The 65121-nt window shown below is 60.3% G+C and overlaps 8 protein-coding genes across 12 annotated transcripts in view; 6 read left to right on the forward strand and 2 right to left on the reverse strand.

Moving 5' to 3' along the window:
• The first annotated feature begins 2440 nt into the window (after window positions 1-2440).
• Window positions 2441-6248, forward strand: Fxyd3 (FXYD domain containing ion transport regulator 3). Its single transcript, XM_048329796.1, has 7 exons — window positions 2441-2488; window positions 3867-3899; window positions 3991-4014; window positions 4735-4809; window positions 5029-5065; window positions 5587-5624; window positions 6087-6248. Exons 1-7 carry the CDS (start codon window positions 2449-2451, stop codon window positions 6104-6106), a joined length of 267 nt encoding a protein of 88 aa, XP_048185753.1. The 5' UTR covers window positions 2441-2448; the 3' UTR covers window positions 6107-6248.
• A 960-nt stretch (window positions 6249-7208) lies between these two features.
• Window positions 7209-13230, reverse strand: Lgi4 (leucine rich repeat LGI family member 4). Its single transcript, XM_048329771.1, is given in 10 exon segments — window positions 7209-7396; window positions 7398-7601; window positions 8264-8769; window positions 8869-9033; window positions 10981-11150; window positions 11276-11347; window positions 11456-11527; window positions 12000-12071; window positions 12610-12681; window positions 13061-13230. Coding segments are annotated over 10 exon segments (1614 nt in total). The 3' UTR covers window positions 7209-7285.
• An 82-nt stretch (window positions 13231-13312) lies between these two features.
• On the forward strand, window positions 13313-20637 carry Fxyd1 (FXYD domain containing ion transport regulator 1). Its single transcript, XM_048329955.1, has 8 exons — window positions 13313-13408; window positions 16507-16612; window positions 17889-17953; window positions 18324-18356; window positions 18647-18722; window positions 19451-19487; window positions 20261-20310; window positions 20518-20637. The coding sequence occupies exons 1-8, from the start codon at window positions 13313-13315 to the stop codon at window positions 20538-20540; spliced, it is 486 nt and encodes a 161-aa protein (XP_048185912.1). The 3' UTR covers window positions 20541-20637.
• Window positions 20638-20857: 220 nt separating this feature from the next.
• Window positions 20858-28136, forward strand: Fxyd7 (FXYD domain containing ion transport regulator 7). 5 transcript variants are annotated; one of them, XM_048329794.1, is made up of 7 exons: window positions 20858-21049; window positions 21279-21457; window positions 23418-23447; window positions 25843-25916; window positions 26057-26099; window positions 26227-26267; window positions 27625-28136. In XM_048329794.1, the coding sequence occupies exons 1-5, from the start codon at window positions 21022-21024 to the stop codon at window positions 26094-26096; spliced, it is 351 nt and encodes a 116-aa protein (XP_048185751.1). In that variant the 5' UTR covers window positions 20858-21021; the 3' UTR covers window positions 26097-26099; window positions 26227-26267; window positions 27625-28136. The 5 variants fall into 5 exon arrangements, 4 of the variants coding, with proteins under 4 accessions (XP_048185751.1, XP_048185749.1, XP_048185748.1 ...); XM_048329792.1 differs by having other exon boundaries at window positions 26057-26090; XR_007208359.1 differs by lacking the exon at window positions 21279-21457.
• Window positions 28137-29757: 1621 nt separating this feature from the next.
• On the forward strand, window positions 29758-35417 carry Fxyd5 (FXYD domain containing ion transport regulator 5). Its single transcript, XM_048329956.1, has 11 exons — window positions 29758-29792; window positions 30206-30266; window positions 30389-30471; window positions 31300-31360; window positions 32062-32118; window positions 33141-33290; window positions 33918-33992; window positions 34275-34304; window positions 34403-34477; window positions 35084-35123; window positions 35215-35417. Exons 2-11 carry the CDS (start codon window positions 30206-30208, stop codon window positions 35285-35287), a joined length of 705 nt encoding a protein of 234 aa, XP_048185913.1. The 5' UTR covers window positions 29758-29792; the 3' UTR covers window positions 35288-35417.
• A 9087-nt stretch (window positions 35418-44504) lies between these two features.
• Window positions 44505-46397, reverse strand: Fam187b (family with sequence similarity 187 member B). The gene is made up of 2 exons (XM_048329957.1): window positions 45685-46397; window positions 44505-44895 (listed from the first exon to the last, which is right to left on the reverse strand). The coding sequence occupies exons 1-2, from the start codon at window positions 46395-46397 to the stop codon at window positions 44505-44507; spliced, it is 1104 nt and encodes a 367-aa protein (XP_048185914.1).
• Window positions 46398-48855: 2458 nt separating this feature from the next.
• Window positions 48856-62042, forward strand: Lsr (lipolysis stimulated lipoprotein receptor). The gene is given in 11 exon segments (XM_048329770.1): window positions 48856-49055; window positions 50774-51118; window positions 53866-53985; window positions 57089-57111; window positions 57114-57147; window positions 57621-57767; window positions 60411-60575; window positions 60711-60767; window positions 60858-60989; window positions 61176-61798; window positions 61891-62042. Coding segments are annotated over 11 exon segments (1752 nt in total). The 5' UTR covers window positions 48856-48985; the 3' UTR covers window positions 61927-62042.
• A 942-nt stretch (window positions 62043-62984) lies between these two features.
• The window catches only part of Usf2 (upstream transcription factor 2, c-fos interacting), a 10464-nt gene continuing 8327 nt past the window's right edge, over window positions 62985-65121 (forward strand). The window contains exons 1-4 of the mRNA XM_048329795.1: window positions 62985-63502; window positions 63809-63855; window positions 64104-64222; window positions 64355-64700. Of these exons, the coding sequence (XP_048185752.1) occupies window positions 63438-63502; window positions 63809-63855; window positions 64104-64222; window positions 64355-64700 (577 nt within the window). The 5' untranslated portion in view covers window positions 62985-63437. The remainder of the gene's footprint in view (window positions 63503-63808; window positions 63856-64103; window positions 64223-64354; window positions 64701-65121) is intronic.

Here is a 65121-nt window from a genome sequence, read left to right on the forward strand (position 1 = left end):
TTTTCGGTGGTTCATTGAGGATCAGCGTCTCATGGACTTGTCCTGTCTGTCCGGGGCTGGCGTTGAGCTGTGGTCCTCCGGGCCTCAGCCTCCCGAGTCGCTGGGGTGACAGGCGCGGATCCGGGGTGTGAGTTCTGGTCCCACAGGTCTGCCATCTCAAGGAACCAGCACAAAGCCGGAAGTGGCACTGTGGCTCAAGCGGTAGCGCACCACTGGAGTGAGAAAGCTCAGGGACAGCGCCCAGGCCCTGAGTTCAAATCCGGGGACTGGCACACACGCAAATACCACAGAGGCAGTCAAGAAGCTGGATCTTCACACAGTGGAGCTGCGCCCCACTGTCAGGCACAAGTCTGGTCCCCACAATCTGCCCTTTCCAGGGGTCCTCTGGGGCCCAGGACCTCGGAGGAAGCCGGACTCTGTCCCACTGGCTGCCGGCTGAGCCTGTGGGGGGTGGGGGGAGCTGTCCTGGGGCTTGAACTCAGGGCCTGGGCGCTGTCCTGGAGCTTTTGTGTTCAAGGCTGGCGCTCTACCACTTGAGCCACAGCGCCACTCGGGCTTTGTGCCGGTTCGTTGGCGATCAGTCTCTTGGACTTTCCTGTCTGGGATGGCTTCGAACCACGATCCTCTGGATCTCAGCCCTGAGTGGCAGGGCTGGCACGCGGAGCCTCGGCCCCGGGCCGGAGCTGTCTCTTTAAGGCAGGAATGGGGTGGGGGAGGCCGCCATGTCCTCTACCTGCCAGGTTTGCTCAGGGCGAGGCAGCTAGCCTGGCATCCGGCTGGGGGTGACTCAGTCTCTCCAGAAACAGCCCGGGGAGCCCTGCAGGTGAGCCCTCCCCCGGCCCCCTCCCCCGCCCTGCACTGCGCCCACCCACCTGGCCACACAGAAGGCCTTTGGTTCAAGACTCTAGAATGTTCCAGCCTTCCAGGTTCTGTGCTTCTTGAGGCTGGAGACAAGAGGAAAGGTCCCACCGTGCAGGGGGCCCAGGCCAGACATTGGGGGTGAGCCTCGGCGGGAGGGGGGTGCTGTGGGAGAGGCACCAGAGGCATCTGGATTTGGGGGGCTGTCTGGATGGTGGGGGTATCTGAGAAGGCTTGCGGTGTTTCAGGGCGTTTTGGGGGTGTCTGACTGGGTGAGACGTGGACTTGGGGGGCCAGGAGTGGGGCTCTAGGCGCTGGAGCCGTCTAGGAAGGGGAGCCGCCTGGGGGGCTCTACGATGGGGTTTGGGGGTACCTTGGCGGCCCCTTCTCTGAGCCCCGAGCCCTGGGGGCTGCTGGGAACGGGGTGGTGCCCGAGGTGGAGGACGGCGGTTCGAAGCCGGCCCGGCAGGAGGAGTCCACGAGACTCGGAGCTAAGCGGCGTGAAGCTGGAAGGGAGCGCGGGTCGTGTGGTCGAGCGCCAGCCTTGAGCAGGAGGAAGCTCGGGGACAGCGCCCGGCCCTGGGTTCAAACCCCAGCACGGGTGTGCACACACTCACGCGTGCCCGGGGATGGGCCGGCGGAGGGAGGTCGGGGCGTTCGTGGGGAGCACGCAGGGCACACGAGTGTGTGCCGCCGTTGCGGGGGGACTGGGGGCTGGGGGGGCAGGGCGGGGAGGCGGGGAGCGTCGGCGGGGCCTGGACTGGGCTTATCGCGCAGCCCTGGTGGTGCCAGGCCGGGCCGGCGGCGGGGAGGGGAGCCGCCAGGTGGAGCTGGGGGGAGGAAGGGGTTCAGGCAGGCACGGGAGGGGGCGGAGATGAGGGGGAGGACGCATGGGGGGGGATTGTCCCCAGCCTCCCTCTCCCCACCCCCACCCCTGCCCCAGGGCCTGGGGCGCCACACAGGCCCCAGCCCCGCACTGTGCTCCAAACCGTCTGCGGGACACACACACACACACACACACACACACACACACACACACACACACACACACACACACACACACACACACACACACACACACACACACACACACACACACACACACACACACACACACACACACACACACACACACACACACACACACACACACACACACACACACACACACACACACACCCTGGAATCTGGCTTCTTGCCATCTTGCTCCTTCACCCTCCCCCCAAAAAACACCCCAAGGCCCTGCCAGTCCTGAGTTAGAAGCAGCCATTGGGGAACCGGGCATAGTTTGCCCCCCTCCCCCACCCTCACCCCGTCCTCAGTTTCCCTTCTGGAAGCCAGTCCAGTGTCCTCCAGATTCCATTACCAGAACCTTCTGCCTGCCTGCAGCCCTGGGAGCTGTGCCGGCGTTTCCTCATCGCTTGATCGCCTGCCTACCAACACCCCCCCCAACACACACACACTAAAAGTTGGGGTTCCTCCTTATCTCTCAGCCCAGCGAGGCTGGCCGGGGAAGGACGCCCCGGCGTGCTGTGGGCTCTGCCCAGGCGTAACCCCGTTTTCCGGGCTCCTTCAGGTCCACATCGCGCCATGTGGGAGGTGGCCCTGCTTGCGCTCACCATCCTGGCAGGTGAGTGGCGCACCCCCCAAAGCCGCCTTACGCCCCACACCCCCAGAGGTGAAAGGGCGGGCTCTTCATTTCCTGAGGCTCACCCTGGTTCCGGTCTACCTCGTCCTCCAGCTCAGCGTGTGCTCCCCCAGGGCTGGCGCTCTACCACCTGAACCACAGCTCCACGTGTGCTTTGGGCCGGTTCATTGGAGAGAAGAATCTCCCAGAACATTCCGGCCTCCCCAGGGTCTGGCTTGGAACCTTAATGTTCAGATCTTAGCTTGGATCTTTGCTGAATGGCTGGGACTACAGGCGTGACCCCAGCACCGCTGGGCAGGGTTCCTACATGTAACGTCTGTCTGCACACACGTGTATTTTTTTAAAGCACCTTTTAAGCAGTGGCCCGTATTGACTCGGCGCTGTTGGTTTGTGTTGTTTAATTTTAATTCTATGTATTTATTCTTGTCAGTTTGTGGGGGCCTGGGCGCTGCTGTCCTCGAGCTCTCTTTTTTTTTTTTTTTTTTTTTGCCAGTCCTGGGCCTTGGACTCAGGGCCTGAGCACTGTCCCTGGCTTCTTCCCGCTCAAGGCTAGCACTCTGCCACTTGAGCCACAGCGCCGCTTCTGGCCGTTTTCTGTATATGTGGTGCTTGGGGAATCGAACCTAGGGCCTCGTGTATCTGAGGCAGGCACTCTTGCCACTAGGTTATATCCCCAGCCCTCGAGCTCTCTTTTTGCTCAAAGCTAGCGCTCTACTTCTTTGAACCACAGCCCCACTTCTGATTTTCTGGTGGTTCATTAGAGACAAGAGTCTCACTGACTTTCCTTCCCCGGGTTGGCTTCGAACCGCAATCCTCAGATCTCAGCCTCCTGAGTAGCTAGGCTCCCAAGTGTGAGCCACCAGTGCCCGGCTTGTGTGTGTGTGTGTGTTTTTAATATCCACCGAGTAGGCTGGGGTAAACAAAGTCACATCTTGCATGCATGGGGGATTGAAGGTCAGGAGTGTGACTCATTTTGGAGAGGCCCAGCCAGCAAAGACAAGAGCAGATGGGGTGTAGGGGTGGGGTGAGGGGGTGAGGGAGAAAGTTTCCCTAAGCATGGGAACCGTCTGTCCCCTGCCCTCTGTGGCAGGCCTGGACTAGCTGCATGTCTAGAAACAAATGGGGCAAACGTACTACCTATTTCAGGTAAGGAAAAGCGTCAGTGACTCACAGGTGTGAGGCTGAGGGGTGCGTTGGTTGGCGCTGTGGCAGCTGGTCTGTGCCCTTGAAGTAGATCTGTCCTCTCCTCTCCCTCCTTCCAGGAGGCCCTCTGTGGAGGCTCTGGGCCTATGGGCTCTGCTGAGGCTACCATTGTCATTTCCCTTCCTTCCTGCTTCTTCCCCCCCCCCCCCCACCCCAGGTTTGCCTGCCCTGGATGCCAATGGTCTTGAAGGTAAGTTGGAATAGTTTTATCTACGCCCCACTCCGCCATCCCCCATCCCCCACCACTGGAGTCATGGTTCTTGTTTTCTTTTTCCTTGCAGATAAAAGCAGCCCCTTCTACTATGGTGAGAATTTGTGGCCCTCCCTAGCCCGCCCCCCCCCTTGCCTCCTACCAACCCCATATGGTGGTGTTTTTGTTTCAGGGACCAATGGCAGGCAGGGTGGGCTGGGCTGGGGCCGGTGGCAGGGTTGCCAGGGGATGGGGGACTGGGATTACCCACCAGAGGCAGGCAGTCGTGGGCTTGGATGTGGGAGGGGGGGCTAGATCAGTAGACACGGGCAGGATGGGAGGCCACACGCAGCTGTCAGGTTCGAGGCCACAGCTAGGAGAACGGTAGAGACTGGAGAAAGCTTCCTGGTGGCGGTGAAGAGCAGCCCACACCCCATTTCTGCCCCCCACCCACCCCTGGCTCCACTGAGCAGCTCCTCTGGTCCCTCTGTCCGGACCCCTCCCATGACCTCTCACCCCTGCTCCAGCTCCTGCGGAGCCAGCCCACCGAGGCGGCCACTGACCTCAGGGCCTTGGTCCATGCTGGGTTTTCTGCTTGGCCTGGGGCAGATGGTTCCCCAAGGCCTCCAAGCGTCCTTTCCAGAAGCCTCTTTCTCCGCCTTTCTTTCCCCTCAGGCGGGGGGCTTGTCTCTACCTGACTGGACATGAAATCCTTTGGTCTGTTTGGGGTGTGGAGTGAAAACGCCGTGTGTGTTCTGTCTCCCCGCAGGCCAAGGGGGGTGGGGGGGGAGACTGGATTGACCTTGAAGTATCCTCCTGCCTTTTCTTTTTCTAGACTGGCACAGTCTGCGTGTGGGGGGGCTCATCTGCGCGGGGGTCCTGTGCGCCCTGGGTATCATCGTCCTCCTGAGTGAGTGCAGGCCGGCTCCAGCCGGGGAGGGGGGCTCAGATCTGAGGATGGCGGTTCAAAGCCAGGGCAACAAGCCCCGTGACCGGCCCTGCACGTGCGCGCGCGAGCACACACACACACACCCCAACAACAACCACCAAAACCACGGATCTGGGAGTGGCAGGCGTGCCCGGTGGATGGGGGTATCCCCTCTCCTCATCACCCCTCCTTCCCCCACAGGTGGAAAATGCAAATGCAAATTCAGACAGAAGCCCAGGTAAGGTGGATTCTGGGTATGAAAGCGTGGTGTTAACACTTCCCCCAGATCCGGGACGCGCCCAGGGCTCCTTGTTCTGAGAGGCTCAGGGGAAGCCAAGCAGGCCGCAGTCGCTCCCGCCTCCCATCCGCACTGTTCAGGAGGCTGGGACCCGCGGATCTTAGTTCAAAGCCAGCCTGGGCAGGCAAGTCCCTGAGACTGATCTCCAGCTGGACGTGGCACTGGGGCTCAAGCGGTAGGGCACCAGCCTTGAATGGAAAATAAATTAGGGACAGCCCTGAGTTCAAGTCGCAGTTAAAGTTTAAAAAAAAAATGCGCAGAGACCCCAGGCCCAGAAATGCTTCCATCCCAGCTCCGGGCCAAGCAACAAGGGAAGCACAGCCGGGGTGAGGACGGACAGACTGAGAGCTGCCCAGCCTTGCACCAGCTAGGCCCCGGGGGTGGGGTGGTGAGGAGGGGGAGGGGGCGGGGGGACAGATGGGAGGAGCTAGATCTGGACCTCTGTGATTTGATTTCCCCAGTCATAGCACCGGAAACGCCCCGCCCCTCATCACTCCAGGTAAGAGAGGCAGCTTGGAAGTGAGGACATGTGTGCATGGCACTCGTTTGCATGTGTGGGTGCGTGAGTGTGCACTCATTTGCACACGTGCCCGAGCATTTTGCCTGCATCTTCTTGCATTTGCCTGTGAGGGAGCGTATTTGCGCGTGTGCTTGCGTTCATGTATGTGCCCATCAATTTGCATGTGTGCGCTCATTTGCAAATGTATGGCAGCATTTGCATGCGTGTGCTTGGCATTTGCTTGTGTGGCAGTGCGCGGACGCAGTGTGCGTTCATTTGCATACGAGTGCATCATTTGCACACATACGTATGCGTGCAGGCGCTCGTTTGCATGCGTGTTTGCGTGCAGTGAGTTCGTTTGCATACGCGCGCGCTCATTTGCATACGTCATGCGCGTCCCTACCACGCCCCTTCCGGCGCCCGGGGAGGTAGAGCGCCCTACATCCTCCATCACCTCCGCAGGCTCTGCCCACAGCTGCTGAACACAGCTCCCCGAATCGGCACGGAGGGCCCTTGCCCCGGGTCCTGGCCCTGCACGGAAGTCCCCCCATCCGGGCTGGCACGTCCCCCCACCCCTCAGCTCTCCTGGGAGGGAGCTGTGTTTAATTTTTAATAAAATGTGATCTTGCTTCCTACCCAGGCTGCCTGGAGACTCTGTGTGCACCGGGGTGAAGCTGGGAGCCAGGGGCTCAGGCCCCCCCTCCCTGCACCCCTTGATGGCGGCCATAGCGGATATGAGAGCCCCCATGGGGCTTCCAAGTGCTTGAGGCTCCCCAATACTCAATGAAGATATCCTAAATGTTCCCATGAACCACCTGCCCCCCACATCTCCTGCCCCCCACATCTCCTCCCCCCAATCTTACAAAACACTGAATCCCCAATATATCCCCTCCTAGAACCTGGACACAGACGGATATGGATGTAGAGGGTCCCGGTTCAAAGCCAGCTCAGGCAGGAACCATTCACAAGAAAACCAGGAAGCCATTGGCAAGACCCTCTCCTCCCCACCCCCACCCCCGGCCCCTTCCTGGTCCCCCAGCCACGGGCAAGGTGGGTGCCAGGCACGTTTGTTCAATTCAGAGGCAAGGAGTGAATTCCTTTTGTTGCGGTGGTTTTTTATTTTGCTGGCGCCAGTCCTGGGGCTTGAACTCAAGGCTTGGGCGTTGTCCGGGTGCTTTCTCGGCTCTGCTGCTCAAGTCACAGCTCCAGCCCTTCTGGCATTTTTGGTTCCCTGGAGAGGAGAGTCTCATGGAGTTCTCTTGCCCGGGCTGGCTTTGAACCGTGGTCCTCCAGATCTCAGCCTCCTGAGTAGCTAGGATGACAGGCGCGAGCCTGCTCTGATACTTCCACGGGGTGAAGTTGAGTTGCGTGCTTCTAGCCCTCTGCGTGAGCACCCCTCAGATCCCCCCACCCCCCCAGCCTGAGGCCGCCCCCCCCCGTCACCTTTGGGGGATCGGCCCCTTCCTCCAGTCAATATGGGGTGTCTGCCCAGCCCCAAAGCTCTGCAAGGCGCCAATTCTCCGTTTTCCCCAGCCCAGCAAATCCTTCCCCCTGGCTGGCTAGGGCTGGACTGACAGTTGGTGATTGGTTCTGGCCGGCCAGGCGGCACCCCAGATGCTGCCCCCGCCCCCAGCACTGTCGGGATCAGAGGCCCTGCCCTCTCAGGCGCTGAGGTCCAGCTCGCGGTGCTGGTAGATCTGCGTGGGGCCCTTGAAGCAGGCGGCGAAGAGGAAGCGCCGGCCGGCCACGGCGACGTGGGCAAAGGCGCGGGGGGGAGAGCAGAGCCGGGGGCCCCAGCTCCTGCAGCGGCTCCAGGAGCCCCCGCTCGGGCTCAAGGCGGAGGACTTGGCTGAAGGCAAAATCACTGCCCAGGATGGCCAGCTGGTCCCTGGCGATGAGCAGGGGCTGGAAGACGTGGGCGCCGCGGGAAGGAAGGCGCTGCAGAGGGCGGAACATGGCGCCGTCCCAACGCATGACCTGCGGGCGGCAGTGCGGCGGGCTCAGCCCGGGGCAGCTGGGGAGCCAGGCAGGACCCCCCAAGTCCCACTAGCATCCTTAGCTTTATAAGTCACCATCCAACCCGGGCGCCGGTGGCTCACGCCTGTCGTCCTAGCTACTCAGGAGGCTGAGATCTGAGGATCATGGTTCAAAGCCAGCGCAGGCAGGACAGCCCGTGAGACTCTGATCTCCAGTGAACCACCAGAAAACCAGCTGTAGACGTTCCATGTGGCAGAGCACCACCAGCCTTGAGGGAAAGAGCTCAGGGCCAGCTCCCAGGCCCTGGCACCAGAAGAATAAAGATAAAGTAGGCCCCTCAAGCCAGGTCACAGTTTTGGTTTTGGTTTTGGGGGGCTTAGTCGTGGGGCTTGGACTCTGGGCGCTGGCCCTGAGCTCTTCAGCTCAAGGCTGGTGCTCTCTACCACTTGAGCCACAGCGCCGCTTGGGTTTTCGGGTGGCTCCCTGGAGATCAGAGTCTCCTGGGCTTTCTCCCTGGGGCTGGCTTGGAACTGCGATCCTCCGATCTCAGCCTCCTGAGTGGCTGAGACCTCAGGGGTGTGCTGGGGTGCTGGTGGGGGGGCCCCGGGCCGCAGGGTGGCCACGCCAGCCGGCGTGCCCCCGAGCCCAGGCCCCAGGCTCACCATGGAGTCCCCGATGAAGCGGGTGAGGCAGAGGAAGAGCTGGCCGGCGTGGTGGAAGTGGCTGGCGGAGTAGGCGCCCTCGGCTTCGGGGATGTCGGTGCGGCGCTGGAAGCGGCCTCCGAGCCACTGGAAGAGCTCGGGCCGCAGCGAGGCGGAGGCCAGCAGCAGGTGCGGCCGGCCGTCCAGCCGCAGCACCTCGGCGTCCGTGTCGCGGCGCCAGGCGTGCAGGCTCTGGCGCGGGTAGAAGCCGGCGCCCTGGCGGCACAGCAGCGTGGTGGTGCCCGCCTTGGACGCGTCGGCCACCACGAAGCACGGCTGACCGTCCAGCCACAGCAGCTCGGCGTCGTTGGGCCGCAGCAGCCGCCCGGGGCCCAGCGCCTGCAGCGGGGCCAGGCGCAGCTCGGGGCCCGCGCGCGCCCACAGCTGCGAGCCGCCCCACAGCCGCGCGCTCAGCACCAGCAGCCGCGCGCCCAGCACCAGCGGCTTGCAGGCCACCACCGACGGCGCTGCGGATAGACGGACGGAGGGACGGGGCGCACGGTCACCGCCGTGCCGGGGACACGGGCAGGGGCGCAGGCGGGAGGAGGGTGATGGAGGGGGCTCACCTGACAGCTCCTCCTCGGGCCTGAAGCGCTGGAGGCCATAATCCCACACCAGGATGAGGCAGCGGCCGGCGAAGGGCTGGGCCAGCACCAGGTGCGCAGCGCCCTGGTAGGAGAAGGGCTCCACGCCCAGAGCCGGCTCCTCGATCTTCTGGAACCAGGATAGCTCTAGGAGGGGGCAGGAGAGAGGTAGGCAGATCTGGGAGCCCCCCTCCCCCACTTCCACAAGGCCCAGCCAGCACCAGGGCACCTGGGCCCCACACCTGTCCTCCTAGCTACTCAGGAGGCTGAGATCTGAGGACCATGGGCTGGAGGCCTCTCCAGCAGGGAAGTCCGTCTGGGAGACTCTTATATCCAAGGAAGCAACAAAGAGCCAGGAGTGGGACTGTGGCTCAAAGTGGTAGAGCACTAGCCTTGCGTGAAAAAGAGTGCAGGGACAGCGCCCAGGTCCTGAGTTCAAGCCCCACCTCGCACAGCAACAACAAAAAGAACTTCTTTACGTATTCCCCCTCCCTGCCCCCCAGCCTCCCGGAAACCAGATGTGGTCAGGCGAGGTATAATATTGGACTGGTCAGCTCGTGTGAAAACAATTTATCTGGCTTTAATATCTTTCCTTGCCAATTCCAGATGGCCCCAGGGCTTCTGTTCATGCCAGTCCCTCTCTTTGGAGTGCCCTTCCCTCTTTTTCACAGAGCTGAATTCCCATCCACTATGGTGTCTCCAGAGAAGTCTCCTGTGACACTCCTAACAGGGACAGGACAACCACTCCATGAACTGATCACGAGGTGTAGAATATTCTGTTTTGTGCAGGTCCTGGGCTTGGACTCAGGGCCTGGGCACTGTCCTTGAGCTTCTAAGATTTGCTCAAGGCTGGCTCTCTGCCACTTGAGCCACAGCCGTTTCTGGCTTTGTGTTGGTTCACTGGAAACAAGAGTCTCATGGACTTCCCTGCCCTGGCTGGCTTTGAATGGTGATCCTCAGATCTCAGCCTCCTGAGTAGCTGGGGTGACAGGTGTGAGCCCGGGCGCTCTCTTCTCCAGGCACGGAGCAATCTTAATTGGTATCACCTCAGCCCCAGAACTGCTTGTCCCATGAGGACAGGACCAGTGTCCTCATCCCTTCTTGGCCGGGGGTTGGGGTGTGTATGTGTTGGGGTGGTGGTCACTGAAAGCCTATGGAGTTACTGAATAGCGGTTCCCAGGCCTGGGGAGTGGCTGGTCGGGGTGGGCGTGGCAACCCGGAGCATGGTGGGGCGGGGCTGTGAAGGGTGGGCGGGGCCGCATGAGGGTGGGGTGGGCGGGGTTTGGGCAGGGCTGCCAGGAATAGGCATGGTGGGCCTCCTGGGGTGGGCGTGGCCGCCCGGGCGTGGTGAGGCGGGGCTACCAGGGGTGGGCGTGGCATGGTGGGCTGCCTGGGGTGGGCGGGGCCGCATGGGGGTGGGCGTGAACGGCCTCCTGTAGTGGGCGGGGCTTCCTGGGCGGGGCTGCCTGGGGTGGGTGGGGCTCTGACCTTAAGCCTCTGCCCCAGAAGCAAAACAAAACAAGGGTGACCCCCCCCCTTAAGCCTCCCTGTGTTTTGTGTCCTGTTCCTAGAACTATCTGTACACAGCTAAGGTGTGCGTGCAAGTGTGTATGTGTGTGCACGCACGCGCACACATGTTAGCACTGGGACCTCAACTCATGGCCCCAGCGTTGTCCCTTAGCTTTTTATTTTTTTAGTTTCAATTTATTTTTTGTTTGGCCAGTCCTGGGCCTTGAACTCAGGGCCTGAGCACCGTCCTCGGCTTCTTTCTGCTCAAGGCTAGCACTCTACCACCTGAGCCACAGCGCCACTTCTGTCTTTTTCTGTTTCTGTGGTGCTGGGGAATCGAACCCAGGGCTTCATGTGTGCTAGGTGAGCACTCTACCACTAAGCCGCATTCCCGGCCCAGCCTTTTATTTTATTTTTTCCACTCTAGGCTGGTGCTCTACCACCTTGGTCCACACCTCCACTTCTGGCTTTTTGCCGGCTCATTGGAGATGGGAGTCTCCAGGACTTTCCTGCTCTGGCCGGCCTGCTGGGTGGCTAGGACGGCAGGCGTGAGCCGCGGCTCGGGCTTGGGCTGCCTGCTCTTACCTAGGGATCTGCACTTGAAGCTGGTGGGCTCCAGATGCTGAAGCTGCGTGCGGGCCAGGGCGGCGGGCCCCGCGCAGGCCCCGCTCCCTACGCTGGCGTTGGCCGTGGCCATCCACTGCAGGATCCAGAGCACGCGGCAGTCACACTGGAAAGGGTTTCCCCGCAGATCCCTGGGGCCAAAAGCCGGGGAGGCGAGGGGGCTAGGACCCAGCTTCCCCCCCCCCCAGGGGTGGGGTGGGGGTGGAGAAGGTCCTGCTGGGCTCCCCAAGACCCCTCCCCCCCCCCCCATTCTCACACGTGGGTCAGCGTGTCCAGGCCTCGGAACAGCAATCTGGGCAGAGCCTCCAGGCGGTTGTTGGCCAGGCTCCTGGGGGAGGAGGAAGGGGAGATGGGGGGCCCATCCGGTCTTGGCGACCGGGTGGGGGGGGTGTCTCGGTCATGGAGGGCCATGAAGGGCGAGGCGGGGGGCACGCACAGGTGAGTGAGGGAGCGTAGGCCTCTGAGGGCGTTCTTGGAAATGGAGCCAATCTCGTTGTCCTCAATGAAGCTGTAGGAGGGGGGAGAAGGTGGGGGGAACCACAGGGTTGAGGGACCACAGGAAGTGTTACCTCTGGGCTCCTCACCTCAGTGACCCCCAGGGAAACCTCTCTTTGTGTATGTGTGCGTGTGCATGTGTGTGTGGGGGGGATACTGGGACTTGAACTCAGGGCCTGGGCACTGTCTTTGGCTTTGTGGCTCAAGGCTGGTGCTCTACCATGTGAGCCACACCTCCACTTCTGGCCTTTTTGCTGATTTATTGGAGATCAGAGTCTCACAGCTTTTCCTGCCCAGGCTGGCTTTGAACCCTGATCCTTCGATCTCAACCTCCTGAGTAGCTAGGATGACAGGGGTGAGCCACCGGGACCTGGCTCCACCATTTTTATCACCCTCATCAGCTCCTCTTCCTCCTCTGGTTGCCGTGTGTGCACCAGGCTTCTCCTCCCAGGCCCCACCTGTCCCCAGCCCCGGCCTGAGCTCACAGGTACTGCAAATAGGACAGGCCGGCAAACGCGTCGTCTTCAATCACAGAGAAGGAGTTGGAGGTGAAGAGCCTGAGAAAGGAGCAAAACAGAGATTTCCTTCCTTCCTTCCTTCCTTCCTCCCTCTCTCCCTCCCTCCTTTCCCTCCCTCCCTTCGTCTCCCTCCCTCCTTCCCTCCTTCCCTTCCTTCTTTGCCAATGCTGGACTTGAACTCAGGCCCTGAGCACTGTTTGTTAGCTTTTTTTTCCTCTCAAGGCTAGCACTCTGCCACTTGAGCCACAGATCCACTTTTTGGTGGCTCACTGGAGAGAAGAGTCTCCCAGCCTTTTCTGCCCCGGCTGGCTTTGAACTGCGATCCTCAGATCTCAGCCTCTTGAGTAGCTGGGATGACAGGCTTGAGCTGCTGGCACCCAGCTCAGACCCCATTCTGACACTGGTACTTTGGCCCCACAGGCCTTTTGGTAGGTGTGCAAAGACACAGGTGGGGTCACACGTTCCTGTGTGCACACTCCATGGACCTACACCCCACATGTATGCACACCCAGATGCACCCCCCCCCCCCACAGGTGCGTGCAGGACTTCCCACACCCAGGGCCCAGGCCCCACTCACAGCAGGTGCAGCGTTGGCATCCTGAGGAAGCTGCCCGCCTTCAGCTGGGGGATCCCCAATCTCACCAGCGAGCTGGAAGGGGGAAGTGAGGCAGGAGAAAGCCATTGTGGTGCTGTCATCTCAAACCTGAGCCCCCCACACTGCCGCCGCCACACCTGGGAGCTCCCCGCTTGGCCTCTCACCCCCACTTGCCCTTGTAGTTTGCAAAGACCCCAACAGGACTCACCCCGCACCCCTCAACTGTCTCGCTCCCTGAGTCCCCCAGGTCCCCCCCCCCCCCATACTGCCTTCTGAACCCTCTTTGGTCTCGTCCCAACATCCCAAGATCCTTTGCTGCCCAAGCTCCTGCTGGGGAGGGGGACTCCTGCCTCCCCAGCATTCTGCCTCCCCCCTCGGGGTCCCCTGCTTCCCTGCACCCCTCCCCCCAGCCCCACGAGGCCCAGGCACTCACAGTGACAGAAGTGTTGGGGCGAAGCTCTCGGGCAGCTCGGGGGAGCCCTCACACAGGGCGCTGTCTTTGGAGCAGGAGCAGCGGGAAGGACATTTCCCTTTTGGGGGTCTCCAGGCCCCCCCGACCCCTGCCCCAGCGAGCAGCAGCAGCAGTAGCCTCGTCCCTCCCATCCCCCTTTTCTGCTCCCCCCCCCCAGTCCCCCACTAGAGCCCCCACTACCTCCACCCGGCTGAGCCCAACACACACTGCATGATGCCCGCTGGGCCGGGCTCCCCCAGCCGCGGCTCTGGGCCTCTGTCAGCCTGCCCTGGGCCCGGCGACGGGGTCGGCCGTCGGGCCGGCGACAGGGTCTCCTTTCTCCTCCCGACTTGAATCTCCAGGGTGGCTCTCGATGCCTTTGTGTGTCTGTCCGTCTGGTCTGTGTGTCTGTGTGGCCCTCTGCATGGCCGGCCCCCCTGCTGTTGGCCTGAGATGGGCTCAGCTGGGGAGAGTTAGAGGATCAGCAAGGGGGAGGGGGGAGGGATGGGGGAGGGGGAGGGGGTCAGCAGCCTGGGGACCTGGGGAACGGACCCGTGTCCTCTTGGGGGGGCGGTGTCACCAGGACGCTCCCAGCCAACCCCCACCCCAGGTTCTCTGGTCAGTGCATCCAGGCGGTGGCCCCCGGGTGGGGAGCAGGTGTCTGTGCAAATGGGGAGGGGGGGGTCACTGGCCACGCCCAGCTGGGGCCCCTTCTCCCGGAGGGTGTGGTGGGCGCGGTCACCGGGGATTGGAGGAGCCAGCGCAGGCCCAGCTGTGCCCTCTGGTGGCCACATGGGGCAGGGCCACAGCCCTGTGGGTACCCGGCCCCTCCTTCCCGTCCCCCTCCCCTCCTTCCCCTCCTCCGCCCTGCCCTCCCCCCGCCTCTACGCCCTCCCCTCCTTCACCATTAACCCTGAGGACCCTGTGGGTCAGTCAGTGACGGCTCAGCCCAGGATCTGTGGACAGGGATGCCGGCTCCCTTGCTGCCCTTTCCTCTGCCCCAAGCTCTGCGCTACAACTTCCTCTAACAACCAGGCCTCCGTGTCCACGCCAGTCACCCCAGCTACTCAAGAGGCTGAGATCTGAGGACCACAGTTCAAAGCCAGCCTGGCCAGGAAAGGCTCTGAGATCCTTACCGCCAATGACACACACACACACACAGAATAAAATAAAATATTTAAATGCTGAAAGTGGTGCTGTAGCTCAAGTGGTAGAGTGCTAGCCTTGAGCAAAACAAACAAAAAAAACCTCAGGGACAGTGCTCTGGCCCTGAGTTCAAGCCCTAGGATCGGCAAACAGAGAGAGAGAGAGAGAGAGAAGAGAGAGAGAGAGAGAGAGAGAGAGAGAGAGAGAGAGAGAGAGAGGGAGAGGAGAGAGAGAGAGAGAGAGAGAGAGAGAGAGAGAGAGAGAGATTTGTACCTGTTTCCAGGTAGAGAAACTGAGGGCAGAGATTAGGATGACAGGCCAGGATCCAAACACAGGCATCTGGTTTCAAGGTGTGTGTGTGTGTGTGTGTGTGTGTGTGTGTGTGTGTGTGTGTGTCTGTCTGTCTGTGTGCCAGTACTGAAACTTGAAATTAGGGCCTGGGTGCTGTCCCGTAGCTGGTGCTCTACCACTTGAGCCATACCTCCTCTTCCAGCTCCCTTTTGGCTTACTGGAGATAAGAGTCTCGTGGCCTTCCTGTCCCGGTTGACCTTGAACCCGGATCCTCAGCTCTGGGCCTCCTGAGTAGCTAGGAGGAGCAGCTGAGGCTTAGAAACGTTGTTTCCCCAGCATCACCCAGCGAGGGGATTCCAGGCTGTGCCACCAGGGGGCAGTGGAGGATCCGGAGTGAGCCCGGGCGAGGAGGAAGCTGCACTTGCCAAGCGCTGGCCAGGTGCCCCCTCCTGTGGGCGCCCTGGCTGCTGGGTGCTCACCTTTGCGCTGCATAAACATTAGGGTTATTATTAACCAGGCATGGCTAGTGACCCTGGGGTGCAGGGCCACCAGGCCAGGGGCTGAGACGACTCAGAAAGACAGGCACGGAGGGGCCTCAGAGCCACTGGTGCCTTCTTGGGCCAGGGGCATTGTGGGCCACGTTCGTCCTGAGAGCGGTGGGTGTCTGACGCTTGAGGCTGGGGTTATGTCGGTGCTTGATCACCAAGGGGGAGCCTCGGGAAAAATCAGCTGCCCTAGGCTGAACTTCAGTTTTCTCCTTTTGAAAACAGTCTTGAGGCCCAGTGCCAGTCATCCTAGCTACTCAAGAGGCTGAGGTCTGAGGATCGTGCTTTCCCCCGAGCCACACCTCCTCCACTTTTAGCTTATCATCATCATCATTTGGTGGTTCATTGGGGATAAGAGTCTCATGGACTTTCCTGCCTATGCTGGCTTTGAACCACCATCCTCAGATCCCAGCTTGATTTCTCCACTTTATAGTGCAGGAAGTCCAGGGACAGGGAGGTGACAATGGCTGCCCAAAGTCACACAGCCGGGAGGCAGAGTTTTTAGGTCCTTGTCACCAAGGCCTGTGAACTTAGACTATTGTCCATGGGACCCTGCTGGCTTCCCCTCCCCCCTCCCCATCATCAGGGACACATGAGCTCCGGGAAGGGAAAGTTCAAGGTTAAACGTGTTGGTTGGTGGCTTTGCACTGCATGAACACACGGTGTCTGTCTGTCTGTGGCAGTGTGGCCAGTTGTGTCACTGCTGGTGTGTGTGTATATGTGTGTGTGCACATGTGTGTACTAGTCCCTGGCAAATCTTAGAGCCAGCAGGAGACAGCAAGGACACACACACACACACACACACACACACACACACACACACTCTGAAAGACTCCTCCTCCAAAAGAAACCAACAACCCTGGGATTCTGACAAGGGCTGCACAAAGTACTATGGTCAGCCAGGCCCTGGTAGCTCACTCCTGTAACCCCACCTTCTGGGGCGGCTGAGATCTGAGGATCAAAGTTCAAAGCCAGTCTGTGCAGGAAAGTCCCTGAGACTATTATTTCCAATGAAATAGTGAAGTGGTAGTGTGCTAGCCTTGGGCAGGAAAAACAAAGCAGGGACTGGGCCTAGGCTCTGAGTTCAAGTCCCCAAAACCAGCACCAAAAAAACTCAACCCCAAACCCCAAAAGAACATTGTGATCTGAAGCCTCTGGCCTTTTCACCCTGAGCCTGCCTGGCCTTCAGCCCCGGGGGTGGGGGTGGGGTAGGGGAATCACCCTCCCACGCTGGGCAGAAGCTACATGCTAGGCCAGACCCCATGTGTACAGCTGAGTCGGGCTCTGTGGAGCATGCCCTGGGGCACGGCCTGTTGATCCAGTCTGAGCTGAGAGAGTTAACCCAGTGGACAGGGCGGTCTGGGCTGGGGGCCGCCCCCTGGCCCCCCTCCAGCCCGAGCTCCAATTACAGCTGCTGGTTGGGAGGGGAAGGGTGGGGCCTGCTAGGGGTGCTTGTCTCCAGCCCAGGACCAGGGGGTCTGGAGTGTCAGCCCCGGGGTCACAGCCCGGACATTTGGGGGACCTTCTTTCAGCAGGGGACAGCGTGATCAGGGTAAGCGTCGTCCGCCCCCCCCACGCCCTCTCCCCTGCTCTAGCCTGGGTGGCCTATTTTTGGGAACAGGAGTGGCCAATCCCGGCGCCCCGCAGGCCTGACCCATGGTGAGAGGGGGGGGTGGTGGTGGAGGAGAAAACAGACACAGAGGGGTGCTGTTGCAGGGTAAGAACAGGGGTGACTCCCTGCTGTTGGGGTGTAGGTGGACACAGATCTTCTTGTCCTATGAAGGCACCCCCAGTCCCTCCAGCCAGCTGTGGGAGGGAGGGTGCTGGGGCCTCCCTCTGGCCCCGCCCCCGTGCGCGTGCGCGGCTCCGCCCTGCACATCTGTCTTCTGTCTCTAGGATTCTTGGCTGGTGTTGACTGCTCAGGGGCGCTGCTTAGGCACCCAGAGGTGGCCCCCGGGGCTGGTCCCTGCCCCCCCCCCTCTTTTCTCAGCAGCTTGCAACCCACCAGGCTTTACCCTCGCAGGCCTATGTGTGATCCCCCAAATAATACAAGGGAGGAAGGGGGCAAGGCTGTGACCCAGTGGCTTGTGCGAATTCCTCTGGGGTGAAGCGGGAGATATTTATACACGGGGTCAGGCAGAGAGCGGGCGGGCGGCCCAGACCTAGAGCGCTGGGACTGCAGGAGACAGAGCGGAGCCCTGGTGTGCTGGGACACGGGACGGGTGGGCCCAGGGCCCAGTGTCGCCTGCTCTGGTTGTGCCTCACACGTGGGGATCCTGACCCCCTGCTTGGGTAGGTGGGGGGGGGGGTGTGGATCTGGAGGTGGAGGCCCCGTGTGGGGCTGGGGAGGCCCCTGTGTGTCCATCTCTGGTACTTGCCGTCCCACAGTTGGTGAGTTGTTTTGGTGACACAGCCCCAAGAGGCCAGTGGTGCCCCTGTTTCTTGGGCAACTGGGCTGAATGACTGACAATTGTGATTAAGCCCCTGGCTTGTGTAGGATTTAACCCCTTTGGGTTTGGGGCTTGTTATGGGGGAGGGCCAATGTTTCTCTCTCTCTCTCTCGCTCTCTCTCTCTTTCTCTCTCGCTGGTCACGGGGCTTGAACTCAAGGCCCGTCCTTGAGGTCTTTTTCTCAAGGCCAGTGCTCTACCACTTTGAGCCACAGCACCACTTCTGGTTTTCTGGTGGCTCACTGGAGAGAAGAGTCTCCTGGACTTTCCTGCCCAGGCTGGCTTTGAATTTCAATCCTCAGATCTCAGCCTCTTGAATAGCTAGGGTTCCACGTGTGAGCCTCCAGTGCCGGCCTTTCCCTTACTCTTCTCCCCTCAGGACAATGGCATCTGTCATCCATACTTTGGTTCTCTGTGTGGGCCTCCTCGCCTTGGCCAAGGCAGGTGAGTTGGAGAGGAAGGGAGGTGGGGTGACAGGAAATTGGGGGTCTCCATGACAGTTCCTGTCACTCACAGGCTGGCATGTGGGGGGAAGGTCCTCTGGGCCAGCTGCAGGTGGGAGTGGGTGGTAGCTGTCTTTGGGTATGGATGACACACTGTATGCTATCAGGCCGGGGTGGGCCAGCGAGGTCAGGGCAGAGGGGCAGCCAGGACCCGGAGCAGGTGGGGCAGCCTGCCGAGAGCCCCACAGTGCCCCAAATGCCAGCCCAGGAAGATCAGGCCCCAAAGGGTCTTTCCCTGCCTCCTGTTCCTAGCCCAGGAGCCAGGCAGCAGCCCAAAGCTGCTCTCTCTCTCTCTCTCTTTCTCTTTCCAGAAGCTTCACCGGAACACGACCCATTCACTTATGGTGAGGGGAGCTCCTATTTTGGGGAGGCCTTGTTTTTTTTCCTCTTTCTCTCTCTCTGTCATTCCAGCTGTCTCTGTTTCTCTGTCTGTCTGTCTCTCTCCCTCTCCCCCCATCTCTCTCTCTTTCACTCAAGCATTCACAGTACCCCGCGGCCCATCTTCTGCTGTCCCTTGCTGCCCTGGCCCTACTCCTCCCCTCCCTCCTCCTTCCCACCCGCTCCCTCTCCGCCTCCCTCTCTCCTCTCTCTAATTGACCTCCTTCCTTCTCTCCCACGCCCTGCCAATCCGTAGACTACAAGTCCCCTGAGGATCGGAGGCCTCACTATCGCCGGGATCCTCTTCATCCTGGGCATCCTCATCATCCTCAGTGAGTGTCTGCACCCGCTCCGGCCCCGCCCCCACCCCGCCCGCCCCGCCCCGGCCACACCCACATCGCGACAAGAGGCCACGCCCACCACATGCCTAGCCCTGCCTTCCCCTTAGGACACAGTAATGACTCCGCCCCCAAACCCGCCCCTCCGCCTCCAGTCCCGCCCCAGACCACGCCCCTCAAACAGCCACGCCCCCCAAACAGCTTGCACTTCCACCACAGCCCGCCTTCCTTATACCTCCAACCCTGGCCTGGCCTCGCCTTACTTCCAAACCACCGCCCTCTCCCGCCTCCAACCGACTACTGACTATGCCCACATCCCGCCCCGCCCGGACCACTTTAACCCCCGCCTCCAGCCCTGCCCTCCTCTGGCCCCGCCCCAGTTCCAGCCTCGTCCTGGCCCCGCCCCGATCTGGCATCGACCACGCCCACTTGAACCCCGCCCACTCCAGCTTTGCCCCTCCTCCGGCCCCGCCCCAGTTCCAGCTTCTCCTGGCCCCGCCCCTTACCACGTGCCCGCCTCCCTCCCTCCCCCTTTCTCCCCTCCCTCCCCCGGACGCCTGGGCCCCGCCCTGCCTCCCGCTCCTCCCCAGCCCGGGCCCTGCCTCCCGCTCCTCCGCAGCCGGCGCGGCGGCGGTGCTGCTCCCAGCGCGGTGGGTGGGTGGGGCGCGGCGGGCTCCTGGGGGGGCGGGTCACAGCCTCTGCTCCCCTCCTCTCCCTCACAGGCAAGAAATGCCGGTGCAAGTTCAACCAGCAGCAGAAGTAAGACGCCCGCCGCCTCGCTGTCTCCCACCCACCCCCCCCCCCGTGCCCAGCGGCCAGGGGGAGGCCCCCCGTGGGCGGCCCGCAGCCCAGTGCCTGGGCCCCAGCCAGGGGCGGCGACGGTGGGGGGGGGGGGGGAATGAGATCACCACACCCCGGCCCAGTTAGACGCGTTCTCCCGCGTGGTTACAGTGCACGGGCACCTGCAGACACTGTGGATTCTGCAGTATGTTACGTGTAAATGCATGCACGCCTGCACGGGGCTGGAATGCAGGGCCCGGAGCTTTTTCACTCGAGGCTGGCGCTCTACCACTTGAGCCACAGCTCCACGTCCCGTTTTCTAGTGGTTCACTGGAGATCAGAGTCTCACAGACTTTCTTAACTGGGCTGGCTTTGAACCGTGATCTTCAGAGCTCAGCCTCCTGAGTAGCTAGGATGACAGGGGTGAACCACCAGCGCCCAGCTACTAATAGCTTTTTGCTGGTCCATTGGAGATAAGAGTCTTGAGGACTTCCCTTCCCTGGCTGGCCTTGAACCACAGTCCTCAGACCTCAGCCTCTGGAGTAGCTAGGATAACAGGCAGGATCTGGGCCTCCTGAAACACATCTAACCTGCTTGGGGGGGGGAGGGTGTTCATTTCCGTTCCCCTCTCCCCCAAGCCTGGCTGTCATCCAGAGCTGGGCTTCGTACCCCCAAATGGGAATGGAGGGCTGCCTTGAGGGGGGCACCGGGAGTGGCTGCTCTCCATCTGTGTCCGCCTCTTCCCTTTCCAGAACTGGGGAGCCTGATGAAGAGGAGGGAACTTTCCGGAGCTCCATCCGTCGTGAGTTTGGGGAGACTGTGGGTGTTTGGGGGCGAAGGATGCTCCTGAGAACCTTTTCCGGGCTCTCCTTGGAGGAAGGGGGCGAGGAGCGAGGCCCCCAGCCCTCTCTCTCTCTCTCTCTCCCTGAAAGCAGGGGGTGGGGAGAGGCACCCCCCGAGCGGGCGCTGGCCTCCCTCCGACACCCAGGCTGTGTGTTCCCTCCCTCAGGTCTGTCCACCCGCGTGCGGTAGAGCATCCCGAAGCCACGGAGCCCAGAGCAGCCCCGCAGCGCAGCCGGGCTGGGGGGAGGGAGGGGGAAGGAGGGGAGGGGGGGAGAGAGAGGGGGACCCCCCCGGAGGGCCGGAGGCCTCCTGCCCCTCCCCTCCCACAGGACCCGCGCACCCCGCGGCCCCCAGCCCCGCGCAGCCCCCGAATTCCAATAAAGCCTGCTCTTGTCTCCAGCGCGTGTGGCTGTCTGTCCCCGTGCGCCTGGGCCCCGCAGCCCCTGCGGCCCCGCCCTGGGGGAAGGGGCGGGACGCCGGCGGGGGCCGGGGGCGGGCGGGGAGGCCCGGCGGGGGCGGGATCCCCGCTTCCATTGGCTGCAGCCCCTCCCCCCCCCGCACACCGGGCCCCCCCCCCACGTCCCCCCACGTCGGTCTGTCCTGTCTCCAGCTGCGGCAGCCCGGTCCTCGCTCCTCGGCATCTCCGGCAGGGCGCCCCCTCTTCGGCTCCATGACCCCGACGCAGATCCCCACGGCCGGTGAGTGCTGCCCTGGTCCTGGGGAGTGGGCGCGGGAGGGTGCGCGGGGGAGAGGGCGAGCAAGCCGCGGGGGGGGGGGGAAGGGGCAGTGGGCAGGGGATGGGGCTGATCTTGCCCTGGGTGGAGGCCTCTCCGCCGCACCCCCTCGCCCCTTTTTGAGGGGGGGCTCTCTTGGACACCCTCCCCCCTCGTCGCACACCCTCCCCCCCCCCCCCGCACTTCCATCCAGGTGCGGGACCCGTGGTGAGCGAGGGCTGTCCCCCGGAGGAGGGATGCGCGGACAGGTTGCTATGGCAACGAGGGGTGGCGGGTCCCGCGCCCGCCGCGGAGCCAGCAGATAGGAAGCCGGAGAGATGGGCGCCGCCGGGGGTTCTGCCTCGCCGAGGGTCTAGATTCCAGGACCCGAAGGTGGGCCGGGGGGGGGGAGCAGGGGCCAGGGGAAGGGACCCCCCCACATTTTCTTTTTGGTTCCCAGCATCCTGAGCACCCCTGTGTTTGGCAACCCCTGCCAGGCAGGTTGGGGGAGAAGGGAGGCAGAGACGCATGTGGGGTGTGGTGGCAGCCTGGGGTGGGGTGTGAACCGCCGCAGTAAAGCCTCCTAGGTGGTAGTGGGGGTTCTGGGACACCCCCTTTCCCGCCCCTACCAGGTCCAGTTCCAGAGTCCAGTTCTGGCAGGACCAGAGTCCCCTCCACCCCCCCTTCACCACCACCCCCCCATCCAGCCACACCGCCATTTCCACTTCACACCCATTAACCCACTTCTCACTCCTCTCTCCGCTGGCCAGTCCCCCCTGCCCCCCGCTTCTGCAGGACGGCGGCTTGCACGGGAGGGAACGAGGCCGGGGCCCCCACCCCGCTGCCTCCCCGCCCCCAGCCCCGCGGCCGCCTCTGCGGTCGAGGCCGGGGCTGCGCACCCAAGGCAGGATCCCGGCAGGCAGCGAAGGGGGAACCCCACTTTGCACCCGGCTGTCTCCTTCCCCCCTTCCCCAGCAGGCAGGGGCTGCGGCAGGAGCTGAGCCCTGTAAGGCGGGCAGCAGGGGTGGGGCTGGGGGGCTGCAGAGGTTGGAAGCCACCCCAGGGAGAGGGGAGGCGGGGAGGGCTGAGCCCGCAGGGTCTGGCCAGGGCCCAGGGCTTTGGCTTTTTCGCAGGGGTGGTGGTGGAGCCGGGTGGCTGAGGACAGACGTGTGGAGGTGGGGGTGCACACGGCTCCATACCCTCCCCAGTTTCCCCAGTCACACAAGGCCAGGAAGAGGGGGGGGAGCTCAGGTCCCAGGAAATCCCTGGGTGGGGTGGGGGCCGGGATGGCTGGACAGGGAGGGGAAAAGCCTGTCGAATACCGAAGGAATGGGATTAATGAATTATTGAGGTGTTTTTTTCTCCCCTGCAAAGAAAACCAAGAGGGGGAATTTAGGGGTGTACAGAACCGCGGTGCTTGAACACGCTTGAAACTAGGTCTCTAAGAAGGACCCTGGGTTTGGCCACAGGCCAGTTCTGCAGGGGTGCGGGGGGGCGGGGGGAGTCAGAGAGTCTGGATCCAAGTCACAAATCTTATAGAGAGGACCTGGGTCAGTGTACTGGGGGGGGGGGGAGCATCACCTTTCAAGATGCTCCGGTTGCCATAGCAACCCCCTCCTTGCTGATCGATTCCTGGCAAGTGGCCAGGAGTGGGGAACATTCCTTCCCTTGCCTACTCGGTCCTCCTTAGCCCAGCCACACCCTAAAGGATCCAGATTTGTGCCAGCTAGAGAGTCTGTGCACGGAACCCCAGCTCTCAGCCAGGAACAGGAGCTCACTTCAGGGGGCCTGAGAAAAGTGGAGGAGGGTTTGCAGAAAACCAGGAGATGAAGGAGAGAGAGCGGAGAGCGAGAGAGAGAGCGCTCAGTGCCTGTGGCTCACACCTGTCATCCTAGATACTCAGGAGGCTGAGATCTGAGGACCAAAGTTCAAATCCAGCCTGCAAGTTCATAGGCTCTTACCTCCAGTTAATCCGCAAAAAAGCTGAAGTGGCGCTGTGGCTCAAGTGGTAAGATGAAAGCCTTGAGCAAAAAAAAGTGAAGGCCCAGGCCCAGGCCCTGAGTTCAAGCCCCATGACTGGCTAACAGCTTTTATCCCACCAGCCCCTCTAGTCCAGTGCTCTACCGCTTGAGCCACAGCTCCACTTCAGCTTTTTGTTGATTCATTGCAGATAGGAATCTCCCAGACTTTCCTCTCTGGACCTGGCTTCAAGCTTTGATCCTCCGATCTCAGCCTCCCTGAGTAGCTAGGATGACAGGCGTGAGCCACGGCACACAGCCATGCTCAAACATGTGTGCTAACGGGTGCTGCAATAGTGGTTTCCTTCTCTCCGTGTCTCTCTCCCTTCTCACAGGTCCTGAGGAGCCCGACCCATTTTACTATGGTGAGTGTTGGTGTTTGGGATAGAGGAAGACATGGCTGGGTGAGGGGTCACTGCTAAAGTGGGCCCTAGGGTGGCGTCGCTTGGATCAGATGGGGTCATGGAGAGCAAAGTGTGTGTGTGGGGGGGGGGGGGGCAGATGCTCCTCTGATGCCCCCTCTGAGCCTCAATATAACTGGGACACCAGGCTGCTGGATTTGAGTCTTGCTTACTCACTGTGTGGCTGTGTGGCCTCAGACAGGTGACTTTGGCTCTCTGGCCCCTTCTGTATTGAAGAGCAATAATCCCCATTTTGGGCAGTTTTCCTCCATGACACCTTATTATCAACCCCATGACACCAAAGCTCAATAAGTTTACCCTAGGGCTGAGACCTGACCCCAGTTCCCTGCGAAAAACACCTTTCCACCCCGCCATCTTTGCTCAGTCTTGCCGTTTCTCCTCCCTGCCCAAGGGCCTTTGCACTCGCTGTCCTCCCCTTACCATCCATAGTAGGCTGAGACGCCTTTCTCCCTCTCTGGCTTCAGATCAAATATCGGACTGCTCAGTGTCTAGGAGAGGCTCTGCCTGGCTCTTCCGTCCACGCTACCCCCAGCCAGCCATGACTCAGATTTATTTAACACGAGCACTTTGTCACACTATGAAGTCAGCTAGGAGCAGACAGAGGTTCTGGGCCCACGGCTGGTGATTACTGAGCCCCTGATCTGTGCCAAGACACACGGCAGGCACTGTAGCGCCCAGCCCTGAATCCTGCTTTCCTTAAGACCCAGTGGAAAAGACTCAGAGACTCCAGCAAGTAAGAGAAGTTATTTCTTTTTATCTTTCTCTTCTTTTTTTTTTTTTTTGCCAGTCCTGGGGCTTGAACTCACAGCCTGGGCACTGTCTCTGGCTTCTTTTTGCTCAAGGCTAGCACTCTGCCACTTGAGCCACAGCACCACTTCTGACTTTTTCTGTGTATGTGGTGCTGAGGAATCGAACCCAGGGCTTCATGTATGCTAGGCAGCACTCTACCACTAGGCCACATTCCCAGCCCCTAGGAGAAGTATTTCTTATACTGCTAAGCCGAGCATCCTAACTACTCAGGAGGCTGAGATCTGAGAATCTCGGTGCAAAGCCAGACTGAGCAGAAAAGTCGGTGAGACTCTTATCTCCAATGAACCACCCAAAAAAGCCCAAAGTGGCAGCTGTGGCTCAAGTGGTAGAGCACCAGCCTTGAGTGAAAAAAAAAAAAACCTAAGAGACAATGCCAGATCCTAGAGTTGAAGCCTCAGTTTTGGCACAAAATAAACACCACCACCACCACACATACATGTAGAATGAAAAACAGGGTCTTTTTTTTTTTTTCTTGCCAGTCCTGGGTCTTGAACTCAGGGGCTGGCACTGTCCCTGGCTTCTTTTTGCTCAAGGCTAGCACTCTGCCACTTCTGGCTTTTTTTTTTTTTTTGCCAGTCCTGGGCTTGAACTCAGGGCCTGAGCACTGTCCCTGGCTTCTTTTTGCTCAAGGCTAGCACTCTGCCACTTGAGCCACAGCGCCACTTCTGGCCGTTTTCTATATAAGTGGTGCTGGGGAATCGAACCCAGGGCTTCATGTATACAAGGCAAGCACTCTTGCCACTAGGCCATATTCCCAGCCCACTTCTGGCTTTTTTTGTATATGTGGTGTTGAGGAATCGAACCCAGGGCTTCATGTATACTAGGCAAGCACTCTACACTAAGCCACAGTCCCCAGGCCCAATAACAGTCTTTTTTTTGCGACCATTTCTAAACAGAACGGACAGAGAAGACTGTGAGTAAGGAGCCCGGTGGGTATTTAGAGGAAAAACTTTCAGGGTAGCAGCAGGAGCAGCAAGTGCAAAGGCCCTGAGACAGGTTGACATCTGGAAAGAATCCAGGAACCGCAAGGGGTGCTTGTGGGGCAGTGGACTGCTGGGGAAGGTGGATGGGGTGAGGTGTGGGAAGGAAGAGAGAGGGAGGGAGGGAGGGAGGGAGGGAGGCAGGAAGGAAGGAAAGGAGGAAGGAAGGAAGGGAGGAAGGAAGGAAGGGAGGAAGGAAGGAAGGGAGGGAGAGGGAGGGACAGAGAGAGGGAGGAAGGAAGGAAGGGAGGGAGGGAGGGGTCTTCTCTGGCCCTGGCAAGCACCTGAGAAGGGTCCGCGGTGAGGCCCCCACGTGGCTCAGGTCATCGTGGAGATGGCTGTGCAAGTCCAGATGGGCGTCAATGGTGGACAATGACCAAGGAAGAGGCGTGGAGGGCACTGATTCTAGAGTCCAGAAAACTGAGGCAGGGAGGGGAGCAGAGAGCCCCCCCCAGGGGCCCCCTGTCCCCCAGGACCTCACTGGAGGAGAGCCCAGCAGGCCAGCTCCACAGCTGCACCCGCATTCAACATCTCGTCTCGTTTCCTAGACTATGCACCGTGCAGACCGTGGGCATGACCCTGGCCACCGTGATGTTCCTGCTGGGCATCATCATCATCATCAGTGAGTGCCCGCCCCGCCCGGCCCCACCCCGCCCACCGCACTCAAGCAGCCATCCATCCCTCCATTTGTTCATTCATTCCTTCATTCTCTCTCTCTCTCTCTCTCTCTCTCTCTCTCTCTCTCTCTCTCTCTCTCAACAGGCAAGAAAGTAAAGTGCAGAAAGGCGGACTCCAGGTCTGAGAGGTCTGGAGGAAGTGGGAAAGGAAAAGAGGGGGGGGGTGTCCTGGAGTGCTCCCTTAAACCAGAGCCCAGAAAGAAAGCAGGCCCTCTCTTACATAGTCGCTCTCTGTCTCCTCCTTTGCCTTCACAGCCCCACGTGTAAGTCCTGCAAGTCGGAGCTCCCTTCCTCAGGTGAGGGCTGGGGCCCACGTGTGGGGTCTGGGAGGCCCCAGAAGTGGGGGGGTGTCTTCGAAGGGGAGAGGACTGCCCCGGCACAGAGCAGAGTGCGGGGGGAGGGGGTGTTGACAGATGGAGGCTGACCCCCCCTCCCCGAGGGGGACCACCAACCCACAGCGAGCTGTGGACATGTCCTAAGAGCCACAAAGATCCCCCCCCCCCCCAAACCCAGGGCACCACCTGGGAGCTCACGCCTGTAGTCCTAGCTAGGTTGAGATCTCCTAGGTTGGGATCTGAGAACTGAGGTTCAAAGCCAGCCTGGGTAGGAAAATGTGACTCTTATTTATATCCAGTGAACTGCGGGGGGTGGAGGGGGGGAAGCTGGAAGTGGAGCTGTGGCTCGGGGTAGAGCACTAGCTTTGAGTGAAAAAACTAAGGGAGATTGCTCAGGTCCTGAGTTCGAGCCCCAGGACTGGCATCAAAGAGGGGGGAAAGGAGGGACGGAGGAAGGGGTTTTGCACAACTATTCAAACATACATAGAATATGGATTTAAAAATCTATGCGTAAAAGGAATCCGTGGGGGTTGGAAGGGTGGCTCAGGTGGTAGAGTGCCAGCCAATGAGTGAAAGTCTCAGATAGCAAGTTCTAGTCTCAGTCCTGGATAAAAGAAAAAAAAAGGAAAGGAATCTGTGGATGTCGAAGGGTGGAGATGGTGGTTCGAAGCCAGTCTGAGCAAAGAGGTCCCCAACCCCTGCATCCAAACAGACCAGCGTAGGGCAGTACTGCATTCCTGTCATCTCAGCTATGGGAAGCGCACATAGGGAACTCACGGCCCAGAGCCCAGAGGGTGTGGCTCGAGGGGGACGAGCCCCCAGTTCAAACCCTGCCACCCGTAGGAAAGCGCTGGGGAGGCCCGAAGGTGTGAGGGTACAGGAGGTGGTGGGGGAGATCTCTTGTAGGAAGAGATGAGCCCCAGCAGCGATGTGGGGGAGGCAGGAGGGGTGCAGGGCAGGGTGGGGAGAGAGGCGCCTTGGGGTGTTTCATGCCAATGATGTAAAAATATCCTGACCTGATTTCGGTGGTTCTGCACCCTTCCCCGGGACTTGGGGGGAGGGGGTCAGAGCATCTTACACAGTTATTTTATGCCGGTCCTGGGGTTTGAACTCAGGCCTGGGCGCTGTCCCTCAGCTTGGAGCCGCAACTCCACTTCAGGCTTTTTTGGTGATTCACTGCGGAGAAGTCTCACGGACCTTTCTGCTAGGGGGTGGATTCGAACCGGGATCCCTGGGTCCCAGGGTTGGGGTAGCGGGGACACAGGCCTGGGTCACCAGAGCCAGCCACGCTGACTGTCCCCCTCTCCCCACTCCGCAGCCCCCGGCGGCGGTGTGTAAGGCCGGCCGGTCAGCCTCCGCCGCCCCGCCCGGACCCGGGGTCTGGTCGACCCGTGAAGGCGGTGGGGACCCCGGCCCGGTGCCGGGGGCGCTCCCCGGAATGAGCCGCCCCACCCGCCCCGAGGCTGGAGCCCCGGCACCCCGCTGACCCCCCCAGGCCTTGGCAGCACCCCAAGGCGCCCGTCCGCACCCCAGGCCCTGGGAGCCCCGGCACCCCGCTGACCACCCCAGGCCTTGGCAGCACCCCAAGGCGCCCGTCCGCACCCGCTGACCCCCCAGGCCTTGGCAGCACCCGAAGCGCCCGACCGCACCCCAGGCTCAGGGCCTCGGGCTCCAGTTCCGGGGACCCCTGGCACTTCGTTGTCCCCTCCCAGGCCTTGGCAGCACCCCGAAAAGCCTGTGGGGGTCCCGGCCGGGCCGCACACCGCCCCGCCCCGCCCTCCCCGCGAGGCCCGCAGTCCCCTGGGCGCCCCCTGCTTAATAAACATGAACGTGCACTCGGTTCTGGCGGTGTGTGCTGTCTGTGGGGACGCGGGGCGCGACAGGGATGGGGCGGGGCTCGGGCGGGCGGGGCCGGGCGCTACAGGGATGGGGCGGGGCTCGGGGGGTGGGGCCGGGCGCGACAGGGATGGGGCGGGGCTCGGGCGGGCGGGGCCGGGCGCGACAGGGATGGGGCGGGGCTCGGGGCGGGCGGGGGCCGGGCGCGACAGGGATGGGGCGGGGCTCGGCTGGGGCGCGGGAGGTGGGCTGCGGGGGACAGGGATGGTGCCGGGCTCGGGGAGGGCGGGGTGTGGATGGGGGAGACAGGGATGGGGCCGGGCTCGGGGGCGCGGGGCGGGGTGGGGATGGGGGACAGGGATGTGGTGGGGCCGGGGGGCGGGGCTCGGGGAGCAAGGGCGTGGCCGGGGCTGCGGGAGGACAGAGATGGGGCGGGGCTCGGGGCGGGACTGGGATGGGGCGGGGCTCGGGGCGGGACTGGGATGGGGCGGGGCTCGTGGGCGGGGCCGGGCGCGACCGGGATGGGGCGGGGCTTGGCTGGGGACGCGGAGGGATGGGCGGGGCTCGGGGAGCGCGGGGCAGAGGGGGGGCGGAGGCACGACAGGGATGGGGCGGGGCTCGGCTGGGGGCGCGGGAGGTGGGGCTGCGGGGGACAGGAATGGGGCCGGGCTCGGGGAGCACGGGGCGGGGATTGGGGGGGGGGACAGGGATGGGGCGGGCTCGGGGAGCTCGGGGCGGGGCCAGGGATGTGGGGGCCGGGGGCGGGGCTCGGGGAGCGAGGGGCGGGGCCGGGGCTGCGGGGAGGACAGGGATAGGGCGGAGCTAGGGGAGCGAGGGGCGTGGCCATGGGCGTGGCTCGGGTAACGCGGGGCGGAGGCGGGGCTCGGTGAGGGGCGCGGGAGGTGGGGCTGCGAGGGACGGGTGGGGCGGGGGCTTGGGGAGCGTGGGACGGGGGTCGGGGCGGGCGGGACCAGTGAATTTGCGTAGGTGGGGGCGGGACTTTCGGTGTTGCGGGGGCGGGCTGAGGTGCTGAGCCTGCTGCCCGCGGGGGGGGCGGGGGGTGGGGTGGGTGGAGGCTTCTCCCGCCCCAGGGTCCCAATGTGGCCCCCGCCGGCCATCATCCCCACTTCCCAGCCTGCTCCCGGACTCCCCACACTCAGTTTCGCCATCTCCATCCCGGTGCCACCCTTTCCCCTCCCCCTTCCCACCCTCCCCTCTCTCCCTCCCGCCCCTTCCCCGCTGCCCAACCCCAGGACGCCCCCTCCAACCCCCAGGCTTCCCCTCTCCCTCCCGCCCCCTACAGAGTCCCCTCCATCCCCCCTCCAGCCCCCGCCTCCCCTCTCCCTCCCGCCCCTTCCATCCCCCCACTCCAGCCCCCGCCCTCCCCTCTCCCTCCCGTCCCCTCCAGAGCCCCCGCCTCTCCCGCTCCCACCTCCAGGCCAGGAAGCCTGGGAGGAAATGATTGACGACCGCGCGCCGGCCCCGCCCGCCGGGAGACCACGCCCACCACGCCGAAGCCCGCCTCTCCGGGACCCGGCCCCGCCCGGCCCCCCCGCCCCCGCCCACCTCGACCACGCCCCCGCGGGCGTGCCCCCGAGGCTCACATCCTCCGACCTCAGGGCTGCGGCGGGACCCAGGTTCTGCTCCGAGGTAAGCCGGGCCTCAGTCTCCCCTGCTGCCCGCCCTCCCCGCCTTTCCTTCCTGGTCCTGGGGTCTCACCTGGAGGTGCTGGGGGGGGGGACAACCAGGGCCTTCTGCTTGGGGGGGGGGTCCCTGTGTGCGGGATGCTTTGGGGGGAACAGGTGGGCTGGCTGCTGCTGCTGCTTGACTGCTTTTGGGTTTTTTTGGGGAACCAACAGGGAAGGGGAAGTGGGGTGTTGGCTTGTAATTTCCACTGTCTGCATCCTCTGGCCCTGGCCACAAAGGCAGCCGTCAGCCCTGTCCAGGGCAGGAGGGCTTTGAAGTTAGGGGTGTCTGCTTCAAGGAGGGGTGAGCTGCAAGACCTCCCCCATCCCAGAGCTGCCCCGGCCACCACCCGCTGACCTGATCCCCTCACTCCGCAGATGGGGCCCTCCGGTGGCCTGTATGTCTTCATCCTGGTGGGCCTGGCTGTGCCCAGCAGAGGTAAGAGCCTGAACGGATGCTCTGCCGGCCTTCCCCCCTCCCCTGCCCTCCCCTCCGTAGGCCTCACAGGAAGTGGGGACTGTTAGGCAGTTTCAGGGTGACACCCAGTTTGAACACCACAGAACCACGGGTGGCGCTTCCAAAGAGTCTAGCCAGGATTTGCCCCACCGAGAACGCCTTCCCCTGCACCTCCAGCCGCGATCCAGTTTGATTTGGCTCTGAGGTGGGGTGTCTGTTTTCTACTTGGCAGTCAGGAGACTCAAAACTCCCAGCAAAAATAGTATGTGGTTCATTAACAAAAGGGGCTCAGCTGGGAGCAGGCCAAAGCGTTAATTAAACCTGTCAACTTTACCTGGGGAGCACTTTCCCAAAGTGGCAAGCGGTGGGGAGGGACCAAGTTTAGTTATGAGTTCTTCAGTTAGGCCTTAACTCTATTGTGTCACACATCGTAGTACCCATTTTATAGATAAGGAAACTGAGGCTCTGCCAAGGGGCAGAACCCTGGCCCAGTGGGGAACTGGGATTGCCCTAGAGCCTGACTGCAGATCCCCATCCGTTCTGGTATTTCACAAGCGTGAACATGGAAACAAGCAGGCCTTGGCAAAGACAGACAGACAGACATCAAGTCCGTTCTTCATAGACTTCGTGAGATACTGATCTGTGGTTCGGCGCCAGTGGCTCCTGCCTGCAATCTCTGCTACTCAGAGGCTGAGCTCTGAGAATTGCATCTTGAAGCCCAGCCAGGGCAGGAAAACCCATGAGACTCTTATGTCCAATCAACCACACACACATACACACACACACACACACGCCAAAGCCAGAATGGGAGTCGTGGCTCAAGTGATAGATCACCAGCCTTGAGCAAACACAAGAAAAACAAACAAGCAACCCACCACGTGAGATCGCAAGAGCCTGAGTTCAAGTCCAGGTACCCGGGGACTGAAGAAGGAAGCCAAAGGCCCCCACTCTTAACTTCTCATCCTTGTTTCTCCAGGACAGACATTGGACGATGCTGAATCCATTTCTGCAGTAGACCCCGACTACTGAAAACACTTACATCCCGAGCCACGTCACAAGTGAGGAGAGAGAGGCAGGTCTGTTCAGGTGCTACCTGGCTACTTGGCTAATAACGGTCAACAAGGGGAATTAAGGGTTTGTGTAGTTACAAAGTCCAGGGGTAGAGCTTCAAGAATGGATTGATCCAGGTGCTCCAATGGAGCTTTGAGGGACCTGTCTCCCCCTCTAGGCTCTGCCTGCTGGGTATTGGCTTCCTGAGGAGCCAGGGAGGGCTGTTCTGAGGAGGCGATTCTAGGAGAGGGGTCTGCCCAAACAAGTGGGGTGCTGGCATGTCCAACTTGGAGGCTTTTGGAATGTGTAGCCAGGTGCATTTCTTTTGGCAAGATTTCTCAGGGGGTTGGTGAAATCAGGTGATAGCCAGCACCCCAGGAAGGGACACCTGTCCTGTGGGAGTCCCCTCGTGTGTGAGCGCTTCAGCAGGACAGGCTGGTGACCCAACATCTCACACATCAGTGTGTGTGCCGGTCCTGGGGCTTGAACTCAGGGCTGGGCACTACCCCTGAGCTCTTTGTTCAAGGCTGGCACTCCACGACTTGAGACACAGCACCACTTGTGGTTTCCTGGTGGTTCATTGGAGATAAGAGTCTCAGGGACTTTCCTGCCCTGCCTGGCTTGGAACTGAGATCCTCAGATCTCAGCCTCCTGAGTAGGTGGGGGTGACAGGCATGAACCTTGGGCCCCCAGCTTTTGACATCCCAATTTTTCCCCCCAACTCCAGATACAGCCTCCCCAGATTTCCCAAGCAGGCCTCACACGTGGACTCAGCTGGCTGATGGTGAGGGCCAGGCTGGGGAGGGAAGGCTGAGGAGGGAATGCTGGGGAGGGGCAGGGCTGTGACCCTTCAGTGAGTTGTCCCCACCCACTCGGACCCCTGAGGGTGATGAGGCAGCCAAGATCATCCTCCTCCTCTTCCCTCCTCCTCCCTCCTCCTCCCTCCTCCTCCTCCTCCCTCCTCCCTCCTCCTCCCTCCTCCTCCTCTTCCTCCCTCCTCCTCCTCCTCCTCCCTCCTCCTCCTCCTCCCCTCCTCCTCCTCCTCTCTCCTCCTCCTCCTCTCTCCTCCTCCTCCTCCCTCCTCCTCCTCCCTCCTCCTCCTCCTCCCTCCTCCCTCCTCCTCCCTCCTCCCGCCTTCTCTTCCTCCTCCTCCTCCTCTTCCTCCTCTTCCTCTTCCTCCCTCCTCCTCCTCCCTCCTCCCTTCTCCTCCTCCTCCCCTCCCCCCTCCCTCCCCTCCCTCCTCCTCCCTCCTCCTCCCTCCTCCCTCCTCCCCCTTCCTCTTCCTCCTCCTCCTCCTCCTCCCTCCTCCCTCCTCCTCCTCCTCCTCCTCCCCCTCCTCCTCCTCCTCCCCCCTTTTGGTACTAGAACTTGAACTCTGGGCCTCACCATCTCCCTTAGTTTTATTGCTCAAGGTCGGTGCTCTAACCACTTTGACTCTTAGCACCACTTCCAGCCTTTTGCTGGTGCTGGAGATAAGAGTCTCACAGGGCTGGGTTTGTGGCTTAGCGGTAGAGCGCTCGCCTCGTATCATTAAGCCCTGGGTTCAATTCCTCAGCACCACATATATAGAAAAACCCGGAAGTGGCGCTGTGGCTCAAGAGGTAGAGTGCTAGCCTTGAGCAAAAGGAAGCCAGGGACAGTGCTCAGGCCCCGAGTTCAAGCCGCAGGACTGAGAACAAAAGAGTCTCACAGACTTTCCTTCCCTGGGCTGGCTTTGATCCGTGGTCCTCAGATCTCAGGCATGAGCACCAGTGCCCAGTCTCTCTCACTTCTGTCCCCCTTCCTGTTGCTCTCCTGCCCAAGTAGAAATAACTAGAAGCCAGACTGAACTCCAGACGGGGGACGCGGAGCCGGAGGCGGAGACGGGAGCGGTCACGGAGACGCCAGCACCCACGGGGACCGGGACGGGTTCTCCCCCAGCCACAGAGCCCGCGCGGCCGGGGAGCACGGAGAGAGGTGGGAGCCTGGGGCTGAGGACGTGGCAGCGCTTCCGCCCGGCCGCCCTCGGGGCACGCTCCCCACAGCGATCCTGACACACTTTCCCCGGAGGCACGTGGCTTCCGGCAGCGCGGCGCTGGGGCCCTCGTCCCGGAGGCTGAGACCTGAGGATCGCATTCAGAGCCAGCCCGGGCTCGGACGCCCCGGAGTCTCGCTTACCTCCAAGCAATCACGGCAAAACACAGAAGCGGAGCTGCGGCTCAGGTGGTAGAGCACCTGCCCTGAGCAGAGATCCCAGGGACGGCGCCCAGGCCTGAGTTCAAGCCCTGTGACTGACAAAACCCTGTGTGTGTATGCCTGTATTGGGTCTTGAACTCAGGGCCTGGGTGCTGTCCTTTCGCTTTTTCTGTTCAAGGTTAACGCTCTACCACTTGAGCCATGCCTCTAGTCCAACTTTTTGCTGGTTCATTGGAGATAGGAGCCACAGACGTTCCTGTCCGGGCTGCCTTTGAACCGCGATCCCCAGGCCTCGGCCCCCCGGCCCCCTGGATTCTGAGTGGGGTGGTGGGAGAGGGGCTCGGCGCAGGCGCCTTCTCCTAGCTCCGCTCCCCTGACCGCCCCTCCCCTCTGCCCATTCCCCCGCAGGCACCCCGACGTTGCCAGAGGAGCAGTCAGCAGGCAAGCACTTCTGGGTGCTCCCCCAGACTCCAAAGCCACCGGGTCAGTAAGGCCACAGACCGCACCGCGTTCCCCAGTCCTGCTCTGCAATGTGCGTAGCATGGATGGCTATGCTACACACACACACACACACACACACACGCACACATGCGCACGCACACACACACGCGCACGCACACACACACACGCGCACGCGCGCGCACACATGCTCTTCAGCTGGGCAGAGGAGATGGGGTGGAAAGGCGGGGACCTGTCTGTCGCTCACTGATTCACTCAGCAAACCTCTCCTGACCTCTGACCCGTGTCCCCGGCTGCGCCCCACAGGTGTAGACGAGGCGGACCCCTTCACTTACGGTGAGTTGCCCCCCGGAGGAGCGGTGGGGCGGACGGTGGTGGTGTCGGGACCTGACACCCGTGTGTGCGTGTGTGTGTGTGTGTCTGTCTGTCTGCAGACGAGGGCACGCTGCGGAGACGGGGGCTGTTGGTGGCGGCGGTGCTGTTTGTCACGGGCATCATCATCCTCACCAGTGAGAACGGGCGGCTGGGTGGGTCCCGTACAGCAAGGGGGAGGCCTGGGCTGTGCGTGGGGCTCGAACTCGGGACCCCAGCACTGCCCCTTGCCCTTGAGCCACAGTGCCCCGCCTGGCGTTTCGCTGGTTCCCTGGAGAGAGGAGCCTCAGGCCTCCGCCGCACCCCTCCCTTCCCCCTCCCCCCCCCCATCACAGTGCCCAGGGGCGGGGAGGACCTTCCTCCTCTCGGTGCCTGCTTCTACCTCAGGGCCTTTGCACGGCCGCAGTGCACACGCGTGGCTCTCAGTCACATGCTCAGCCCCCCCCCCCCCCCCCCCGCGTGGAGCACCTCTCTCAGGAAGCAGGCGCCACGCCTGGCGTCCCGGCTGCGGAGGAGACAGCGTGGAGGACGGGAGCTTGAGGCCAGCCCGGGAAGGGAGCAGCCAAAAGCTGGAAGCGGAGCCTGTGGCTCAAGGGGTGGAGCGCCGGCGTGGAATGAGAAGGCGCAGGGGCGGCGCCCGAGCCTCCAGCTCAAGCCCCAGGACTGGCGCACGAGCACACACACACACACACACACAGGCACACACACGTGTACACACGCGCACCCCCTTTCCTTCCCTGCAGGTGGCAAGTGCAGACAGCTGTCCCGGCTCTGCCGGCGGAGGTGAGGCCCCTGCAAGTGGGGGGTGACAGCTGGGCGGGCACCCCAACATGCCGCCCCTCCAGCTTCCCGCCACCCCTCCTCTCCCCACCAGAGCCTACAGCGTGGTCCACACCGGGCGCCCCGAGCAGGAAGACGCGGGTGCTGGGAGCCAGACCTGCAGCTGACAGCTGCCTCAGGCCTCCCCCTCCTCCCTCCTCCCCCCTCCTCCCCCTCCTCCCTCCTCCCTCCTCCCCAGCCCCAGCCCTCACCCTGTCCCCCTGTTCAGACAAAAGATAATAAAGTTTGGCCAGGCACCCGTGGGTCACGCCTGTCACCCCAGCTCCTCAGGGGCTGAGACAAGCACAGAGAGAGGCAAGGGCCCACCCGTGCACCTTGAGCAACCCTTACCTGAAGCACCATCCACCCACCTCCCCATCCCATAAGCCAGGCCCAGCCCTGTGACCCATGGCTCTGGGCAAGTGTGTCTGGAGGTGGCTCCGGTGGGCACTTCTGGGGTCACTCGGCAGCCCGGGGGGAGCCCGGGAGGGGCTGGGCTGGCAGCAGCGGTCAGTCTGGTTCCTGCTAAAGTCAAGAGACAGGATCCTGGTCTTAGCTGGTTGCATAAAATACATGTTGCACAAGTGTCGCCCCGGGCTTGGGGAGGCTGAAAATCGCCGTAGTGGGTCAGGAGTCACAGGAGGAAACTAAACTCAAAACTAAAAAGAAAAAAAAAAAATAGGAGGAAAGGTCCGTGGGTCGCAATAACACATCAGGAGCCCAGCGCTGGCGGCTCACACCTGTCATCCTAGCTACCCAGGAGGCTGAGACCTGGAGGATCACGGTTCAAAGCCAGCCTGGGCAGGAAAGTCTGTGAGACTCTTATCTCCAAGGAACCAGCACAAAGCCAGAAGTGGAGCTGTGACTCAAGTGGTAGAACACCAGCCTGGGGTGAAAAAGCTCCAGGACAGTGCCCAGGCCCTGAGTTCAAGCCCCAAGGCCCTGTGCGCATCCATTTCTCATTCACCCTCAGAAGCACGGCCTTTCTTCCCTCCCAGGCGAAGTGATGTGGCCGGAATTTCAAGTCTGCACACCTCACTTCCCGGAACTAGACCTCAGCTGGCAGGCTGGAGGGGCAAGAGATGTTTGCCCCCAGGAGATGAAAATCTGTTGTGTTTGTGGGAGGATATCAGTAAATTCTTTCAGCACCTGGATCTAGCCTTTCCTGAAATCCACACTTTCCCTGGACTGATAAGAACCAGGGAATCCCCTCTGTGCTCCTATCACCATTTTTGTCACTTGGGACAGAAGGCTTGGTTGGTAACCAAGATAGGCAGGCCGCAGAGTTTAGATCTCTTTCCCCGGGAGGGAGGGAGGAAGAGAGGGAAGGAGTGGGCGGGCAGAGACCCTGCCCCCTCCAGAGGCCGCACCTCCTGAGAATCCCCGAGTTTCACTCTGCCCGAGGCCCCGAAGCAGAATCAGGTCAGAGACAAGCAGCTGCCAAGGCAGCGTAAGACTCAGCAGCACCGGAGCCGAGACTTTGAATTATTGATAAGCAAATCCATTTTCTTTTACTCCGCAGTGTGGGCAGAGCCCTCATTTTATTAGTCTATCAGCTGTGCGTGGGAAGCGGCCGCTGCTTCTGCATGGTCTACAACCTGCCATCCAGCTCCTGGCCAGGGAGAGGTTGGGGGGTGGGGTGGGGGAGGGCAGGTGCTGGGAGCTGGCTACCAAATGAAAATGATGTTATGAATCCAAAGCACCGCAGCCCGTGCGGGTGCGCACGCCTGTAATTCCAGCTGCTCCGGCGGCTGAGCGCTGAGGATTGTGGGTTGAAGTCAGCCCGGGCAGATAAACCCAGACGACTCTCATCTCTGGTTAACCAGAAAGCACCCCGAGTGCCTGGCGCTGGCGGCTCCTGTGGGCCCTCCTAGCTCCTGGGAGGGTCGCAGCTCCGCCCCAGCCCTGGTGGGAAAGGCTGTGAGACTCCTCTCTCCAAGGAACCAGCAGAAAGAAGCAGAGGCGTGGTTCAAGTGGTGGAGCACCAGCCTTGCGTAACAAAATGCTTATGGACAGCACCCAGGTCCAGAGTTCAATCCCCAGGACGGACACACACACACACACACACACACACACAAGTGGAGGGGCAGCTCATGAAATTATAACACCAACCTTGAGGGGGAAGAGCTAAGCAAAAGCACAAGGCCTAGGCTGAGACTGTGGCTTAGTGGCAAGAGTGCTTGCCTCGTATACATGAAGCCCTGAGTTCGATTCCTCAGCACCACATATAGAGAAAATGGCCAGAAGTGGTGCTGTGGCTCAAGTGGCAGAGTGCTAGCCTTGAGCAAAAAGAAGCCAGGGACAGTGCTCAGGCCCTGAGTTCAAGCCCCAGGACTGGCCAAAAAAAAAAAAAAACAAACCCACCAAGTAATACAGGATGGACAGGCATGGTAGGCCACACCTGTAAATCCAGCCCCGGGGAGGCGAGAGAGTCCAGTTCCAGGCCAGGCTGTACTACCAGCCCGTATCTAAAAAAAAAAAAAAAAACCACTAGAAAAAAGCAGAAGAAAGGAGCTTCCTCCGCCCTTCAGCAAGCCGCAGGAGGAGACATCTCGTTATTGGCATGAAATTCGAGTCTCAGCCCTCGGCTGGGTGTAAATTTATAGCAGCCCTGTTTCTCTCCACCGGCAGGCCAGGTGGGCTGGCGCGAGGGTTCTTCTGTAAATATCCTTTGCAGTCCGCACCCCGATTTCAGTGTTTTGCTCCCTGCTCCCTTCATACCAAGCGGAGCCTTGGGAAAGCTCAGTGCTCCTTCCAGGCCATGGCCTGCCAGAGGCTCAGGTTCCTGTGGCTCGCTAAGAAAGGCCCAAGGATTTCCCCTGCTCCGGGCTGGCTTTGAACGGTGATCCTCAGGTCTCAGCCCCCTGAGTAGCTGGGATGACTGGTGTGAGCCACTGGCTATGGGCCTTTTTTTCTACTTCAAAAGCAAACCGGGGGGCTGGGGATATGGCCTAGTGGCAAGAGTGCTTGTCTCATATACATGAGGCCCTGGGTTCAATTCCCCAGCACCACATATACAGAAAATGGCCAGAAGTGGCGCTGTGGCCCAAGTGGCAGAGTGCTAGCCTTGAGCAAAAAGAAGCCAGGGACAGTGCTCAGGCCTTGAGTTCAAGCCCCAGAACTGGCAAAACAAAACAAAACAAAAGCAAACCGGAAGCTGGGCATGGTGGCTCACACTTTCACCGCAGCTGCGCAAGAGGCGGACACCAGGATGGTGGGTCCAGACCCACACTGGCAAAAGAAAAAAGAGAAAAAAGAAGTCTTTGAGACCTCATCTCAACAGAAAAGGCTGGGCCTGGTGACACACACCTGTCACCTTGGCCATGACCGAGAGTGAATAAGAGGATTGCAGTCCACACATGCCTGGGCAGAAAGCAAGACCCATCTCAGAATTAGCCGGGGCGGCCGGGGGCTGTGGATCCCGCCTGTCATCCGAGTGACCCAGGAGGCTGAGATCTGAGGACCACAGTTCAAACCCAAGCCAGGGCAGGACAGTCTGTAAGAGAGACTCTCTTATCTCCAAAAAACCACCACAAGAAAGAAAAAAGAGCCAGAGTGAAGCTGTGGCTCAAGGGGTAGAGCGCCAGGCTTGAGTGACAGAGTGCGGGGACAGTGCCCAGGCCCTGAGTTCAAGCCCCAGCCGTGGCACAAACCAGCAAACAAGCCCAGAGGCAGCAGCCTGGGGCCACTGTTGGAAGTAGGCTACCCTGTGGGGCAGGGGCCCCCACATTCACAGTGACCCCATGGTGGTGTCCCCAGCAGCTCAGAACACCAGGGGCCCAGCAGGTGGGCACTGCCCTCCCCAGGGGTGCTGACGTGGAGGAGGGGGGTGGGGGAGGAAGGAAGGGGCCTGCATAGGAATGCAGAACCCCACTTCCTGGGGAGGAAGCGAGGAGAAAGGCCTTGTGGGTGACACCCAGGAACCGTACGCCGGTGGCAGAAACTCGAAAGGCCAAAGAAAACCACACCATCCAAACCAAACCCACCAAACCAAAGCACGCCAGGCCCCAAGTCATCGCCCAGCCAGGGGCAGGCCGCTGCTGGCCTTGGGAGGAAGAAGGGGTGTCCCGAGAGGCGATGGGGTGACAGGCACAAGGGGGAAAGCCAACCCCCGGCCCCTGAGGATGGGAGGCTGGAAGGGAGACCTCCTCTCCCGCCCCTCGGCAGCTGCTGGTCCCCCTCTCTGCGAGCAGAAGCATGGGGGAGGTGCAGTTGGGAAGTTCTGGAATATTCCACAGGACGCTGTGTAGCCAGCCCGGCCTACCCACCCTGGAGAGTCAGGCTTGAATCATCGCAGTCGGCAACAACAGGAAACGCTGTTGGTGGAGATCTGCTGTGCCAAGGTCCCGGTCCCCCTCCCCATGGGAGCAATGAGGGGTGTCAGCCGCTCACCCCACTTTGCCCGGGGAATTGGGAGGCTCAAAAAGGTGCAAGCTGGGCACCAGTGGCTCACGCCAGGAACCCCAGCCACTCCGGAGGCTGAGAGCCGAGGATCGTGCTTTGAGGCCAGCTCAGGATGGAGAGTCTCTGGGACGCTTGCTGATCTCCAGTGAACCACCAGAAAACCGGAAGAGGCACTAGCTCTGGGCCAAGAGCTCAGAGACAGCATCCAGGCCCTGAGTTCAAGGCCAGTGACTGACAAGAAAGAGAAGAAAAAGAACACAGAGGCCAGGAAAGAAAGGTTTAGAAGAAAGCAGTCATGGTGACAGCACACCGGGCCCGGGGCAGCCATCGAGTGGGCAAAGTCTCCCTGTGTTCAAATTCAGCCCCAGCCATGCACCGGCTGGGAGGCTCTGTGCAGGGGCCCGGGTCTCGTGGAGCCTCAGTTTCCCCTCGGAGCCCTGCAGCCGAGCTCACTCGTCACCCTGGCCCCGCAGCGGGCATTTACCCACCGCCCTGGGCAGGCAGATCAAAGGGTTATAAATAGCCACGTCTGGGTCGTTCATAAACGTATGGAATAGGCCCCGGCTCCAGCCCACGCCTCCCTCCTCTGGGGGGCAGGGAGCAAGGGCTCCGGGTCTTCTGGGTAGTCAGTCGTGGCGACAGGCAAAGGGGGTGATACCCCAGCACCCTCATGTCCCCTGTCTCCCCCTGCCAGCCCTCCCCTCCCCCTGTCTCCCCCTGCCAGCCCTCCCCCCGCCCCCTGCTGGGCACAGGGCCTGGGCCCCGGCCAGCCCTGCCCAGTGACTCAGGCCCGGGAACACATGGCCGGCTCGCCTGACGTCACCCCACTGGCCCGGCCTGCATGAGGTCAGTCTGTCTCCCAGAGATTTCTGGGAAGGCCGTGCCAGGCAGTAGGAGTGGGGGAGAGGAGGAGGAGCAAACCCATGGCTGGTTGCTTTGCCCTGTGGCTCTTCTGGGGGACCCCCCTCCACCCCTCCATCTTATCTTGAAGTCTTCAGGACCTAGCCTTGCCCCTGGCTCAGGACTGGGACTCCATCCATGCAAATTCTGGAAACCAGCTGTCTCCTATGCTACCTGAACCTTGCCAACCACCCCGGGCCTCAGTTTCCCCATCTGTGAAGTGCAAAGGGGTAGTTCCTTAGGCCTCATAGCATGTGAGGAGGAGAAACTAAGTCCAGCACCACACCCAGCACTCGGTGGGGTGGGTGAGCACTGTTGATAAGTTGAGAACTGAGTCTGCTTCCTGTGAGGTTGGGGGGCTATGATTTGAGGCTGAGCTGTTGACAGACGCCTTGTCCTCTCTGGGATAGCAGCTGCTTTAGGATGAAGGCCCTTGCCCAAGAAAGTGCAGTAGAGAGATGTAGACTGATGGTTGGAAGGAGTTTGTGTGGACACCTGGATCAAACTGTGTCTGAAGCAGACAACATTCCTGGAATTCTTTCTTTCCTTTCCTTTTCTTTCTTTCTTTTTTTTTTTTCCTTTTGGTACAAGTCCTGGGCACAGTCTTTTTTTTTTTTTTTTTTTGGGGTTTTTTTTTTTTTATTAATTGGACATAAATTTTTTTACAAGGTGTTGTGCAAAGAGGGTGCAGTTACATAGTAGGGCAGTGTGTACATTTCTTATGATATCTTACAACCTGTTTTTCTATCCCTTGTCTAGGTCAGGTTGACATATATGCAATATACAATGTATCAAGAACATATACAGTATTCACAGACTTGGTCTCTACTGTCTCTCCGTCTCCCTTTGTTAACAGTCATATATCAGGGAGATCATGCCCCTTTGTTTTCTGTGTTCTAGGCTTGTCTCACTCAACATTATTTGTTCGAGTTCCGACCATTTCCCTGCAAATAACAATATTTCACCATTCCTAATCGCTATGTAGTATTCCATTGTGTATAAGTACCATATTTTTTGGATCCATTCGTCTGTGGAGGGGCATCTGGGTTGTTTCCATATTTTAGCTATTGTGAATTGTGCCGCAATAAACATGGTAGTACAAATGCCTTTTTGATATCTTGGATTTTGCTGTTTAGGATAGATGCCTAGGAGTGGTATGGCTGGGTCATAGGGTAGGTCTATATTGAGCTTTTTGAGAAACCTCCATACTGTTCTCCAAAGTGGTTGTACTAATTTGCACTCCCACCAACAATGGAGAAGGGTTCCTCTTTCCCCACAGCCCCTCCAGCATTTGTTGTTTCCTGAGTTCAGAGTATAGGCCATTCTAACTGGGGTGAGGTGGTATCTCAGGGTTGTTTTTATTTGCATTTCCTTTACTAGCAGGGATGTTGAGCATTTCCTCATATGTTTCTTTGCCATTTTTATATCTTCTCTTGTGAAGTCTCTCTTTAGCTCTTTTGCCCATTTCCTAATAGGTTTATTGGGCTTGGAGGGGCTTAGTTTTTTGAGTTCTCTGTAGATGACCGATATCAGGCCTTTGTCTGTTGCTGTGCTGGTAAATATCCTTTCCCATATCGTTGGCTGTCTTTCTATTTTGGTGGCTATGTCCTTAGCTGTGCAGAAACTTTTTAATTTGTAGTAGTCCCATTTGTCGAGTCTTTCTCCTATTTGTTGTGCCCCTGGGACTCTATTCAGGAAGTTCCTTCCTGCCTGGGCACAGTCTTGAACACAGGGCTTGAGCATTGTCCATGGCTTCCTTTTTGCTCAAGGCTAGCACTCTGCCATGAGTCACAGTGCCACTTTCTGCCTTTTCTGTGTATGTGGTGCTGAGGAATCGAACCCAGGGCTTCATGCATACTAGGCAATCACTCCACCGCTAAGCCACATTCCCAGCCATTCTTGGAATCCTTAATTTTAACAGCTCATGTAGTCTTCTTAATTTAACCCCTGCACCCATACCCAAGAGATGGCATCTGGCCCAGGACAGTCTTTCATAGTTTGTAATAGCAGCTACTCAGAAGGCAGAAATCTGGAGGAACAAGGTTTGTAGCTGGTTGAGCAAAAATTTAGGAAGACCACATTTTAACAAGCTGAGCATGACAGTGAGCATTTGTGATCTCAGTTAAGTCTCAATAGCTCCTGGTAGACCAAATCATAATAGACCACACCCCAGTAACCCACTTCCTCCAGTCAGGCCCCGCCTCCTAATACACCACATCCCATAGACCCACTTCTTCCAATCAGGCCCCGCCTCCAAATAGACCACACCCCAGTGACCCACTTCCTCCAATCAGGCCCCGCCTCCTAATAGACCACACCCCAATGACCCACTCCAATGACCCACTTCCTCCAATCAGGCCTGGCTTCTTAGTACGCTAAACTTCCAGTGACACACTTCCCCCAATCAGGCCCTCTATCCTAATAGACAATACCGCCAGTAGCCTACTTCCTCCAACCAGGCTCCACTTCCAGATAAACCACACCCTCAGAGACTACTTCCTCCAATCAGGACAAGCCTCCTAATAGGCCACACCTCCTAGTAGGCCACACTCCCAGTGACCCCCTTTCTCCAAAAAAAGGTCTGAGGCTGAGGCTGAAAGTTCCCAGCACCTCTCAAATGCCATCAAATCGCAAATCCATCAGTGGATGAATTATTGATTAGGTCAGAGCCCTCAGAATCCAGTCACCTCTTTTGGGGACCAAAGCTTCATGGCCTGAATGTTGGGGGAAATGCCATTTTGTATGCAAACCCCAGCTCCAGTTGAGTGAAGACAATGTACATTGACGCTGTCTGAAGCCACTGGGTTTGGGGTGCTTTGCACACAGCACAGGGTCATCGCTGCATAAGATGTTTTGCCCAAAGGCCTTCCCTCCCCAGACCAGCCCCTGTCATGGTGTGCTAGTTGTTGGGCTGGCACTCATGTAGCCTTGCCACTTGCTTATTGAGTTCCTTTGTGGACAAGCCTGGGTTGTGCCAGTCCTGGGGTTTGAACTCAGGGCCTGGGCACTGTCCCTGGCTTCTTTTGGCTCAAGGCTAGCACTTGACCCCTTGAGCCACAGTGCCACATCCGGCTTTTTCTATATATGTGGTGGTGAAGAATGGAACCCAGGGCTTCATGCATGCCAGGTGAGCACTCCACCACTAGGCCATATTCCTAGCTCTAAACAGTACTTTTTTTTTTTTTAGCTGTCGGATCCTCAGCTGAGAGCCAAACCACACGAGGAGACACAAACCTGCTCACCTTCCTGTTCTTTGCTGTCTTGGCTTGCCAGGGCCTCAAGTCAGTTTCCTCAGAGACCTTAGCTGCCTCCTGCAGAACTCTGTCTCGGGGTACCCTGGAACCCTTAGTGTCTGTCGCAGGGTGAGAGGGCAGAACTGATCTCAAGCTGCAGAGGCCTCTGCTCGGCTCTGGCAGACGTTTCCATTCGGCATCTTCATTGCTTCATGTAGGGAAGTTTTAGGGCACTACATAGGAAGAGGTCTGAAGATTCCATTTCTCATTCTTGAATTCTGGGACCGGCATGGTCTGGTGGTTCCTGTGTCTCAGCTGAGGGTTGTTCTGCCCTGCACCCCCCACCATGCGTCCATCCAGGCTTCCCTGGGGCTTGGGCTCAGGCATGCAAACAGTTGGGGGAGCCAAGGGCAAAGGAAAGCAGGGAGACACAGCAACGGGGTGCAGCGCCCAGCCGGGGACCAGGGTTCTGTCCTCTTGTGTCTTTCTTGTCCTTGAGGCTGTGGGTTTAATAAAGAGGCTCCCGCCTGTCATCCTAACTACTCAGGAGGCTGAGATCTGAGGATCTGTGGTTCAAAGCCAGCCCAGGCAGGAAAGTCTGTGAGCCCCTTGTCTCCAGTGAACCACCATAAAACCAGAAGTGGCGCTGTGGCTCAAAGTGGTAGAGTGCTAGCCTTGGGTAAAAAGCACTCTGGGACAGGGCCAAGGCCTTGAGTTCAAGTTTCACCATCGACAAAACACCACCACCACCACCACAACAACAACAAAGAACAGAATGGCAGCCCGAGCTGAGCCCCCAGGGTTTATTTTATGTCACCAGCACGGCTGGATTGCTTCTCCGGCGCTGAGCGGGGCGCAGGACCTTGAACATCAGAGCCAGTAAAGCCAGGATGGTGCCCGCGCCCAGGGCCAGCTTCAGCCCCTGGAGGACAGCATCGGCCTGCCCGGCCAGGGCCTCCGCCTGGCCCAGCCTCCACGGCCCGGCCTCCCGCCCCGGCCTCCGGGCCTCCAGCCTCTCTGGACTGACTGGATTGAACTGGGCCACGAGTTCCTGCTCCACGAAGCACTTGTAGGTGGCCATGTGGAAAATCTGCAGCTGCTCGCTGCCAGTGGCGGGGGACAGGAAGGTGTGGTTATTTTGGCCAGACAGCTGGCTCTGCCATGTCACGGGGCGGCTGTCCATCTCCCAGCTCACAGGCCTGAGGAAGGGAACAAGGTTAGCTCCAGGAGGAAGCGGGACAGCACAGGGGAACAGCAAGGGGAGACCTCCTTCCTTGGGGGTGGGGGGGGGGCTGTGTAACAGGAGCTGCTCTCAGAGCTTCACCCTTTCCGGTTGGGTAGGCTGCGCTCCGACTTCCACCTTAACATTGGCCTAAGTCCACCTGTGAAAAGGGAGGCTGCAAGCCATTTGTAGCGGCTCCCGCCCGTCATCCCAGCTACTCAGGAGGCTGAGATCTGAGGACCAGAGTTAGGAAGGAGCCCAGGCAGGTTGATTTGCAATGAACAGCAGCAGCAAAGCCCCAAGTGGAGGTGTGGCTCAAGTGGCAGAGCACCAACCTTGAGCAGAAAAACCAAACACTGAAGAATCACATCCAGATGGGCACGGGTGCCTCACACCGAGAATCAGGGGGCTGAGATCTGAGGATCTGAGTTCAAAGCCAGCACAGGAGGGAAGCCTGAGGGACTCTTATCTGCAATTAACTGCCAAAAAGCTGCTGGAAGTGGTGCTGTGGCTCGAAGTGGTAGAACACTAGCCTTGCGGGAGAGGCTCAGGGACAGCACCCAGGCCCTGAGTTCTAGCCCCAGGACCAGCAACAAACAAACAAACAAGAATAGCACTCAGGTTCTCAGTTCAAGTCCTGGGACTGGTGCCAAGGAAAAGGAAAAGAAAGAGAGAGAGAGAGAGAGAGAAAGAAGCAAGGAGCAGCGTGGGAGAAGCCCGAGTGTGTGTGTATGGGGTGTGTGTGTGTGTGCAGCCCGGCTGTCACCTGTAGATGGACGCCAGAGGGCAACTGAGCCACAGGCTCGAGGTCAGTCTGCCCAGAGGGTAAATGTCGAAAACGAAGAACGGCTGGTGCGTTTCCCTGGGGAAGAAGCAGGGCGTGTGGCAGGCCTCCACCTGCAGCTCGGGCTGCGCCCGGCGGGGGGACATCTTCCTGTTCCCCAGGTACAGCCCGCAGGCCGTGGGGGGCTCCGCGGGGCCCTTCACGTAGCAGTACCCCAGGCGCTTGCGCTCGCCGGGCTCCTGGCACCGATTGCAGTCCTGCCAGGGCCCCCACTGCGTGAAGATCTCCACCGGCTCGTCCAGCACCACGGTTTTGTTGCAGAGAGGTTTCTGCCCCAGGTTTTTGTGGGTGACGTGAAGGCTGCTGGCGTCTTGGAAATCGATCTCGTATTCCACCACCGGGGTCCCCTCCCCTCGCTGGCAATGGTAGAGACCCGAGTGGAACGTCTGGGGGTTCTTTAATTGCAGGCTTCCCCCCGGGAGAGGGTTGAAATGGGACAGGGGGCTCAGCAGGGCCAGCTGCTCCCCCCCCACGGACGTGAAGTACCACTGGGCTCCGTGGCCGTCACACTGGAGGACCACGTCGTTGCCCGACAGCAGCGCCCGCCGGCACAGCCTGTCCCGGGGACATGTGATCAGAGTCTGGGTCCACACGGCCCCCGAGGTGAGGCTGAGAAGCCACAGCGCGGTGAGCATGGCCAGCTTGGCGAGCCAGGCCATAGCAGGTGAGGAAGCCCCGCCCCTCCACGGTGACGCCACCCGCAGAACGTCAGCTGCCCTCCGAGAGGAAGCCCCGCCCCCTCCATTGTGACGCCACCCGCAGAACGTCAGCTGCCCTCCGAGAGGAAGCCCCGCCCCCTCCATTGTGACGCCACCCGCAGAACGTCAGCTGCCCTCCGAGAGGAAGCCCCGCCCCTCCATTGTGATGTCATCCGCAGAACGTCAGCCATCCTCCCTGGAGAGGAAGCCCCGCCCCCTCCGCGGTGCCGGGAGAGCTCAGGGATCGCACCCAGGCCCCTGAGTGCAAGCCCCAGGACCGAGACAAAAACAAAAATACAACCAGCAACAAAAGTTTTTATTGTTATGGTAAGGTGTTGTCGAGCGGGGCTACCTCTTCATAATAAAGCCAGGCAATGAGTACATTTCTCTTTGGGCAATGTCACCCCTTGGGTCATTTCCCCCGTCCTGTCCCTTTCCCTGCCCACAACAGGAGCAACCTTTTACACACCTCGGGCCTGAAGGTGGTAAAAGTCTAACTGGAATCTTACTACTTTAGGATGTTCCATGTACCTACCATTCCTGTGGTAACCACAAAGAAAGGAGGCTGAGATTCGGGGGGCCAGAGTTCAGGGCTAGCGCCGACAGCGCCAGGGGCCTGGGCGCTGTCCCCGAGCTCTTCAGCTCAAGGCTGGCGCTCTACCCGCTGAGCTGTCCGATGGTTCACTGGAGATCAGAGTCTCATGGACTTCCCGGGGCTGGCTTCGAACCGCCTTCCTCAGGCCGCAGCCTCCCGAGTAGCTGGGATGCGGCCTGAGCCAGGGGCGCCCAGAGGGCTGGCATGCGTTTTATTATTTGGCTGGTGTTAGGGACTGAACTCAGAGCCTCAGCTTTGCTGAACTTAGCACTCACCATGGTGCTCTATCTCTTGTGCCATGGCCCCAGCCTGGCCTCTCTGTGCCTGGGTGTGCGCACCTGTTGCTGGTCTTGAACCCAAGGCCTGGGCGCTGTCCCTGAGCATTTTTGCTCAAGGCTTTAGCGCTCTACCACTTGAGCCACAGCGCCATTTCCAGCTTTTTGCAGATTCATTGGAGAAAAAAAAAGTCTCAGGGACTTTCCTGCCCGGGCTGGCTTTAAACCTCAATCCTCACACAGCTCAGCCTCCTGAGTAGCTAGGATGACGGCCATGAGCCACGGACACCCAGGTGACTGGCACACCTGGAGTCAGCTGCCCCCCCCCACCTCCCCCCTCTCATCCCCATCCACCTGGCCACACCTCCCCCCCCCCCCCACCTCTGCCCTAGCTCAGGCTTGGCCTTTCTCCGCCATGTGTGATCTCGGCCATAGGCCAGCAGTTTGGGAATAAACTTTCTTTTTCCTTCCTGAATCCCGCCTGGTGCTCTTGTTCGCTGGCTATCTACTTTACTCAACCTTACCCCAGCCCGTCCTTCTGCTGCTTCACCGGAGTCCTTTTGCTCGTCAGCGGGCTCTTCGGTCGGCGCGCGCGGGCGGCGCCGAATCCGCGCCGGGGCGCCAGGGCTCCCCGGGCCGCCGGGCTGCGCTTCCGCCGGCCGCCGCTGGGGGGCAGCCGCACTGCGCCGCGCCGCGCCGCGCGCGCTCGGGGCGCAGGTGGAGAGGTCCTGGGGATCCGGGCGGAAACAGAGCCAGGGTCCGGAGGGGGGAGGAGGGGGACGGGGGAGGACCCGGAGTTTCCGGAGGCCTGCCGGGGGCGGGAGGGTGGAGGGGGAGCGGTGAGACTGCCCGGGGCTGAGGCACAGGTGGGGGGAGGGGAGGGGAGGGGGTGGGGAGAGGGGTTCTCCCGCCCCCCAGTCGGGAGGACCGGAGAGAAGCCCGCAGCGCCTCCTCCCCCCCGCCCTCCGCCTCCACCTCACCCCTCAATCAACAAATAAAAGCTAGGAAATCCCGGCGTCCCGGCCGGCTCCGCCCTCGGGGCGCCCCGGGGCTCCCCCGCCGGGCTGGGAGGGGGGGCGGCCTGCGGGCTGCGGGCGCGCCGCACAGGTGCGCGACGGCGCCCGCCCCGCCCCGCCCCGCCCGCCGCAGGTGGGCTCCCGGCTCAGCCCGCCCCTCCCCGCCGCCGGTGAGCCGCACCTGCTCAGCCCGCCCGGGGGCCCGAGACCGGCGGACCCCGGACCGCGGGATTGTCCGGAGGGGGCGGGGCGCACCTGGGCAGACCCACTTCCGGGGCGGGAGTCGCGCGCCCGCCCTCCCCCTCCCCCCGCCCTCCCGCGCTCCTCAGTGCCCCGCGCACCTGGGCCGCTCCACTCGCCCGGCGGCGCGGGGGGCGCGCGGTCCCGGCCTCCCCCTCCGCGGCTTTCCCACCCCGCGGGAAGCAGCCTGGGAGCTCGCGGGCGCCCGCGCCGCGTCCACGCGGGAAAAGTTCTTCCCGGGCCTCCAGAGGGGCCGGGGCCGGGCGCCGGGGGCCGGGGAGGCTGGAGCTGGGCGCCCCGCTCCCGGCCTTGGTGCGCCCCTCCCGGCCTCGCGGCCTCCCCCAGCCGGGCGCCGCACTTCTTCCCGGTGCCCGGGACGGGACGCGCCCGCAGGTGGCCATGGCGCCGCGGCCCGGCTCCCGCCCAGCCGCCGCCGCCCTCCTGTGGCTGCTGACCACCTGCTGCACAGGTATGGGGGGCTCCGTGCGGGTGTGGGGGGGCTAAGTACAGATGTGGGGACACTGTACAGACGTGGGGGGCTCTGTACAGGCGGGGGGTGGTCCCTGTAGGTATGAGGGGCTCTGTACAGGCTTGGGGAGCTCTCTGTACAGGCGTGGGGGGCTCTGTACAGACGTGGGGGGCTCTGTACAGACGTGGGGAGCTCTGTACAGGCGTGGGGGGCTCTGTACAGGCGTGGGGAGCTCTATACAGGCTTGGGGGGGCTCTGTACAGGCGTGGGGCACTCAGGGATGGGTGCCGGGATTGTGGGTGGGAGGGGAACTTCGCAGGGACTTGCCACCCAAGGAGGGGAGTGGGCAGGTGGGGAGTTGGGGGCGCAGAGAGTTCGTACCTCCAATCTTCCCCCCACTCCATCCCCAGGAATATTGGGGGTCCCCCACCCCTCACTTCGGCCTCTCCCACAGTTCTCCCAGAGGCTACAGGAAGTTAAGACTGTCCAAATCTGTAACCCGGAAAGGGCCCGGGGGCCCTATGTACATAAGAAGGTGTCGGTCACACAAAGGGCTTTGGGATTTGGGGCGGGGGTCCTCGGTGCACGCTGAGATTTCTAAGGTGTTGGCTTAACGGGGAAGGGGGAAGCGGGTGCTGGATCTGAGGTTCCCTACACCCAGCCTTCGAGTTGTTTGGGGCGGGCACTGCTTGCCGCACCCACCCTGGCTCCGGCTCCGGCTCCCCGGGCGGGCGTCCGTGTGCCCTCGGCTGGTGTGTGGTATCTGTGCGTCAGAGTCAGCAGGAAGGACCTCTGGACCTGAAACCAGCCTGCCCTCCTCCCATCTGGATCCCTTGTCAGCCTAGGGAGGGAGGGAGGGACAAGTGTGTGTGTGGGGGGGGGCATTTTTCTTTGTCTTCCAGAAAGCACACTTAGGGGTGCACTCTATAAGAGGCTGGGGGAGAGGTGGGGAGGCAAGGAACTTAGAGGGTGCTGAGTTTGCAGGTGTGGACCACAGAGAAGGTTGGAGGGGCTCAAGGCAGGTGTGATCCATCTGTGTTTATGTGAGCTACACGGCCTGTGTGCCCATCCAGGGGACTTGAACTTAGGACCTGGGCATTGCCAGTGAGTTTCTTCTCACTCAAGGCTGGTGCTCTGCCACTTGAACCATACCTTCACGTCTGGCTTTTTGATGGTTTACGAGAGATAAGAATCTCACAAACTGCCCTGCCCAGGCTGGCTTTGAACTCAGATCCTCAGATCTCAGCCTCCCAAGCGGCTGGGATGACAGGGGTGAGCCACCCATGCCAGGCTTCACAGGCCATTTTTCAGCCCCCAGGGGACACTTGTGGGAGCCGCCAGGCGGCCCTCGGGGATTAATGAAGAATGGGTACTGGGTGCTGTGGAAAGTCAAGTCCCTTGTTCAGTGTCAGGGAAGTGACAGCAGGCGACCACGGGCCTTACCCACGTGTGTGTAAGTGACTTGAGCTCTCAGCCCCCTCTGCTTTTTTCTTTCTTTCTTTCCTTGTTCTTGGGACTTGAACTCGGGTCTGGCCACTGTCCCTGAGCTCTTTTTGCCCAAGGCTGGCGCTCTCCCACTTTGGCTCATTGGAGATCAGAGTCTCCTGGACTTTCCTTCCCTGGGTGGGCTCTGAATCTTGGTCTCTCAGCCTCCTGAGCAGCCGGGATGCCAGGCGTGATCACTGGCGCCCGGCTGATGATGCTCGTTCTGTCCGCAGCCCCAGCCAGCGCCGTCCAGGTGACCGTGTCCGACCCCTACCACGTGGTCATCCTCTTCCAGCCGGTGACGCTGCCCTGCAACTACCAGATGGCCACGTCGCTCACGGCGCCCATCGTGATCTGGAAATACAAATCTTTCTGCCGGGACCGCATTGCCGACGCCTTCTCCCCAGCCAGCGTGGACAACCAGCTCAACGCGCAGATCGTGGCTGGGAATCCCGGCTACAACCCCTACGTGGAGTGCCAGGACAGCGTGCGCACCGTGCGTGTGGTGGCCACCAAGCAGGGCAACGCGGTGACCCTGGGGGATTACTACCAGGGCCGCAGGATCACCATCACCGGAAGTAGGTCATGCAGGGGCGGGGGGGGGGGGCGGGTGTTCTGGGGACCCACCCTGGCGCTCTTAACATGGAGAGATCCTTTTTGTTCCTGTGTCTGCCAGTTCTGGGGCTTGGGCTCAGGGCGTTTGTGCTCAAGGCTGGTGCTCTACCACTTGGGCCACAGCTCCACTCCTGGCGTTTTGTGATCTATTAGAAATAAGAAGAGTCTTGAGGGACTTTCCTTCTGGGCTGGCTTCAAACCTTTATCCTTAGATTTCAGCCACCTGAATAGCTTGGATTTGAGGCGTGAGCCACTGGGCCGGGCGGAAGATCCTTCTTTCGTCCATCCATTCGTTGGAAATGAAAAAAACAAAAACCTCACAGATTTCCTTACCCGGGCCGGCTTTGAACCTTGGTCCTCAGATCTCAGCCTGCTGAGTAATTAGGATGGCAGGTGTGAGCCACTGACACCGTGGTGCCTGGCTTCTCCATGTAAATGCCAGCGTGCTGCGTGCTGAGCCAGCTCCCTGCTGGGCACAAGGCTGTGGAGCTGGACACGGCTGGATGTAGGGGAAGGGAGGAGGTCCCGCCTTCTCCACAGCCCTCAAAGGGCTTGGGTCTCCCTGGAGCTGCACGAGGTAAACAGCCATTGTGTCCCTCTGCCCTTTCTGGAAACCCCATAGCCAGGATGTTTCCTCCTCTTCCACTTTGATTGTGGGGAGAGAACGTGGCTCCCTTCTCAAGCCTATCCCTAGAGCTCAGGGACAGTGCCCAGGCCCGCCCAGAGTTCAAGCCCCGGTATCGGCACTATAGAAAACAAACAACAAAAATGCTCACCCCATTCCAGGAAGATCAAGTGGTGTTTTTCTACTCAGGGTGGGTCCTGGCCCTCCCTACTGTGGTTGTGGGGCTACCCATGTCATCAGAGGCCCTGGTATCCACTGACCAGGGCTGGAGTCATCTTGGGACCTCTGAAATTATGGGGTTCACCTCTCATGTGTAGAGGGGAGGAAATCAGACTGGAGCCGTGGGGGCCACATTTCTTCTGTTCTTGGCGGGAGCAGCGTCTGCTCCCCGTGCTTCAAACAATTGCTTGTGAACTTCAGAGGCAGCCCAGGGAGTGGGAACTGGGTGTCGCCCATGCAGGAAGGATGGGGGCCCAGGGCTCAGGATGGAGCCAAGGCAGCTCACAAGGCACGTTCCACACGGGGTGAAGAAATACTGTGGAGGCCAAACACCAGTGCCGTGGGACCTCCAAAAATACCATGAGATATGCATAGAGACAGGGGTTCAGTCTTGCTGTTGTGTTGGGGGACAGGGTGGGGTGAACCTTGTAGAATCTCATTGACACCCCTACCTTAAGCTGAGACAGAACAAGCTAGGGACAGCATGGCAGCCAGGAGAGCCTTCCCCCATCCCCACTGTGCCGATCTCACAGCTGGGCACCGCCATTGGCCTCCCGGGCCGCCAACTGCCTCGGACCCACCGAGGCGCAGAGCAGAGACCGCAGGCAGTCCAGGCCATGGTGCCCGGTGCCCGCCGACGGATGGCAAGAGACACGGGTAGGAAGGAGGGTGCTGCAGAAACATCTGGAGCATGGCAGGCGCTGGTGGCTCACACCCGTCATCCCAGCTACTCAGGAGACTGAGCTCTGAGGATCGTGGTTCAGAGCCACCTCAGGCAGGAAAGGCTGTGAGACTCGTATCTCCAGCGAAGCAGCAAAACGCCGGAAGTGGAGCTGTGGCTCAGGTAGTAGAGTGCCAGCCTTGAGGAAAAAGCTCAGGGACAACACCCAGGTCCTGAGTTCAAGACCCTCAACCAACAACAACAACAAAGGAAGGGAAGAGAGTGGTTATGACTCTGGAAGTGGCTAGGGTATTTATGTCGTTTCTGCTCCCCCCCCACCCCCCCACCCTGGGCGTTGGCAGAGTCATCCAGCAGGTGCCTTCGGCCCTGGCAGGTTGGGGCTGAAGACATTTATCTGATTGGGGTGTGAGGAGTGGAGAGGAGGCCAGATGCGTGGCAGGACTTTCATTAGGGAGATAATGGGCCGGCTCACCTGGCCTGGGGCTGTGGCAGCCCTGAGCGTCCCAAGCCCAGGACTGACCTAGAACGCGCGCGGGGACGGAAAGGGAGGGTGCAGCTGGAACTCGGACTCCCACGCTTCACCCCTGCTGCCCTCCCCGCCCGTCTTCCCATCTCCCTGCTATCTGGGATCTGACCTAGTTCACACTGTCTCATTGCTGGGAACTCCCTCCAGCCCCCAAAACTAACTCTATGTATGTGTGTGTGTGCGTGTGCCAGTCTTGGGGCTTGAACTCAGGGCCTGAGCTGTTTTTCTCAAGGTTAGCACTCTTATCACTTTGAGCCACAGCGCCACTTCCAGTTTTCTGGTGGTTCATTGGAGATAAGAGTCTTTACAGACTTTCCTGCCTGGGCTGTCTCAGGCTCTTGGGTAGTTGGGATGGCGGGTGTGAGCCACTGTTCCAATTCCCACCCCCACTCCCAGACACCCCCCCCCCAGATACATCTCTTTTAATAGTTCAAGTTCGTTGTCTAAAGCAAGCCTACTTGGTTCCTTATTTTTAATTTCCACAGGATTCATTTACACTCAGGCCCTATCCTGCCTCTCTGGGCTGTGCATGTGTGTGTGTGTGTGTGTGTGTGTGTGCACACATATGCATGTGTGCATGTGTTGGGGGGCTCAGGCTTTGCTGGTGATTGTCCCCCGACCCCTCAGATGCCCTGACTCTGTCTCCTCTTGCCCTCAGATGCTGACCTCACCTTTGAGCAGACGGCCTGGGGGGACAGCGGGGTGTACTACTGCTCGGTGGTCTCGGCCCAGGACCTGGGTGGCAACAATGAGGCCTACGCAGAGCTGATTGTTCTTGGTGAGTGGGGCCAGGGCCCCTGGGGCAGGGTCTTGCGTCTGTCCATTCCTGTGTCCATTGTCTGTCCTGCAGCTCCCTCGTGCTTTGCTGCCCCCTCGTGGTGTCGCCAGTCACTGGGATTCTGTGTTAGCCAGCACCCAGGTGGGGTTCCCCCTGCCCCTCACCCCTGCATTGTCATGGAGAATCTGGGGGAGTCTCCCCGTCCCCTGCCCTTATATGCAAATGTGGTCAGAGTTGATCATTGTGTGGGGAGGGGGTTCAGGCACCCCAGGTGACTCAGTCCCTTGGATAAAATGGGGAAGGGTCGGGGGCTGCTGGCTCACGTCTATAATCCCAACTACTCAGGAGGCTGAGATCTGAGGATCAGTTTGAAGCCCTGGTAGGAAAGCCCATGAAACTCCAATGAAGCACCAGAAAACTGGGAGTGGTGCTGTGGCTCAAGTAGGTAGAGTGCTAGCTCTGAGCTATATAAAGGCTTAAGATCAAGCCCCATGACTGGCCCAGGATCAGTAAAGAAGAAGGGGGGGCAGGGCATTTATGTAGGACCTAACAGATCCCTCTGGGAAACTTTCAGTCCTCTGTGGTTCCTGCAAAGTGGATACAATGTAAATGCAAAAGAAGTTATTACAATGTATTTCTGCTGGGGGTGGGGTGCACTGGATAGCTCAGGCAGAAAAGTCCTGCTTAGTAAATCTAAGGACCTGAGTTCAAATACCAGTACCAGTCCCCCACACCTCAAAAAAATAAAAGGAAAAAAAAAAGCGGGGCCCAGCCCAGTACTTATGCCTGTTATCCTAGCTACTCAGGAAGCTGAGATCTAGAGGACTGAAGTTCAAAGCCAGCCGAGCCAGAAAAGTCTGTAAGTCTATATCTCCAATAAACCAGCAAAAATGCTGGTGTGGAAGCATGTCTTAGGCGGTAGAAGCACCAGATGTGAGGAAAAATGCTGAGTGAGAATGGGAGTTCAAGTTCCTGTGCCAGAAAAGAAAAAGTTAAAGGCTCTGCTGCTCAAAGCTGGTACTCTTATCACTTGAGCCACAGCTCCACTTCTAGTAGCTTTCTGGTGAGTCTTCATGGACTTTCTTTCTGGGGCTGGCTTTGAACCTCGATCATCTAGCTCTCATCCTCCTGAGTAGTTAGGATGACAGGCGTGAGCCACCAGCGCCCAGAGTCCTGTCCTGTCCCCCGCCCCCCCCCTCACCCCCCGCCCATGGAGGGCAGCCTCGCCTTTGTCCTCCTGGGCTGGTACTGGATTTGGAAATGTGTCTACAAGGCTACCCAGGGCAGGGCTGGTGTCTTCTGCCACCTGTGGGGGGGAATGCTGTTCTAACCAGAGGCTCGGGGGTCCTGTGAGTGTGTGTGTGTGTGTGGGGGGGGGGTGCGCGCACGCGCGTGCTGTATTCATAGCTGCACAAGCTGTGCCGCGCCATTCCCAGGTGTGTGAGTGAGGGGGAGGGGTCCATAGGCACCGTGGGGGTGGGGGGCCGCTCCCCTGTGACCCTCAGCCTCCAGAGCCTCTGAGGAAAGAGACAGTTCTCAATGGTTGTCTTTAGTCCATTGAGGGAGCGTTTATGCCCCAAAACATTGGGATCTCAAAGACTTGGGTTCAAAATTTGGGGGGTTGTATATGCTGTATATGCCCCCCCCCGCCCCAGTACACCAGACTGGTGTAGACTGCTTGATGCAGGCAGGAGGCAGGACAGTCCACCTAAGCCTGGCTGTTAACGTTCCATTGTGAGGCCAACCGCAAGCCCCCCTCTCCCCAGACCTCATAGCCTTCCCATCACCTCAGCCGCCCGGCTCAGACCCCGTAAAGCCCCTGTCTCCCAACAGCCTTTTTGAAAACCTCTGCCTCCTTCCTTGGACCTCTGTAAAAGCCTAAATCCAACCACCTCCTTGCACAGCTGGTCCTCAATAAGGAGTCCTAGGGGCTGGGAGTGTGGCGTAGCGATAGAGTGCTTGCCTAGCATGCATGAACCCCGGGGTTCACTTTCTCAGTACCACAAAAGCAGAAAAAGCTTGAGTTCAAGCCCCAGGACTGGCAACCCTCCCCCCCTCAAAACAACAACAACAACAACAAAAAAAAACCACAGCCAAAAACCACTCCTAGCTTGTTGAGACTGAGTCTGACCTTTTTTCCCTTTTTCCACTTTTCCTAACATGTGCAATTTGTCTAATATACCAAAAATCAAAACAAGAAGCAGGTCTGTCATCCCAGCTGCTCAGGAGGCTGAGATCTGAGGATCATGAGGATCATGGTTTAGATTCAGCCTGAGCAGGAAAGTCCATGAGACTTTTTTTTTTTTTTTTGGTTGGTTGTGGGGCTTGAACTCTGGGCCTGGGCCCCTGTCCTTGAGCTCTTCAGCTCAAAGTTGGCGCTTTATCACTTGAGCCACAGCACCATTTCCAGTTTTCTGGTGGTTAATTGGAGATAAGAGTCTCATAACTTTCTTGCCTGGACTGGCTTTGAACTGAAATCCTCAGGTCTCAGCCTCCTGAGTAGCCAGAATTACAGGTGTGAGCCACAGGTGCCCGGCTCCATGAGACTCTGATTTCCAATTAACCAGCAAAAAGCTGGAAATGGTGCTGTGGCTCACAGTGGTAGAGCACTAACCTTGAGCAGAAGAGCTCAGGGACAGCGCCCAGGCCCTGAGTTCAAGCCCCACGACCGACAAAGAAACAGACAAACAAAAATTCTTCTTTTGTGAGTGTGTTATTCTTGTCAGGATGCTTCATTATTATATGCTCATTTCTTTCCCCCTTCAGATTTGAAAAACCCGAACATGTTGGCAGAGTCTCAGGTGGCCCCCGCCATGCATGCCCATCCCAACAGGGCTGCCTCTGCCACCTGGGTTGAGCCTGTGGGGTGCTTTCCAGTGTAGGTGGGAGAAGCCAGTCCTGGGTCACGCTGTTGGGGACCCCATGGGCGTGTGTTTGGGGGTCAAGGAGAGCCATATCACCCTGGCAGCTCGGAGGATGGCCTTTCTGGCCCCTCCTCCCCCCCCAGCACCCACTGAAGCGGCCAGGGGAGGGGCACTTTCTGGGTCGGGAGGCCTGGCTGGCCTCGGCCAGCATAATCTGTCTTTTTCTTTTGTCCCTCCAGGGAGGACCTCAGGGGTGGTGACTGAGCTCTACCTGGTTTTCAGGCGGGGCCCTTGGAAGGTATGGGGGTGGGGGTGGGGTGCGTGGCGTCTTCTAAAAGTTGGATTTCTTTCTGGAGTCCCAGAACGTTCTGTCTTTGGTATTCACCCCAACTCCGTCATCTCTGCTCGCGGTGGACCCTCTTCCCCCCTAACCATGCCCCATACCTCCTGGCTGGCCGAGGGCCCAGGCACAGTTTGTCGAGTGACTGGCATTGTTCTCCATGGGCAGATGTGGCCCTGGCTCTCCGTCGCCCCCTGCAGGCGGGTCTCCCCTTCTGCTTTGTCCTTGCGACGTCCTCCTCTAACATGCATTTGGGAACCTGCCTGGGTTAGGAGGGGATGGGTTTTCGTGGTGGGGGTGGCAGGTTCTCTAACAGCTTTGCAAATGGTCCCGCTGGTTCTTGTGTGTCTGTCCCTGGCCATTCCTGTCCCCTCTGTCCTGGTCGCTTTGCAGGATCTCTTGGATGAGGGCTCGCTCTCTTCTCTCTACAGATTGGCTCTTTGTGGTCGTGGTATGTCTGGCCGCCTTCCTCGTCTTCCTCCTCCTGGCCATCTGTTGGTGTCAGTGCTGCCCGCATACCTGCTGCTGCTACGTCAGGTGCCCCTGCTGCCCGGACAAGTGCTGCTGCCCCGAGGCCTGTAAGTCCTTGTCACCTTGCTCTTGGCCTGGGGGTGGGTGGTAAAGTGAGCACAAGGAGGACCAGGCCATGAGAAGCCCCTCCTGGGCTAGGGGGCCATGGCTCCAGTGGTAGAGTGCCTGCCTAGCAAGGGGAAAGCTCTGAGGTCAGATCCAAGGGCTGTTCCCCCCTCCCAAAAAAGGAAGGACCTCCTCTTTGGAGAAGACCATTCATTCCTGAGGACCTAGGATTACAGGCATGAGCCACTGGCCCTTAGCCCTGTTCTTTTTTTTTTTTTTTTAAGAGTGTAGTGTCAGCCAGACACTGATGGGTCGGAATGGGACACACTGGGCTATCTCCTCCCCACAGGGAACACACTAAATAAACAATGAGCAGGGTGCTAGGTGCTGGTGGCTCACACCTGTCATCCCTAGCTACTCAGGAGGCTGAGATCTAAAGCCAGGCTGGGCAGGGAAATCCTGTGAGACTCTTCTCCAATCAACCACCGGAAAACTGAAAGTGGCACTGTAGCTCAATGTGGTAGAGCGCTGGCCTTGAGCACAAAAGTTCAAGGTCAGTGCCCACACCCGAGTCGAAGCCCCATGACCACCACCATCAACAACAAAAAGCGTGTAGGAGAAGAATATATCCAACAGTCCAGGGTATTCACAAGAAAGTGGAACTCCCTTTAAAAATGAAATGTTTGTTAGGTGCGAATAGCTTACAACTGTAACCCTAGCCACACAGGAGGTTGAGATCTGAGGATCATGGATCAAAACAAGTTTCTGAGCAGAAAATATTTGAGATTTATCTCCAGCGAAAAACCTAGGCTAGTGGTATAGCTCAAGTGTTACAGCATGTGAGCCAGAAAGCCGAGCAAGGCTGTGAGTTCAAGTCCACACACACATAGACACACTTTTCCCAAGTAAGGTGTGACCGAACCTAAGGCTAACTCACTTTTTTTTTTACTCAAGACCACTTGAGCCACAGCTCTGCTTCTGGCTTTTTTGCCAAATTTCCTGCCTAGGCTGGCTTGGAACTGTGACCCTCATCCTCCTGAGTAGCTGGCATTATAGGCGTGAGCCACCATCCCTCCCTGTTATTTCTAATACCCACAGGAAGTAGCAGCTAATTATGCCATGGCAAGTCACTCGATAATGAAGGCTTTCTCCTGAGTGGAGTTGAGCACTTAAGTCTTCAGCCTCTAAGTAAAACTAGGGGTGCAGGGGAGCCTGGCTGAGCCTCTAGATCCTCAAGAGGAAGCGGCGTGTGCAGGCCAGTGACCTTGTCCTAAGTCCAGCCTCCGGCCTTGGGGAGGAAGGAACCAAGGCTTTGCCCTTGAGCCTGGGACGGGGAGGGTGCTTGTGGGGGTGGCTAGGCGTTCGGAACTACCAAAGATACGATGTGGGCCCCAGGCGGGCAAGTTAACCCGACATCCCATGCACTGTCTCACTGATTTCCACTCGGAGAGGTGTGGGGCCGGAGGACACCCCAGCAGGAAGACCCAGTGGGGAGTGGGCAGGGGCGCCCCTCAGAATCTTGTTGTAGATCCTATTCCCAGTCTGTGGGGACAGTGGTAGGTACTCGCTGTAGAGGCAGCAGTGGCTCCTGTCTCCTGGAAGCTGAGGCCGGGCACAGCCACCATCTTTTGATAACATCTGCCCAGTAAAACTGCATGGGAAACAGTTTAACTGGCAAATGGCCGAAAGCCACTGTAATGTCCAGCCAACGTGTGTGCAGCAGCATGCTGGTAGGGGGGCTGTGGGCTCCCAGTGTGTGCCCTGTCCCCCTTTCTGAAAGCTCCAGGAGCCACATAGGAGGCGAGGGCCCGGAAAGCCAATGTCCCTTAGCTTAGGGGGGTACTGGAGAAATTGCGGGGGACAGCATATTCTCCAGATCCCATCACAGCACAGGGCCGCCTGGCTACTTTTTCTTTTTTTTTTTTGCGGGTCCTGGGCCTTGAATTCAGAGCCTGAGCACTGTCCTTGCGTCTCATCGTGCTCAAGGCTAGTGCTCTACCACCTAGAGCCACAGCGCCACTTCCAGCTTTTTCTGAGTGGTGTTACAGGAGATAAGAGTCCCATGGACTTTTCCTGCTTGGCTGGCTTCGAACTGCGATCCTCATATCTCAGCCTCCTGAGTAGCTAGGATGACAGGCGTGAGCCGCCAGTGCCTAGCTAACTTTATTTTCCCGCCAGTCCTGGGGCTTGAACTTTGGGCCTGGGTGCTGCCCCTGGGCTCCTCTTTGCTCAAGGCTAGCGCTCTACCACTTGAGCCACACCTTTACATCTGGCTTTTTAGTGGTTCCTTGGACTTTACTGCCCAGACTGGCTTTGAACCACAATCCTTAGGTCTCAGCCTTCTGAGTAACTAGGATTACAGGTCTGAGCCACCAATGCCCGCTATTTTATTTTGTGCAGGTACTTGGCCTTGAATTCCAGGGCTGGGCTCTGTCCCTTAGTTTCTTCTGCTCATTGCTAGGCACTGCTCCACTTCCATTCTTTTGGTGGCTCACTGGAGATGAGTCTCGTGGGACTTTTCTGCCCAGGCTGACTTTGATCCTGAGATCCTCGGATCTTAGCCCCTGAGTAGCTAGGGTGACAGGTGTGTGCCACCGGTGCCCAGCCTTCCTGGCTACCTTCTCATGCTCATTCTGTGCCCTCAGTATATGCAGCCGGCAAAGCAGCCACGTCAGGCGTCCCCAGCATCTACGCCCCCAGCATCTATACCCATCTCTCCCCGGCCAAGACTCCACCCCCACCGCCCGCCCTGATTCCCATGGGCCCCGTCTACAATGGCTACTCTGGAGACTTTGACAGGAACAGCTCAGGTGAAGGGGGAGGGGGCCATGCCCCGAGTGGCTGCCTGGGCAGGGTGGGCTGGGCCCTGGAAAGGGGGCTGAGGTAAAAGGGAGGAGAGGGCGGAGGGAGGCTGGAGCACCATGGCAGCCATCCTCTCCCTGCAGTTGGCCATGGCTCCCACGTTCCCTTGCTTCGAGACACAGACAGCAGCGTCAACTCTGGTGAGAAGCGGTCATCCTGAGGTTGTCTCTGGGGAGGGGCGGAGACCCCAGCCATCCTCCCAAGCCAATCGTGTCACCTCCTGTCCCTAGAAGTCCGGAGTGGCTACAGGATCCAGGCTAATCAGCAAGATGACTCCATGCGTGTCCTGTACTACATGGAGAAAGAGCTAGCCAACTTTGACCCCTCTCGACCTGGACCCCCCAATGGCCGTGTAGAGCGAGGTGAGTAGCCCCTCTTCCCAACCTGGGGTCTGGAGGAAGGGGGGAAGGTTGTTTGCTGCACACTTTGGGCACAGTCTCTCCTTACCTCGTGGGGTCCCCAGGGGAGGTTAAGGACCAGCGGGCGGATCGTCCTTGCACAGTCCCGGCCCTCCTACCCCCATCAGTGACTCCCAACTCCCCCTACAGCCTTGAGTGAAGTCACTTCCCTTCACGAAGATGACTGGAGAGCCCGGCCTTCCAGGGTTCCTGCCCTCACCCCGATCCGGGATGAGGAGTGGGGTCGCCACTCCCCCCGGAGTCCCAGGAGATGGGAGCAGGATGCTCTTCCAGAGCGGGCCGGGCCGGGGGGCTGGGGGGCCGGCCGGCCTCGGGCTCGGTCAGTGGATGCCTTGGATGACTATGGCAGACCAGGCTCTGCCGAATCAGGGAGAAGGTCTCCCCCAAATGGTGGGAGGAGAGGCCGGGCCTATGCCCCCCCCAGGAGCCGCAGCCGTGATGACCTCTACGACCCAGATGACCCAAGGGACTTTCCACCCTCGAGGGACCCTCACTACGACAGTGCCAGGTCCAGAGACCGTCCTCAAACTGACCTCCGGTCCCGCCACCCCCGCTCCCAGGAGGATGGCTCTAGGTCCGGTGATCCCCAGTATGATGGACGGCTAGTAGAAGAGGCCTTGAGAAAAAAGGGGCCAGGGGAGAAAAGGAGGCCTCACAGGGAGGAGGAGGAAGAGGAAGGCTACTACCCTCCTGCTCCTCCTCCCTACTCTGAGACAGACTCCCAGGCTTCCAGGGAGCGCAGGCTTAAGAAGGTGAGAGCTCCCCCACCCCACCTCTGGGCCCCTCGGTGACCCCTGTCCCCCTTCCCACCGGGCTCACAACCTTCCTTTTCTCTCCTTTGCAGAACTTGGCCCTGAGTCGGGAAAGTCTAGTGGTCTGACTAAACTGCCAGTTCTGGGACTGAACTCAGAGCCCGGGTGCTGTTCTAGAGCCTTTTTTGCCTAGGCTGTGTTCTACCACTTGAGTCAGAGCTCCACTTCTGGCTTTTTGGTGGCTTATTGCCGAGAAGTCTCAAGACTTTTTTGCCCAGGCTGGCCAGCTTTGAACTGTGAACCTCAAATCTCGGCCTCCTGAGTACCTAGGATGACAGGTGCCTGGCACTTTGTGTGTGTGTGTGTGTGTGTGTGTTATGTAGTTTTTGTATTTCCTTTTTTTTTTTTTTTGAGACTATTGAAGTTCTTCACCTCCTAAGTCGAATAAAATGTACAAGTCACAAGTCTTACGTGTTTTGTTTTGGCTGCACTGGGGGAGCCCTGACCCCTAGAAGCTGCTGTGTGTGCGATCAATGAATGGCATATCGAGTTGGCATCCACATGCAGCTGGCCTGCACGCACCCCGCCGCCGGCGCCTCGCCCCAGCAGGTCTGTCTGCACCCCGCCGAGCGGCCCGCTGAGTACGCGCCGTCCCCACGCCGCCTCGGTCCCGCCCCCGGCGCACACGCCCGGGCCGGCGTGCGCATGCGCCTTGCCGCGAGCCCGCCGCCGTCGCGCACGGGCACTTGGGTCATCGGGGGCGCGCAGGCGCGCTCCCCTCCATCACCTCGCTCGCCCTTCCCCCGCCGACCTACTTTACTAGTTCCAAAACCCCGGATGTGCCGGCCAGGGCTTTCCCGCCGCCACCTTCCTTCCTCCCTCCCCGTTCGGTTCCCGTCACCACCTCAGGGTTTCCCGGAGTTCCAGCCGGGCCCGCGTTCCAACCAGCAGGCCGCGCGCGCCGGGCGGCCGGGGATGGGAGTGTGGGGGGCGGGGGAGGGGGCACGGACCCGGGTCCGCGGGAGCCGCGCCGGCGTGCGTGCGCGCTCCCGGAAGCGGTGGGGGCCGCCCCGCCCCCGCCCCGCGCGCACGCGCGCACGTCCCGGCCCCGGGCTCGCGCCGCCGCCGCCGCCGCCGCCGCCGCCGCCGCGCGCGCGCAGCTCCAGTCACAAGAAGGAAGAAAAAAAAAAGAAGGGGGGTGAAAAATAAAAAAGGAAAAAAAAAAAAGAAAAAGGAAAAAAAAGGAAGCGGCGGCGGCGGCGGAGGCTCTGCAGCAGCGATCGGCCCCGCGGGACCGGGCCCGGGGCCGAGGCCGGGTGGTGGCTCGGCCGTCCGGTGACTCCCGCGGCAGCGGCCATTCCAGGGCGGGCCGGGTGGAAAACAAAAAGTGCGGCGGCGGCGCGGGCGGCCCCGGGCCGTGCGCACGGGTGGCGGCGGCGGCGGCGGCGGCGGCGGGAGCGGCGGCGCCTCACATGACCCCACTGTTTGTCCCCGTGATCAGCGCGAGCGGCTCCCGTGTCTCCTCCGTCCCCTCCTGCGGCGCGGCGTGAGCGCCGGGCTCCCCCCCCCGCCCGCCCCCTCCCCTCCCTCCCCTCCCCCTCCCCCCGGGCCCCGCGCCCCCCCCGCCCCCACCCCCCCCATGGACATGCTGGACCCGGGCTTGGACCCCGCAGCCTCGGCCACCGCCGCCGCCGCCGCCGCCAGGTGAGGCCTCCCCTCCCCCGTGACCCCCCCCCCGCCCCGGTCCCCCTCCCCCGTGCGGGCGCGGGGCCGCCATGATCCCGAGCGGGGCCCTGCCGGCGGCCCGGCTCAAAATGGAGGCCGCGCGGGAGGGGGGGGCGCCCCCCTGTCCGCCCCCCAGCCGCCGCCGTCGCCCCCGGCCCCGGACTGGGCGGGGCACCCCGGGGAGGTGGACGGGGGCCAGGCTGCGGCCGGCCCGGGGGCGCGCGGGCCGGCCCTGACCCCCGCGCCCTCCGCCACCCCGCTTCCTGCCTCCTGTCCTCCCCGCAGCCACGACAAGGGACCCGAGGCCGAGGAGGGCGTCGAGCTGCAGGAAGGTGAGGCCGTGCACGGGGGGGCGCCGCCGAGGCCCGGGGGTGCCGGGGGTGCCGCCGAAGCCCCGGGGTGCCGGGGGTGCCGCCGAGGCCCGGGGGTGCGAGGGGTGCCATCGAGGCCCAGGGGCGCCGCCGAGGTCCGGGGGTGCCTTCGAGGCCCCGGGGCGCCGCCGAGGCCCGGGGGTGCGGGCCCCCATCGTGGCCACCCCTCCCACCCCCACCTCTCTCAACACTTTTGCCCCCGGTCTCAGGCGGGGACGGTCCCGGGGCGGAGGAGCAGACGGCCGTGGCCATCGCCAGCGTCCAGCAGGCGGCGTTCGGCGACCACAACATCCAGTACCAGTTTCGCACAGAGAATAATGGAGGACAGGTGAGCTGGAAACCGGGGTTGCCCATGGCGGGCTGGAGACCGGCCCTGGGGAGGAGCGGCTTCGGTCTGGTCCCCAGCCCCGGCCACCCCCACCCCCCAGCATCAGCCCTTGTCTCTCACGGCCCCCTGCAGGTGACATACCGCGTAGTCCAGGTGACTGATGGTCAGCTGGACGGCCAGGGTGACACGGCTGGTGCTGTCAGCGTCGTGTCCACCGCTGCCTTTGCTGGGGGGCAGCAGGCTGTGGCCCAGGTGGGTGTGGATGGGGCCACCCAGCGTCCTGGCCCTACCGCTTCCTCTGTGCCCCCAGGTCCGGCAGCCCCCTTCCCCCTGGTAGGTGTCCAGCAACATCCAGGATGGGTGAGAGGGAGGGGAACACATGGAGAAGGGACATTGCTTCTGCCATTGGGGGGCTCCCAGGGCAGGGCCGGAAGCATACACATGGCCAGGTCCAGAGACAGGCAATCAGTTCCCTCTGGTACTTTTTTTTTTTTTTTTGGTGTCTGTCCTGGAACTTGAACTCAGGACCTGAGCTTTTTTTTCCTTTCTCTTTTTTTCAGGGCTAATTGGAGATAAGAGTCTCAGGCATTTTCCTGCCCAGGCTGATTTTGAACCATGATTCTTAGACCTCAACCTCCTGAGTAGCTAGGATTATAGGTGTGAGCCCTATGTGGGTTTTTTCTTTTTAATGTATAAAATGGGATGCTATTTAGCAAGTAACAGCTGTGTATCTAACGAGCAAGGGGTGAAATGTGGGAACAGAATGGGATACCCTGGACTTCCTCCTCCCCGCAGAGAGCACACCCAATTAAAGACCAAGCCGGGGACCAGGTGCTGGAAGCTCACACCTGTGATCTGAGCTACTCAGGAGGCTGAAATCTGAGGATCATGGTTCAAAG

This window comes from Perognathus longimembris, chromosome 20, assembly GCF_023159225.1.
Source record: "Perognathus longimembris pacificus isolate PPM17 chromosome 20, ASM2315922v1, whole genome shotgun sequence".
Classification (NCBI taxonomy): domain Eukaryota; kingdom Metazoa; phylum Chordata; class Mammalia; order Rodentia; family Heteromyidae; genus Perognathus; species Perognathus longimembris.

Coding starts and splice junctions, on each gene's coding strand:
- Fxyd3 (XM_048329796.1), top strand. CDS start 2,449: ATGTGGGAGGTGGCCCTGCTTGCGCTCACCATCCTGGCAG. Junction 3,900..3,990: donor GGATGCCAATGGTCTTGAAG/GTAAGTTGGAAT, acceptor TTTTCCTTGCAG/ATAAAAGCAGCCCCTTCTAC. Junction 4,810..5,028: donor GGGTATCATCGTCCTCCTGA/GTGAGTGCAGGC, acceptor CTTCCCCCACAG/GTGGAAAATGCAAATGCAAA.
- Fxyd5 (XM_048329956.1), top strand. CDS start 30,206: ATGGGGCCCTCCGGTGGCCTGTATGTCTTCATCCTGGTGGGCCTGGCT. Junction 34,478..35,083: donor GGGCATCATCATCCTCACCA/GTGAGAACGGGC, acceptor CCTTCCCTGCAG/GTGGCAAGTGCAGACAGCTG. Junction 35,124..35,214: donor TCCCGGCTCTGCCGGCGGAG/GTGAGGCCCCTG, acceptor TCTCCCCACCAG/AGCCTACAGCGTGGTCCACA.
- Fam187b (XM_048329957.1), bottom strand. CDS start 46,397: ATGCTCACCGCGCTGTGGCTTCTCAGCCTCACCTCGGGGGCCGTGTGG. Junction 44,896..45,684: donor CCTCTGGCGTCCATCTACAG/GTGACAGCCGGG, acceptor TCCCTTCCTCAG/GCCTGTGAGCTGGGAGATGG.
- Fxyd1 (XM_048329955.1), top strand. CDS start 13,313: ATGCCCGCTGGGCCGGGCTCCCCCAGCCGCGGCTCTGGGCCTCTGTCA. Junction 16,613..17,888: donor CAGGGGACAGCGTGATCAGG/GTAAGCGTCGTC, acceptor TTCTCCCCTCAG/GACAATGGCATCTGTCATCC. Junction 18,723..19,450: donor GGGCATCCTCATCATCCTCA/GTGAGTGTCTGC, acceptor TCTCCCTCACAG/GCAAGAAATGCCGGTGCAAG.
- Fxyd7 (XM_048329791.1), top strand. CDS start 21,022: ATGACCCCGACGCAGATCCCCACGGCCG. Junction 21,050..21,278: donor GACGCAGATCCCCACGGCCG/GTGAGTGCTGCC, acceptor ACTTCCATCCAG/GTGCGGGACCCGTGGTGAGC. Junction 21,458..21,834: donor CTAGATTCCAGGACCCGAAG/GTGGGCCGGGGG, acceptor TCCGCTGGCCAG/TCCCCCCTGCCCCCCGCTTC.